General features: G+C 35.4%; 1 protein-coding gene and 1 non-coding gene across 3 annotated transcripts; both read right to left on the bottom strand.

Annotated features, from left to right (window-relative positions):
• Window positions 1-34,131: 34,131 nt before the first annotated feature.
• COX7C (cytochrome c oxidase subunit 7C) lies at window positions 34,132-41,330 on the bottom strand. Of its 2 annotated transcripts, XR_014834706.1 has the most exons (4): window positions 41,154-41,330; window positions 40,209-40,337; window positions 39,047-39,205; window positions 34,132-36,976 (listed from the first exon to the last, which is right to left on the bottom strand). XR_014834706.1 is itself a non-coding variant. In NM_001097474.1 (3 exon segments), coding segments are annotated over 2 exon segments (192 nt in total). In that variant the 5' UTR covers window positions 41,229-41,330; the 3' UTR covers window positions 39,077-39,205; window positions 40,209-40,220.
• Window positions 39,295-39,357, bottom strand: LOC146405627 (small nucleolar RNA Z39). Its single transcript, XR_014839245.1, has one exon. It is a non-coding gene; the product is annotated as a small nucleolar RNA Z39 (small nucleolar RNA).
• Window positions 41,331-72,089: the final 30,759 nt, after the last annotated feature.

The following is a 72,089-nucleotide window of genomic DNA, read 5'->3' as shown; positions in this document are numbered from 1 at the left end:
TTCTGCTGTCTGACATATTTGACCACACAGAAGAAGGTATGGATAGTTAGAGACTTAGGTCTAAACTAAAGCCAAAGAAACTACTTTAAAAAGAATGGTTGTGGACTCCTGAGCCACAAGAAATGAGGAAATCTACCTTGCTATGATCAATTTAGAAGTTTAGATCTTTCTGCCAATATAGCTGCTAGCATTTTCTTTTTTTTTTTAATTATTTTTATTTTTTCCACTATAGCTGGTTTACAGTGTTCTGTCAATTTTCTATTGTACAGCAAGGTGACCCAGTTACACATACATGTATACATTCTTTTTTCTCACATTATCATTCTCCATCATAAGTGACTAGACATAGTTCCCAGTGCTACACAGCAGGATCTCATTGCTTATCCATTTCAAAGGCAATCGTTTGCATCTATTAACCCCAATTTCCCAATCCCATCCCACTCCATCCCACTCCCCCCTGGCAACCACAAGTCTGTTTTCCATGTCCATGAGTTTCTTTTCTGTGGAAAGGTTCATTTGTGCCATATATTACATTCCAGATGTAAGTGATATCATATGGTATTTGTCTTTGTCTTTCTGACTTACTTCACTTAGTATGAGAGTCTCTAGTTCCATCCATGTTACTGCAGATGGCATTATTTTGTTCTTTTTTATGGCTGAGTAGTATTCCATCGTATATATATTCCACATCTTAATCCAATCATCTGTCGAAGGACATTTAGGTTGTTTCCATGTCTTGGCTATTGTGAATAGTGCTACAATGAATATGCAGGTGCATTTTCTTCTAGCAATTTCAGAACCAGCTTTTCTCATCTGACCATGATGAAAAGCTAAGACAAATCATATTAAATAAGTACAAATTCATATGTTTAAAAAGTGACATGTGTAGTGGCATACCAAAATATTCTTGTTTATACTCCAGACTTCCTTTTTTGAATTCAATGTCATAACAAAAAATGTACAACCAACAATTTTCTCCCACTCTATTTCAACTCCCTGCCATCCATGACTGTCTGTGGTTCCTTGTTGTTAGTTACTATGTATGCATTTTCTCCACCTCTATTCTTATTCTGTAATACAGTTCCCCCTTGCCCCAGGGCTTTTGGAAAGGACCTTAATAAAAATGGAAGATTTCTTCTGATCTTTGATTTTATTTTTCTTTTGCCAAACACTTGATGTGGAAAAAAAAAAAATTCACTCAGGTGCATTGGCATATTGCATTGCAAATACAAATGGAATCTGCTAAAGTTCAAAACAGGCTCTGGGCACTTTTGTATTTTGAACCTCCAGTTATGAAGAAAATGGAGGAAAAATAGAAAGAGGAGGGGAAGGCAGAGAAATACCAAAATTGCCTTAAAAACTGTGGGACATTTTAAATATACTCATTTATCAAAACAGTATTTTAAATTTAAATATGCAATATCTGCATTTAAACTTCACTTGGAAATAACATAAAATATATAAACTTGAAACTCCTTAGGAATATGAAATGTGGGCTCAAAACCCTTCTACCCTTTCAGGCCCACTCTTATCCTTTCCCTCCTTTCCCATCTCCTTCTTTACTCTCATTCTTGTTGTGGCCTGCTTCCTATCTTTCTTTTTTTGTGTGTGTGTGGTATTTTTTTTCCCCATTAATGCTTTCTTTCTTCTTTTTTCAGGGCCATACCTGTGGCATATGGAAGTTCCAAGGCTAGGGATACAATTGGAGCTACAGCTACGGGCCTATACCACAGCCACAGCAATGTTGGATCTGAGCTGAGTCTGCAACTTCTCCCACTGCTCACAGCAATGCCAGATTCTTAAGCCATTGAGACAGGCCAGAGATCTAACCTTAGTTCTCATGGATACTAGTTAGGCTCCTTACCTTACCACTGAGCCATGGGAACTCCACTGCCACTGAGCCATGACACGATGGAATTCCTCCCATTAACAATATCTATTTGATGGGGATATATTCAAAGAAATTAACAATAGTGAATTTTAATGTACTGTAATAATTATAAGGCTAAGATACATTCATTATAGAACTTTAAGAAAATACAGAAAATTATAAAATAAGTCATAACCTTGAGGAAGACAATTTTAAAGTATCACTTAAAATCTTCCTACAACAACAGAGGGTAACTGAAGAAACTATGGTACATCCAAGCAGCAGAAAACTCTGTAGCCAATAAAAATGATGCTATCAAGTTAAAAAAAAATCTTCCTAGGATTTTTCCAAAAAAAGTGTATTTATTTTTAATTTTTTCATGTAAAATTTTACTCCAGCTTTATTGAAGTATAATTGACAAATAAAAATTTCATACATTTACAGTATACAATGCAATGTTTTGATATACATATACATTGTAAATTGACTACCATAATTGAGTTAGTTAACATATTTATCACTCACATAGCTAATTTTTTGGTATATAGTGAAAACATTAAATATTTATTCTCTTAGGAAATTTTAAGTGTACAATACAATATTATTAACTATAATCACCATGCTATATATTAGCTCTCCAGAACTTATTCATCCTGCATAACTGAAACCTTGTGCTCTTTGACCAATATCTTTCCATCCCTTGCACACCACCTTACCATACCCCTATTAGCCCTTGGCAGCCACCATTTTACTCTCTGCTTCTAGGAGTTTGACTTTTATAGATTGTACATATAAGTGAGATCATGTAGTATTTGTCTTGCTGTGTCTGGCTTATTTCACTTATTATAATGTTTTGCAGGGTCATCTGTGTTGTTACAAATAACAGGCTCTCATTTTTTTTTTTCTTTTTTGCTATTTCTTGGGCCGCTCCCATGGCATATGGAGGTTCCCAGGCTAGGGGTCGAATCAGAGCTGCAGCCACCAGCCTACGCCAGAGCCACAGCAATGCAGGATTCAAGCCGCATCTGCAACCTACACCACTGCTCACGGCAACGCCAGATCCTTAACCCACTGAGCAAGGGCAGGGACCGAACCCGCAACCTCATGGTTCCTAGAGAGATTCGTTAACCACTGCGCCACGACGGGAACTCCTCTCCTTATTTCTTAAAAGCAAAATGTTCATCTATATATGTGTCTATATCTATATCACATTTTCATTATCTTCAATGGACACTTAGATTGATTCCATATCTTGACTAATGTGAATAGTACTACAATAAAATGGGAGTACTTTGATACACTGATTTAATTTTCTTTAGATAAATACTCAGAAGTGGCATTGCTGGAGCATATGATAGTACCATTTATTTTGAGGACTTTCCATACAGTTTTCCATAGAAACGTCACAATTTTACAGTTCTAACAACTGTGTACAAGCATTTTCATTTTCTTCATACCTTTGTTAATAGTTGTTATCTTTTATCTTTTTAATAAGAACTTTTTAACAGGTGTGAGGTAAGATCTCATTGCAGTTTTGTATTTCACTTTTGATTGATAATGGTGAACTTTTTTTTTTCATATACCAGTTGTATGTCTGAATCATGAAGAAACATAATAAGATTAAACTAGTGATAAAAAGACTTCCAACATAAAAGGCTAGGACCTGATGGTTCCGTGGGTGAATTCCACCAAATATTTAAAGAAGAATTAATATCAATCCTCCTAAAACTCTTCCAGTGAATTGGAGAGAAACACTTCGAAATTCATTTTACAAGGCCAGCATTACCTGCTCCCAAAGTACAACATAGGCAGTACAAGAAAACTACAGATCAATATCCCTGATGAAATTAGATACAAAAATCCTCAATAAAATATTAACAAACTGAATTCACCAAAATATAAAGAGGATCACGTACCATAATAAAATGAGAGCTATCCCTGGGATGAAAAGATGGTTTAACCTTCACAAATCAATCAATATGATATACAAATCAATACCAATATGATTAACAGAATGAGAGATAAAAATCATATAATCACCTCAACAGGAACAAAAAAAGCATTTGAAAAAATTCAACATTCTTTCATGATAAAAACTCTCAACAATGTCAGTATAGAGGGAAAATACCTGGACATAAGAAAGGTCATATATGACAAGCTCACAGCTCAATGATGGAATGCTGAAAGCCTTTCAGGACAAGAAAAGAATGCCCAACTCTACTGAAAATACCATTGAAGTCATAGTCAGAGATATAGGAAGAAAAAGAAATAAAAAGCATTGGAAATCAGAAAAGAATAAGTAAAATTATCTTTGTGGATGACATGATCTCATATGTAGATAACCCTAAAAATTCCACCAAAAAACTGTTGGAACCAACAAATGAATTCCTTAAGTTGCAGGATACAAATGTAACATTCAAAAATCAATATTATTTATATACGATAGCAATGAACACTCTGAGAAAGAAATTAAGCCAACAATCCCATTTAGAATAGCTTCAAGAAAAATTTAAAATACTTAGGAATAAATTTAATCAAGAAGATGAAAGATGTGTACAAGTAAAACTATAAAGCACTGATGAAAGAAACTGCAGAAGATACAAATAAATGGAAAGATACCCTGTGTTCATGAATTAGAAGAAGTAATATTGTTAAAGTGTTCATAGTACCCAAAGCAATCTCTAGATTCGATACAGCCCCTATTAAAATTCCAACGACTTTTTCTACAGAAACAGAAAAAAATATCCTAAATTTCACAAAGAATCACAAAATACTCTGAATAGTCAAAGAAATTTTGAGCAAAAAGAACAAAGCTTGAGGCATCACACTACTTGATTTCAAGTAAACTACAAAGTTACAGTAATCAAAACAGTATGGTGATTTAAAAGATAAACAAACCAACTACCCAGTATGGTACTGGAATAAAGACAAATACATAGATCCATGGAACAGAATAGAGAACCTAGAAACAATTCAAACATTTATGGGGAAAGGATAATCTCCTTAACAAAGAGTGGTGAGAAAAATTGGATATCCACATTCACGAAAATGAAATTGATCTCATGTATCTCCCATCACATACAAAAATCAGCTCAAAATTGATGAAGACTTAAATGTAAAATCTAAAATTTTAAAACTTCTAGAAGGAAACTCAGGGTAAAAGTTTCTTGACATTTATCTGGGCAATGAATTTTTGGATACAACCCCAAAAGCAAAGGGGAGAATAAAATAAAAGCAAAGATAGAGAAATGGGATTACAGCAAAGTAAAAATCCTTTGCACAGCAAAGGAAACAATCAATAGAGTGAAAAGACAACCTCCGCAATGGGAGAAAATATTTGCAAACCACTTGTCTAGTACAATATTAATATACAAAGTGTATAAGAAATGCAAACAACTCAATAGCAGGAAAAGAATTAACCTCATTGAAAATGGGTAAAGAGGGAGTTCCCATTGTGGCACAGTGGAAACATATCCAACTAGTATCTATGAGGATGCAGTTTCGATCCCTGGCCTCGCTCAATGGTTGGGGATCTGGCATTGCCATGAGCTGTGGTTAGGTCACAGACACAGCTCAGATCCCGAATTGTTGTGGCTGTGGGGATGGCTGGCATCTGTAGCTCCAATTCGACCCCTAGCCTGGGAATTTCCATATGCTGTGGGTGTGGGTCTAAAAATGAAAGAAAAGAAAATGGGTAAAGAACCTGAATAGACATATCTCAATACATACAAATGGTCTGCCTTCCATATGCAGGAATTCTGCTGAATCTTTTTCAAAAGATGGCTCATTAGTTCTGGTTTTTCCGGTGGTTCTTATATTGGAAGTGCCATGGAACCTCTTGAAGGAAATGTGTTTCTCTCTATACCTCATGAAGGAAATGCAGTCCTCTCAAAATTTCTCCAGAAAATTACAAGTACACATGAACTCAGTGTCCCATCAGAGAATTAAGGAAGAGAGAAGGGTAGATAGGTATATAAATGACTGTGTGAATCATTGTCATATGTGCATGTGTGGTAGGAACTTATTTTAATACTCCAGACTATTTTTTCAGTTGTCAAAAATCCAGGGTAAATTAATTATTATCTAGAATTTACTACTGTATCTATAAAATGCCAATAGAATATTTGAGTATATGAAATGCTGGTTCTAAAGTTAATTTGTAAAAAAAAATGCAAGAATACAACAGATATTTTTGAAAAGGAATGAGTGCACATGAGAGAGAGAGGAGAAAAAAAAAAAGGAAAAGAGAGAAAAAAAGAGGGAATGAAAAGTACCAAATACTAATGCTTATTAAAGTTAAAAATAGTTAAAACAGAATGCTACTGGACAAAAAATAAGCAGATTAGTAAATGGAACAGATTATTTTAACAAAAAGCCAAATAGATAAGAGGATGTGATTATGAGAGAAGGCATTTCATATCACGGAAAAAATAGATTATTCAACAAATAGTATTAGGACCACAAAATATACCTTTATGGGAAAAGTATTTGTGACTATCTCCCTAATTTCTTAAGGAACAAAATAATAAATTCTAGATGAATGTTATAATTAAAGAACATAAAACCATAAAAGTAGTAAAAATAATATGAAACATTAAAAAATAATTTGGCATTGGGAAGCACTTTCAAATATAATGCAAAAACTACAACTAATAAAAATTCAATATGGCAATAAAATAAAATTTAAGAAATCTATTTGACAAAAGACAATAGCATCAAAAGGCAGCAATAACCACAATTTAAAAACAAAAGAACAACAACAAAAAAAAACTCTTGGGAAAAAAATTACAACACATTTAATAGTTAATAAGGAAGAAGTTCCTAAAAATCAACAAAACCAAAGACACAACAGAAAAAACAGGCAGACAGTTGGACAGTTTGCAGAAAAGAAGTTAAAGGGCTTTTAAGTATAGAAAAAGATACTTAATCTTATTTGGGAAGGAAGACAAATTAAAAATAGATTAAATTTCCAATGTTCACTTATCTAATCATCAAAAATAAAAAAATCCAATAATATAAGGAAATAGGAAATCTCACATGTTATTGGTGTATGAGTTGGCATAAATCTTTAGGTAGGGAAATTCTGCAACATACCTCAAAATTCAAAGTACATGTTTTTTTTTCCCAGAAATTTCAGTTGCAGGTATTTATCTAGTGTATTTTAAAATGACACTGCCACAAATATTCGGTGTTATAGTATAAGAGGTTCATAATTTAAGTGGCAATGAATGGGGGTTAGTTAAATAAATTAAGCTATATCCACACAAAGAAATATGATCCAGATATTAAAAATAAAAAGGGAGGAGTTCCCATTGTGGCTCAGTGGGTGAAGGACCTGACACTGTTCTTGTGAGGATGCAAGTTCATACCTGGTCTCACTCAGTGGTTGAGGATCTGGTAGTGCTGCAAGCTGTGGCATAGGCCTCAGCTATAGCTCAAATTTGACACCTAGCCTCAGAACCATAAAAAGAAAAATAAATTAATTGAAATTTATATCTAACTGACATAGAGGACAAATATGGTTAACATATAGAGATAGATAGATAGATAGATAGATAGATAGATAGATAGATAGATAGATAGATATGTGATAGATGTAGATACTCTTTTGCACCTTGCTTCCTTGCTATATTGTACAACTATCTGGTTAAAAAGGAATAAAAGGAAGGAAACATATACACATGTATACATGTTTGTACATGGAAAAAACCTCTGAAATGGCAACAGTGGTAGCTACCAGAAGAGGAATAGGTGGCTGGGGGCAAGGATTAAAAAAAAAAAGCCTATTTTCCCTCTCTATATCATTTTGCAGTTTGCTGTCATGGGAATGTTCCATTTTTCAGAAAACTTTTCATAAATTAATTAATTAATGTTCAAAAGAAAACATGAATTATAAGGAAGTGAATTTGTGTCTTACTTCCAAATGTCAGATCTGAATATGGAGACAAGTACAGAGGCTTTGTGCAAAATTAACTCTACATTTAGAGTTCATTTCTCCTTTGAGAAATTGTGATTGAATAAGGGTCCAGATAGGTAATTGTTCTTGAAAGAAGATTTTTTTTCCTATGATTTTCTTGTATTCTTTTCACAGGTCTTATTTGTTTAGTGGCCTTTGTAGATAGATGGCAGGTGGAATGCTCAAGGGAAGTTCTAAAGCACCCCAGCTGAAGATGACTCAGTCTGGGCAACTTATTTTGCATAGGAGATTAGAGGGCCTGCAGCAGTTTTCAAGGCTAGTTCCAAAGGTGAAACTGTGTCTTTGTAATTGAGAAGCACATACGAGCCTCAAGGATCAACATACTTGACTGCCTTTAACCCAAGCAACCTCCAAGCCATCTAAGTGATTCAAATACATCTTCATCAAAGGAGCCACCTTCCTTAGATTGTAGCATCATGCTCCCTATTTATATGTGGGGTTTCCAGTGTTCTGATTTTTCTGTTGTCACATAAAAGCCTTCAACTTGAATGAATTGCACCAAAGGAGAGAATGAAATTGAGTTTATGCAAATAAGCTATGGGCCTGGTTTGGTTTACGTCCTTTCTCCATTTTCTGGAGGCTTAATACCTTTGACCATCTGTGAAATCTGGTGCCTATAGGTTCATTCTGGCAATGCCATAGCCCAATTCACTCTATTTTGGACCTCAAGCAATGTAACTTTCCTAGGCCTGAACTTAAGACACATGCATTGAATTTTTCCCAATTCTCTTCCTCTTCCTTTATGGTTCTGAAAGGTAGCAGTATAAGCCATCCCCAAAATGTGCCACTTTGGCAAGAATTATTTTGAGGTAAAGGCACTTAAATAACACCAATTATAAGAATGCTGACCTCCCTCTTTCATTCTAAACGCAGGAGATAAAATTCCCATTTGACAGATGTTTTCCATATACCTGAAAGAAAGAAACATTCTTATCACCAAAGAAGGGAACTTGAGGCTGAAGAAAATTCTGTAAGAAAATACCTTGTTAAAATAATCTTAAATTCCTTTAGCGTTTCCTAACATGTCAGCTACTTTTCCTTAACTGCTTGTCTTTGTTCAACCTAGTATAAAAGCATTTAGATTTTGCCCCCTTTTTAGTTCTTTATTACCTTATGAGGCTCCCACATCATGTAAAACTTATATGAAATAAAATCTGTTATGTCTTTCTCTTGCTAATTTGTTCCATGTTAATTTTTTTCTTAGGCCCAGCTGGTGATGCTAAGAGGGTAGAGGTAAAGTTTTGCCTCCTCTACAGTTTCTTGCCCTCTCCCATCAAAATGTAATGGTCTTACTACACATTTTTTCAGCATCAGATGTTTGTGAAAATACCGTGTACCCTAATGCATAGCTGAAATTCTAATATATGTGCTAATGTTATACCTTCTTATACAACATATTTGCATTTAAATAGAGTTGTCTAGAGATTTAATGATTTAACCCAAAGGGATTAAAGTGTCTCACATTTGTATAGCACTTGGTAGATTATTTCAAGGAGCTTTTCACAAACAGGATTTCTTATGAACCTCTAAGTCACCCTGAGGCAGAGAGAGTAGGATTTTAATTTACATGCACACCGTTGATAACTTGAGAAGTTTAGTAGCTGCCTCAGAGCCACACAGTTAAATACTAAGATATCAACAGACGTCTGATGACTCCTGATTCAGCGTTCTTACTTCCACATTTGACACCTCCAGAAGAGATATAATCTGTGTATTTGTAACTCACAACATGCAAGAGTCCAGTAGCTCCATCTACTCATCCAGTAATATTCAAGGGGTGAAATTGCAGATGACATTCTGGAACTCTCACATGAAAGGACACGTAGGACAGAGAGCTGTTAGGACTTTTGTCAAACAATGAATGAAACCACTTTACTGGCCGACAGAATGACCCAATAATTTTCTTTCAAGTTTCATGAATAAACTGCATCAGAAATACCTGAGGGTGGGGTTGGATATTCTGCTCAAAATGCAGTTCTGAGCCATTACTCCAACGTGTACTGAATCAGAACATCTGATGCACAAGACATTTTGAGAAACTGTAAATTAGTCCCCTTTTTGATATGGATATATGTGATTTCCTTCCTAAAATTCTCCAATGTTTATCCTGGTGCCAAACACGAGCTAACTTCTTTGGCATATCACTCAAAGCTTTCTAGTTTTTCCCTGGACAGTATTCCTCAGTTTGGTCCTTAGGTCTCTGTTTCACATTGATCCCTGTGGTTATTCTGCAGTTTTCTCTCTTAGGCTTTTCCAACCATAAGTTGCTATTACTTCTATTGCCTAATACTCCACCTAATTTTATTTTATTTTTTGATTAGCTGAAAGGTTCTCCTTCCTCTGAACTCAAAGCACCCTTTTCAATGCTAGTTCTATGACTTCAGACAAAAGCATATAGTCATGTAGCCACTCAATCAGGATAGAAGTTCTTTCCTTCAGAAATTCCCTTAGACCTCCTTGCAGGAGAGGGGCTCCTCCATGACCCTAGGCCCTGGCTCATCAGGTTCCCATCCCTATAGTTTTGCCTATTCTGAGTGCCATGTAAGTGGAATCATACAGTATGCAGTCTCTTGAGTCTGGTTTCATACACTTAGCACAATGCATTAGATATTTATATTATGTTTTAAATCACTTGCTTATTCCTTTTGCTTGCTGAATATTATTTCATTGTGTGAGTGTACACTTCCTTAATACATTCACCATTTGGATTGTTTCTACTGTTTAGATATGAATGTGGTCATTATAAACATCTGCATATAAGATTCAGGTTTCTGTGTAAGTTTTTATTTCCCTTTAGTAAATATCCAGGAGTAGAATTTATGGGTTGTATGGTAACTGCAAATTTTAACTTTACAAAAAACTGCCAAAGTATTTTTTCAAACTGTTTTGCATTCTTACTATGAGCTTTTAAGAGGTCCAGTTGCTGTACATCTCTCCGATAGTTGTGTATTAGTATTTCGTTGTGGTTTTAATTTGCATTCCCTTAATGGCTAGTGATGTTGAATATATTTTCATGTGCCTATTTGTCATCTATATTTCTTCGTTGGTCTAGTGTTTGTTCAAATATTTGCATATAGATATATAGATACATAGATATATAGATATAGTGGTTTATTTTCCTATTATTGAGTTTTGAGAGTACCTTAAATATCTGGGATACATGTCCTTTATCAGATACAGGCTTTGCAAAAATTTTTTCTAGGTCTGTTGTTTGTATTCTCCTTTTCTCAACAATTTCTTTCAAAGAGCGGAATTTTAAAATTTCCATTAAGTTCAATTTAATTAATTTTTCTAGAATGCACTTTTGATATCATATCTAAGAAATTATGCTGAATCCAAGACCATAAATATTTTCTCTTCTGTTTTCTTCCAGAAGTTTTATAGATTTTAATTTTAAATTCTGGGCCATGATCCATTTTGAGTTAGTCTTATGCACGAGTCAAGTTTCCTTATTTGGAAATGTCTTTGCAATCTGGGTTTTTTTTTTTTTTTTTGCTTTTTAGGGCCACACCCACAGCATATGGAGGTTCCCAGGCTAGGGGTCCAATCGGAGATACAGCTGCCGGCCTATGCCACAGCCACAGCTACCCGGGATTCGAGCCACATCTACAACCTACACCACAGCTCATGCCAGATCCTTAACCCACAGAACGATGCCAGGGATCAAACCCACAACCTCATGGTTCCTAGTTGGATTCATTTCTGCTGTGCCATGACAGGAACTCCTGTTTGGGCTCTTTATCTAAATTATGAAGTAGGGGAGGAATTTGAGTCTGATAGACCTTTGCGTCTTTGAGACTGCTTAGTCTAATGGCTTGCACAAAGATGATGAAGATTTGTCGAATACATGGTTTCAAATCCCATTTTTAGAGCTATCATTTTGTTTGCTGGAGGACAAATTTAAGTTGGCAGGTTGGCCAGAAGGAAGAATATAATAGTCTTCCCTCTTATTCTAAAAAGGAAGTTTGCATGAAATAGATAATCCAACTTATTAGAAATTGACAAAAAGTGTTTTCTTTGTTATTGCAGGATTCAAATTTCAGAGCCACCGGATTCACATAGCATCCTTTTGCTGAAAGGGAATAAAACAGGGTTTACAAGAAGAAATTAATGAGGATTATTTAGAACTATGAAATATTTTTGGTGAATGTGAACCCATTCTGGAAATAGAGAAAAATAGCGTAAAATGTTAGATATGTAAAGGTTCTTTATTTATGTGTATATGTGTGGAGTATCAATAATATTAGTTGTTGCATAGTAATAAGTAATTTGAGGCTTTCACATTCAGAAACAATATATTTAGAGATGGGACAAATAATGTCCTCTCTGTAAATATAATCTGAACAATGGCCCTTAATTTCTAGTATTGTTATCTGCTGGTTGCTAATTAGGCAGAGCAGGTTAAAGAGCAAGTGACCTTTTCAGGAATGAGATGAGCAGTAACTATATCAAATGAGTTGTATCCTTTTTGTCTGACAGGACAGATGCTAGACTGTGTTGGCATTTGCACAAATGCACAAATAATGTCAAGTATGGTTGTTAATTTATAGAAGAATTCCTATTGCTCAGTGCCTCAATATGATAAATCTTACTATCGTTCTTGTTCTCATATACTTTTGTCAACATTTGCTGAGACATACGCAGGAAGATTTTGTTCTGGGAAAGGTCACCTTATTTGAGTGATAGTATACTGGCATTGTAAAGATGATTTAGAGTGTCCAGACATCATCAAACTGACTGTCAGTTTCAGGCAAGGTAGTTAAGTATGTATAAAACTGATAATCTAGGAGGGAAAAGGAGGGGACAGTTTTTCAGAAGCCTTTGAATATCATTTAATGTGGACATGGTTTAGAATATTCCACCTCTCCAATTTCTTTCAAATCCAGCTTATGATATCCTTTGGCATTTTAGAGTATTTTTGTCTTCTTTACCTTTAGCAGCCAGTCATGAGAATGAAAGGCATATGCTTTCTGAAGTCCTGTTTGACATGATGTTCCTGTACCCACGTATCACACCAAAGGGGGCTTTAGAACATCAATATGAGAAAATAATTATAAAAATTAAAATAACATTTTTATTACAAAATACATGCATAATACATGTACTCATATAGGAATGTATGTGCACCATCATATGTACTTCATTACTCTCTTTTTTAATGAAAAATTTTAAAAATAAAGCATAAGAATGAAGATCCATGCTTCACAATGAATGAACTTTTGAAAATCTTCTTTTGCCTATTTCCTACCTCTTGTTATTTTCTTTTATTGCTAAACTATTTTAAATAAAATTCTATATGTCATACCATTTCTTCCATATATGTTTCTTTAAAAGAGAAGAATTTTTAAAACTATAATCACACCTAAAAAAGTTAGCAATAACTATTTTATCACAGCCAATATTCATGTTTAAACCTTCCAGTTTGTCTCAAAAATATCTTTTTATAGGTTATTTATTTGAATCTGAATCCAAACAGATCTCACATATCACAGTTGAATGATTTCTGTCTTAAATTGCTTTTAACCTATAACACTTTCCCATTTGCCACTATCCCTCTTTACACTTCTCTGCAGGTCATTTCTTTAAAACAAGGTTTGAAAATAAAACCAGATTTCTCCCATTATATCTTTGGCTGATAGATATTTTTGGTGGGTCATTTTAGCATACTTTCTAGACCCTATTTTCTATATATATATATATATATAGTGGTTGTATCTATAAGCTTGATTAGATTCAGGGATTCAGATTTCATTTCATTTCCTTTAATTTGCAAAACATGTAAGTGGTTCTATGTGCTTTTTATTGTTCCACATTAGGGAACACAATATCTGATTTTCCTAGTTTTAGTAATATTAAGATTGATCAAGAGGTTCAGCTTCACCTATTAAAAAACTGCAATTCAACCATTTACCTAATGGTTTTAGCAGCAATTGATGATTGTTATCTAGATCAATTTTTATATCAGATTTTGAAAAATGGAAATTTTCTAATTCTAGTATTCCTTATCTATTTATTGGTTAGATTTCTTCTATACATCTCCGTCAATATGATCAATATGTAAAACATTTTCCCAAATACTTTTGTGACATTTTTACCTTTTCAGAAAACAAAGACTGATTTTGAAGTAGGAAGAAAGGAAGGGACAAGCAGATTTTCTGTTGTCCTTTGCTGGAAAACAGCAACAACAACCAAGTGATTCAGTTCCCTGGAGCACATAACCATACTACAAAAAGAACAACCATCTGGGACAAAAGTATATAAATTGTAATATTACCACACGGCATGAGAAAACATTGATATAATGCAATATTAGACACTAAAAAAAGTGTCTGTTAAAATTTTAACTTTCATTAATGTAAACTCCCATTAGAATATTACATGAAGACAAGATTTTTTGCCTAGTTTGTTCAGTGCTAGACTGTCAAGACCTAAGAAGATGCTTGGCACATCATAGGCTCTTGGTAAATACATACCAAATCAATATTGAATTGATTAGTGAGATGACTTCAAGAAAGGAATAGTTAACAGTGGCTACATCAAAGCAAAAGAGAATGAAGAGGAACACCCAATCTGGTTATTTGTAGTCATGGTTCACTATCGTGAGTTAAGAACTCATATAGGAATGTGTGTGGACCATCATATGTAAAGTTTAAGGCTTTATATTACTTATTTCCCTTGCTAATAAACCGCAATTATCTTTGCGTCAAAGAATTAGAGGAATAATTTTTGTTTCCCATTAAAAGCCTCTAGCCCTTTTTCTCCTGTCAGGAACAATTTTGAATTAAGTCTCCATGCCTGGAGTTCCTGCTGTAGTTTAGCAGGTTAAGGATCCAATGTTGCCACAGCAACAAAAAAATTTTTTTAAGGAAAGAAAAATGCTCTTGACTTAGAGATACTGGTCTGCTGATTGTGCTCCAGTGAGTCTGAAAACATCAGTTCTCAAATGACTCCTCTTCTTTTCATCTCTCACATGCAAGGAGTAGTGTTCACCTTTTCTCTTTTAGTGAGTTCATTGACTCACAATGTCAGCAAAGTTGCTTAAACTCTTCTCTCTCTCTCTCTCACACATGCACACAGACATTCACATATACACAAATTATATCACCAGTTCTGACGTTCTCCTGAATCTGGGTCTGCATTTCCAGTTACACAATGCCTTAAACATGTCTAGAGCCAGCTTACAATAGAATAGCAAAACAGTTTTATTATATCCTATAAATTTTATTATTTCTTACACTGTACAATTTTTTCAGTCTCTCAAGCTTAAAAACTTGTTACTGTTCTTATCTCCTTGATCTGTTTTGCCATCCACCTGCAATTAATCACTAAAGTCCATTGGTTTGACTTCCCTAATCTCCTGAATTGGTCTCCTGTTCCATTCCCATGGTCCCCTCTCTCATGACCTCTCAGCCAAACAATTATAACAGCCTCTTAATTTGTCCTCAGCCTGTCTCTGCTCCAATTTTGTCTCCTGCTACAGATCAATCTTCCTAATACACAACTCTAAGTACATCACATTTCTACCTACAAAACTCAGTACTCCTCATTATGGAGGATTAAATACAAACTATTTCATTTGGCATTTGTTACCTTTGTTTGAATCTTCTATAACATAAGCCCTAATCTCCAGCCAGAATGAATTTTTTTTCCACTCCCCAACTAAAATCCAGGATTTTCTGTCTCTGTTTTTCTGCTTATGTTTCTCTCCATGTTTAATGCCTCTTTCCATAGACCTTTTCCCATCCTTGTCCATCAAAATACCCTTATCCCTGATTTGCACAAGTACCATAGCCTTCAAAGGGACTTTCTTACTCATGCCTTATCACATTTCAGACTTTCTTTCATGAATAATCTAAAACATTTTGTCAATACTTCTTACAGAACAATTATCACATGTGAATATATAGTGTGACTATTTGTAATTTATTAGATCTCCACTTTAGAAAAGAAGCCAAATTTTTTAATCTATTCAATTTTTTTTTATTCCCCTCTCACAAATCATGGCACAGTATTTTGTACACTGTAAGGCTTCATAAGTATATGTTCAATAAGCTTTCATAGGTCTTTGTGGTAGTTCTGAAAAAAAATCAGCTACATTCCTTCCCTGTTTATTGAAAGTCAGGTTAATATGGATACTGAGCTGACTGTAGCAATGTAAATTAGTAATATAATTTCAGATAATGATAAATGCAGAAAATAAAGTCAAAAAAATGACTAGGAGTAAGGTGACATTTAAGCTAAAACTAGGCATATGATAATGTGGGAGTGTGCCAGACAGAGAATACAGAATGCAAAAGCCCCAAAGCACGAGAAAGGCCACTGTGTGGGCTATGGTAGTAATAGGAAATGACAGGGGGGAGTGAGTGAATGGTAAATGTTTTGGATTTGAGTTTGACTATTGATACAGGGAACCTATTGAATAGTTTGATGCTGGAAAGTGATAAGATCTGTTTTAAGCTTTAGGACAACTGCCTGTGGTACTATGTAGGGGACAGACTACAGAGAAGCAAGAGGAAGCAGGAAAGGCAAAAGGGTGCAGACCTTGACATAGACAAGGACTTCAGCAGTGGGACCCAGTGAGAGACAATCGGTCTTAAAAATATGTTCAGGAGAGAAAAAATCAAGACTTGCTAGTGGATCAGAGGTTGAGCGTGAGAAAAAAAAGAGGGCTAAGATGCCTACTCAATGACCTAACCAAATACATGGTTTTATCTATAGAAATGGCTTAGTTATATAGGCTGGGCTGTAATCTGCAACAATTCAATTGTATATATGGCTGGATTTCAGTGGCAATGTCAAGGTTAAAATGGAGATTTGGGAGACCTTAGCTTATAGATGGTACTTAAAATCATGAGACTGGATAAAATCTTGAACGCTCTTACATTCACCTTTTTATTATCCAGCTGCAGAAAAATTGGATCAGGTACATTGAGTAATTCTTATTAAATTACTTGCCATGGTATTTTAAAGTTCTTTGTGCTGATTTAATGAAGTGATACAGATGGGGAGAGAAACTATGAAGTGTGCCTCTGAAAATACATGGTTTTAGTTGTAGCTTAATTTAAGGGTTCATTGTTGTGCTTTATAACCATGCAGTATTTTCCAGGCATATCTGCACCTAATGTTGTTCTTTATCAGATTGAAAGGGAAGGCACAAGTTTTATCATCTAAATTTACTTTGATTGTGTCTCATTACCATTTAGTTTCTGATCTATCTAAAGCCAATTGATTTCCAATTAAGAACAAAGTTTTCTTTAATTTTAAATCCATTTAATTAATTGTCTTAATTTCAAAGATATTAAAGTTGCAAGAGAAACCTTGGTTTCAAGTTTATTCCTAAATGAGGAAAATAGAAGATTGTAGAAACTGGAAAAATAAGCATCTGTTGTTAAGAACATGTTCTTTCTCTTTTATAGTAGAATCTAGTGTTTCACTCTCATTTCTTCCGTCTCATTTGGATTCCAAGATAAACACTATAGTTTGCTTTACATAAGTGGTATGAAAGACAAAAGGCTTATTCTTTAGTAAGTAAATAAATAATAATGCACATGTCAATTTTTTAAAAGGCAAGGAATAGAATTATGTGGTTCACATAAAAAAGATGCTAAGTTCTAATTTATACAGACTGTACTCTGATTTTTCCAAATGTTTCTTACTTTAGAATAATAAATTCTAATTTTGAAAAATCTGGCACACAATTGTGTATACCACTAGTTCTTTGTTTCGCTTTCCTTAGCCACCTAAACTATTTCTCTGAGTCTGTGTTGTTTCCCAAATTTAACTCTGGTTTTGATCCTGATCTGCAGAATCCCTTCATATGTAAGTAGAAGAAAAGTGATAAAATAGAAGGAAATATTGCTGGTCCTAATTATAGACCACCAGTTGTTAGCTCTCTTTCCCTCTTGACCTTTTTTTGACACATTTTCTAAATTTTCTTTTTGATAACTCTTATTTTTCTAGCTTCTAATTGAACTACTTTTTGAATTTTTTTCTGCGTTTATTCTAACAGGCCCTTCTGCATTTCTCTACATATAAAAAGGTGTAAGCTTTTCTTGCCATTTCCTAAAGGGAAACCCAATTAAGATTACCACTGAGCATTAATTAATATGAAAGCATTTCCTGGAAATGTGGAATAGAAAAAGTTTTGAGAATTCATACAAAGGAAAGTATTCTCAAAGTAGCATTGTAAGGTGAAAACTGGGAGTTGTGTCTTATATAATATTGCTTCTAGCAGGTAACAGGACAATTACTCTTAAGATAATAATACTTCTTTGAAGAATCTCTTAAATTGATCTTAAATATCCAGAAGATAGGTTTGGGAAGTTCAGAAACTAAAACCCAAATTATCTTTTTCTTGAAAAAGAAAAGGCTGATCAGAGTAATTCTGGTGGTGAGGCCAAAGTCTACTTTGAAGAGAGTTGAGGCACTTCTTTGGCAGAGGGCAAGGAGTTAAATGAAGCAATTTTTCCTTCCTCTTCACAAAGGCAGTTATTTGATTTTTTTTTTTTAAGTTAAATTCTCCTTTGATGCAGCTGTACTCTAACTGTCATAGCAGCAGATCCAGCTTTGGCTATTTTCAACTTTTACTCATGTGATGACCAGCTTCATTACTGGCTCACCAACAGGATTTAACACTCTAAGACAGACAGAGCAGCCAACAGACAGAGGTATGTGGTAATGGCAAAAGGTAATGTTGCAATATTAATCCCAAGGATGGTCTTGCAGTGAACACTAATAGGAAAATATGTTGGACCACATATTGCTCTTCTTTTACGCCACAGTAACCAACATCTAACACAGTTGATCAACAATTACCTGCACATGCCTTGGGGACACTGGTACAGTTTAGACTAGAATTGTAATCCTGAAGTTGTCACCATATATATGTGGCATAAGCAGTGGGATACCACAGTCCTTAGGTAGGTGGTACATCTTTGAAGCAGAAGCCACATTCCCATCAACCCAGTATTTACCTAATCGACAAATTCACACATTGCATCTGCAACTCTTGGAGACAGTATTCTCCTAAAATGAATCAGAAATAGTTTGTCTTTAAAAGACCTAGCTTTGTCTCTTCCTCTGCACCTCAGAGCCTGGACTCATTGTTAAATTAAATTCCTGCTTTGTAGCAAACATTGTTCCATTAAACTCTCAGTCTTTTGTCCTTTAGTCTCTATGTTTGTTTGCTTGTTTTTCCTTAAAGGGTCAGAAAGAAATGAGTGACAGATTAGCTGGAGAAAATTATTAGTAATAAAAAAATACTTTGTGAAATATGGATTTAAGAGGCATAACTTGTTATAACAAACTTAAAAGCAGCAACAGCAGTATGTTCTTTTAGTCTGATAAGAAATTATTTTTGGAGTTAAGAAACTGTAATTGAATCTCTACCAACTCACTCTCAGATAATAACCCATCAGAAACAACTTTAGAAAAAAATAAAAAAGGGAATGTTGATGGAGTATGTGGGCTGAGAACCCTTGAGTAGAACACAAAATGTATCCATTTGGTGAAAAATAGAAATAGCTATTAATTTGAACTATTTTTTTAAAATCAAAAGCCAATTTTTCCATCAAAGTACATTCTACTGCAAAGCAGCAAAAGCAGACTTCTTTGAAATACCTGAGAAGTTAGAAGACTAATATTCAATCAAGGGATGAAATGTTTTATTATAAATTTTGTGGATATTATGTGTTTCTATACCCCCAAATTTATACTCTTAGAAAGATAATGATTTGAAATTTGTCCCAGATTTACACACACATACACACATTATAATATAAACAACTTACATAAAGTATTCAGATCATAAGAGAGCATCTAAGAGACACCATTTGAAAATTGAGGGCAAAACTCTGCATTTTCATAGAAGCAGCAATGATAAGGGATTGGATCATTCAGTCAGTAAAATCTATAGGATTTCACATGGTCACCCAGCTCTTAGAGTGTGGCAGTTGTTCCTTTTGCCCTGCCAAGCTGTTTCAATCATTGTGGCTGTGTACAAAATTATCTCCCAAATTTAGTGGCTTAAAATAACAATAATTTATCTCATGATTTTTGTATGTCAGGATTTTAGAAGCAGCTCAGCTGTGAAGTTCTGGTGTAAAGCCCCTCATGAGGGAGCAGTCAGATGGAAGTGGCTGGGTCATATCCCAGCTTTCTTTACTCCCATTGCATACATTTGTTCTGGGAAGATTCAAACAGCTAGGTGCTAAAATGGCTGGGACCTTGGGCATATTTCTCCATCTCTATGTACTCTGTCCACATGATCTTTCAGAATGGCAGCTTCAGGGTGGCAAGTTTCTTACATATTGTCCCAGAACTCCCAAGGTGTGTCTCTAGAAAAAGAAAGCCAGAGTCTGCATTACCTTTTATGATCTGGCCTTTACCATATTTATTGGAGTCAGATAAAAATTTCTGCTCAGGTTCAAGGCGAAAGGAACACAGATGGCACTATTTGATGAAGGAGGGTCAATAACACTTTGTAAGAACGTGACATGGGTTATGTATCAATGTGTGGAACTTTGGAGAGTATGACCTGCCATACCAACAGAAGTCTGACTTGAGACCTGCACTGAAATTTTTTCCCTATACAATGATATTTAAGATGGTAATAAGAATAGTTTAAAAATGGTAATTAAGAAATTACCACCACCATGGAGGAAAGATTTCCTTGAGTTTGATTTAAAAACGGCCTCATGCAATAGCTTTGCAAATTTAATTGTATCCATGTCATTTATACATTGAGTTCTTCTGTTTTCTCATTTTTTTATTCAACAGATACTTACTATCTGTAATAAGTAGTATATAAGGTGGTGAGGATGAAGTGCTAGACACAAAGACATAATGCTTGCCTTCACTGAACACATTGTATATGTACACACTCAGAACTGTGTTTCTTAATAGCTTGTGTGTGAGACAAATCTTCAACATGAATAGCAGATATAAGTCTGAGAGTAGGAACTCATTAAGAGAAAAGTGTTACATGACTGATAAAAAAGAAAACTGAATCACCATTTTGAGTTCAAAGGAAGGTAATAAAATTAAGGAGACCCATATTCTGTGAGATCTAGAAACTCTTCTGAAATATTCCAAAGAAAGGAGTACTAAAGAGAAAAAAAAAATGATTGTTTAGACCATGGCAGAAATATTAGAAAAGATACGTAGCTTAGTTGTCTAAGGGAACTTATTGGAAAGAATGTATTAATTTGATTGTGTGAATTTGAGCATAATCTAAGTTCTTTAGTGTGTAACCTGTAGGGTTTATATGTGTGTCTGTGTGTGCGTGTGAATGTTATGTGTGTAAATCTCCCCATTATTCAAGACATTCTTTTTGAAGATTAAAACAACATCTAAGATACTTCTAGAAGAAGGTATTTAATGGATGAAGAAAAGCTGTAATCATATGTCAACTTAAAAACTCAGCTCGGAATTCCCATTGTGGCTCAGTGGGAATGAACCCAACTAGTATCCCTGAGGATGTGGGCTTGCTCCCTCGCTCTGCTTAGTGGGTCCAGGATCTGGTGTTGCCATAATCTGTGGTTAGGTCTCATATGTGGCTTGGATCTTGCTTTGTGTGGTGTAGGCTGACAGATGAAGCTCTGATTTGACACCTAGCATGGGAACTTCCATGTGCTGCAGCCTTAAATAAATAAATAAATAAATAAATAAATAAATAAATAAATACTTTTTTAAAACTCAGCTAATTATTAAAAATATTTTCTTTAAAAAATCTGAGGTGAAAGGCATCTTTTAGGCTTGACATCCTGGTATTTAATCTGTACAAAGCAAAGTCATTAAATCTCAGTGTTTGTAGGGACTTCAAAAATCATCTAGTCCCTAAACTTCTCCTGTGTTTTTAATCATTTTACAAAATATCTCACCAAGGCTGTCCAGTTTCTGCTTAAATAACTCCAGAGAAAGGGCAAGGCATGGTTACTCATACCCAAAAATGTGGTCCTTATTTCATTTTCAGTGTCTTTGCAAACAAGACAATTCTCATTATTTATGGATTCTGTAAATTTAAATTTTGCCTACTCTCAAAAATGTTTTGGTAAGCCCAAAAATCAAGCCTCATAGCATTTCTACATCATTTATGGACATGTACAAAGAATCAAAATCTTTGAATTGTAGGATGTGCACATTCCCAGTTGAGGAACAAAGTGAGACTCTGCCTTGTTTCAAATATCATACTATAAAAATGTGTCCTTTGGGGGGATCTGTTTAGTGCCACCTTTTTGACATTGTTGTCTTTTTTTTTTTTTTTAACTTAACATAGCTCCCAAGCTCGAAGCTGAAGTACTGCCTATTGTTTCTGAGCACAGGAAGGCTGTGTTATATACCTCACAGGAAGAAATACATGCCTTAGGTAAGATTTGTTTAGACATAAGTTATACAGTGCTGCTGGTCATGAATTCAATGTTAATGAACTGATCATATATATTAAATAAGATTATCTTTAAACAGAAACACACATAAAATAAGGCTATGAAGTGATCAGTTGTCAAAAAGAAAATGAGCAGCAACATGATAGAGAAATATGATAGGAATAAAAATTAGGCTGTCCTTGAAATTCATGATCCCTGCTTTTAGCATTAGGATTCAATGGCAGTCCTTCAGAAATAACTTTGGCAACTGTCAGTATTCCAAATATGTGAGCAGGACTTGACAGGAAATGAAAATTTTGTCATGTGTTAAGCTGTAGAGAGGTTGGAGAGTTGCGTGAAGGGGGGGATTAAAGCTCTTGGATTAGCCCTTGTTTAGATTAATACTGTTTGACTCTGCCAGGAGCTTGTGGAACAGTCAGAAGAGAAGCCAAGATACAACATAGATATTTACAATGTGTTGATTTTTCACGCCCTCCCAAACATTGCCCAGTCTCCTTGGAGTTAAGCAGGGCTGTGTTACTAGTTCTGGCCGATGATGTTTCAGTAGAATTGATCTAACTCTTTTGGTAAAAGCCTAGAAAGCTTGTGTCTTTCACACCACTTCCCCTGCATTCTCTTCCCTTGCCACAGGAAGCCCTACAACTTTATTGCAGTGATGGTGCCATAAGAAGAGAGAACTTTTGTCATCCTGGGTCACTGAACAAGGACCAGACCTCTCCCAGCTAGCAAAATGAATAATCATCATGGGGAAGCAATTTTTTGTTTTGTTAAACTATTTGATTGGATAATTAGATTTTTTCCATCATTATTGTTATATTTTCCATGTCCTTGCTTATTCATTGTATCCAGAATGGACACACAAGGCGTTCTGGGTCAGAGATAGATTTCTCAGTCAGTTCTTCACAGTAAATAATATACGGGCCCTAGTCCTTACCTTAGAGTGGAACAATGGAAGCCATGTCAATTTTCCTATGTGAGTGGCCAAATGCTCTTAGGAAAGATGAGGAAAAATGATTTTTCTCTGATTATATAAAGGAAGAAGGCAGCTATTCCCCCTTTCCTTCTGTAAATAAAATCTCTCTAGGACCAGATGGCCCCTAAGAATCTTAGCTTTTAAAATCCACCTACCTAGAAAAGTTTTCAACTTCTGGAACTTTATCCCTTTCTGACATGTAAATTTCTACTGAGAGAGCCCTCCAGTCTTCTAGGTACTTTGGGACTTAACCTAGGAACCAAGCCCAGGCTCTAACCTTTTGGTCTTCCTGGAAGACAGAGAAGTTTTATCCTTTCAAATCAAATAAATGAAGTAGGCAAGTGACTACAGAACTAATTTTTATGGTATATGAAGATGCTTTTTACATTCTAAAAGAAATGAAAACCAACATTCCCTAACTTTATAGCATAGAAATTTCTGTGGCCCAAGAGGCTAGAGCAAGAACACAGAGAAATCCAAGGAAATATTATTTCTTCGCATTTATGATGGTCTGGGTTTGCCTTAATAATAAAAGGATTAAGGGTCAGACTAATATAACTAAAGAAAAAAACACTTAAATGAAAAAAGAGGGAGTTCCCACTGTGGTGTAGTAGAACTGAATCCAACTTAGTATCCATGAGGATGTGGGTTCCACCTCTGGCCTCGCTCATTGGGTGGGGGATCCAGCATTGCTGTGAGTGAGCTCCAGGTTGCAGGCTCAGCTTGGATCTCACTTTGCTGTGGCTGTGGTGTAGACTGAGCTGCAGCTCCAAGCTGAGGGAGTGCCCTTCACAAAAAAATGAAAAAAAATGAGCCTGAAAATGTAGCCTGCATATAAATTTTTAAGGCCTAAGCAAGTCAGGCCAAAGGTTTGGTTTAATATTCATCCAAAAACATTACGATGATTTTGATTTTGGAGGACTTGTTATCCAAAGGTGTCTATATATCAATTCAAATATTTCTAACAAGTGTCTGATATGTTCAAATGTGGCGGAGGCTCAAAGCAATAGTCTCTAGTGAAGAAAAAAACTTCCTTGGGATAAATTCTGAAAAAGCCATAGTCTCTAGAAGAGGCTGAGGACACTGATTCCTTGAAGTCTGACACAATTTTAGTAAAATGACTTAAAGTAACTTAACTACTTGGACCTAGCCTAGAATGTGCCTTTAGGGGACAAATATCTCCCCAGGCTTGGCTTCTGATGTCACAGTCACAAACTTTTCTCTAATGATGACCTCTAGAAGTTGTCAATCAAACAGACTCTAAATTCAACTTGGTATCTAAAGGACCAAGGGAAAGATTTTTTTTTTTTTCTTGTAAAAGCTAAAGTAAATCCCTTAAACTGAAGTTATATTATTAATTCATTAAGTAAAATTAAACAGAAATCTAAATATCAACTGTAAAATCTTTCTAAATGTGGATTCTAATCCAGGTTTCAAGGGGGATGTGAGGTTTCTTGAGGAATCAGGGTTTTAGGAATGTAAATTTTTGGTGTATCATGTGCCCAAAATTCCTCCTTTTATAAACAGAAAGCCTAGTAGAACACAAAATACGATAACATGAACTCTATCCATAACTTGAGTCTTTTCTTCTTGAATTTAGCTCAACACAGAGCCACAGGGCTCTATCTCTAAGGCCCTAATAATCTGCCTTGAGACTAGGCTTGCTGATGAAAATAATAAAAATAATATTTCTATTCCATAAAATCCACATCCTCAAAAAATTGAGGTAAATGAATAGTGACTGTATTTGTTATATCAATTGTGCATATCATTACAGCATTTCACATGATGTTTGTGTTTTCCTCACCTGTAATTTAGTTTGACATCTGGGAATGAATATCTGAAGCATACCTAGTTATAATTTTCCAGCTCGTAATAGTGTATAATTAAAGTATTTGTAGGTATTGTAAATTTAATTGACATATGAACAATATGCTTATGGATGATAAGCACACACTAATTTCCATATCAAAAACTGAAAGTAAATAAGAAGCTATTTTCCTTGTAAGTCTTTTGATAGAGCCTCTTTCAATGGCTTTACTTATTTTTTTCCTCATAATTATGTTATTAGGATAGATTTGGCTCAAAATAAGAGTATTTATCTTAGTCTTGATAAGATTCAAATGCAAGTTGAATACTGAAAACTGAATAGAAGGAACATTTAAATAATTTAGAAGACAAAAACAGAGAAATAAGTAAGAGTCAGAGGGTGTAGAGGCATAAAAAGGAAGTTATTTACAAAAGAAATACTTATTTTGGAGGGGAGGGAATGAGTGATTCCCTCTACTCTATGTAGAGCTAAGAGCGTCTGTAGCATAAGCTAGCTATGAATTTAAATGTCCATATGCTATTTAATGGATACAGTCCTTGGGCACACTTGGGTAGTCTCTGAGCCAGTTTCTTAATATGTAAAAAGCATCTTCTCTCTTTACCTCCTCCATTAAGAGCTAATTTACTAGGAAATCCTTGTCAAGAAATCCTATCGGCTCTACCTTCAGAATATATCTATGTTGCTCCCAGTCTCCAACATTATCCTTTGTCTAAACACTACAATATGATTCTCCTTTGCCTCCTGCTTCTAATTTCTATCCCTTCTGCCTGTTCTCAATGCTGCAGCCACAGTAAACCTTTGGAAATTAAAATCAGATAGTGTTACTCCTCTCCTGCAAAACATCAGTGACTTCCCTTCTTACTCAGAGTAAAAGCCATGCTTCTTAACAAAGGCTTACAAGGCTCTACTTGCCCTAGTCCCCAGTAACCTCTGTCTAACTAGGCTCTCTCACTGCTATGCTCTGGCGACTCTGACCTTTTTGCTATTCCTTGAACCCAAAAGACAAACTCTCGCCTTAGGAACACTCTTACCACAGATATCTCAAGTTTTTGCTTAAATATCACCTTCCTAATAAGGTCTACATTGACCAGTCTGTTTAAAACTATACCTTACCCCTCCCTCTCCTACTCACTATCCCTCTGCCCTGGTTCTATTTTTTTTCCCATGGCCCTCCAACTTCTAAGATACAATATAATTGGCTTATTATTTATTATCTCTCTCCCCCTCTTTTAGTATGTAAACTTAACAAAGGCAGGGATTTTACTTTGTTTGGTTCACTGATGTTTTTTGAGCTCCTAGAACGAGACATTGAACCTAGTAGGTATTCAATAAATAGTTGTTAGATGAATGAATGAATAAGTACATATGCAGAATGATACTATATTCTGGCATAGGTATTTCTAAACTTTCCTATTTATAAAATGTCATCAATGAAGTCCCACTGTATAGCACAGGGAACTATATCCAGACTCTTGGGATAGAACATGATAGACAATAATGAGAAAAAGAATATATGACTAGGTCACTTTGTACAGCAGAACTTAGCACAACATTGTAAATCAATTATACTGTAATAAAAAAAATTTCAAGTTATCAGTCCTCCCAATGTTCTCAATTATAAAATAAGCACAAAAGATACTATGTATATAAAAATTATAATGAGCTATATTTGTCACTTTCATTAATATGCTTGCTTTGAGACCTAAAACCCTAGGCCACCAACATTCATAGTTTCATTAGAAGCACGTTAGTAAATTCTTTGCATAACCTACTGTTACAAGAATATCCTAAAGAGATTAAGACTCTGTGAAAACACATACATAATCAGGGACAATGGCCAGTTTTAAGATCAAGTGAGTGAAGGAGGATCAGCAATAGCACCAAGAGGTGACAAAATATACTGAGATCTAAATAAGGTTTTCATCTTAGTTAACATTAAGTTTGGTTAACTGCATGATATATAGTAAAAAAAAAATATATTAATACCTCCTTGTATCTTGGCAAAGCAAACAATAAATAATGCGTGAAGATCCCAAAATTCGGTACTCACTTCTCAATAAAAATTAGTTAGTTTTGAATATTAAAACCAGGTACACTAAACTTCATAATTTGATATCAAAATTCTTATTTATTTATTTGTCTTTTTAGGGCTGCACCCATGGCATATGGAGGTTCCCAGCTAGAGGTCGAATTGGAGCTATAGCTGCTGGCTTAATCCACAGCCACTACAACATGGGATCCAAGCTGGGTCTGTGCTTTTAAATTTGGTTTTCTCTGACTATAACAAGCAAAGCCCACATTTATATTAACTTAATTCTTCCAGTAAATTTTCCTTTTGAGAAGGTGTGTACAGATTATGTTTACACCAATAAATTGTCATTCTCATTTATAATTAAGTCTTCTGGGTTTCTGGTTACCCCACACAAATAAAATGACAAAACTGAATGTTTAAACCTGATGTCTAGTTTCTGGATCCATGCACTCCTTACACTGGTGTAGACTCTCAGGAAACACAGACTGAGATGACCCACTAGTCTCTCTAACACATCCTAAGTGTAATTACAGTCTTTCATTAAGTTGCAGACCATAGTCTCCCTTCTCTAGGATGTTTTGTTTTTGTCTTTTTGCCTTTTCTAGGGCTGCTCCCATGGCATATGGAGGTTCCCAGGCTAGGGGTCAAATCTGAGCTGTAGCCACTGGCCTACATCAGAGCCACAGCAACTTGGGATCCGAGGCGTGTCTGCAACATACACCACAGCTCAAGGCAATGCCGGATCCTTAACCCACTGAGCAGGGACAGGGACCAAACCCACAACCTCATGGTTCCTAGTCAGATTCATTAACCATTGCGCCACGACGGGAACTCCTCCCTTCTCTAGGAGACGCTCATAAAATGTAATGTATGCATAAGATCAAACAACCATCAATTTTCTGATGTACTCTCTTGAAAAAATTGTGAGATATGTGTTTGAGTGTGCACACACACACAGATTAGGTTAAATGATTGAAGTATCTGCCTAAGTTATCCTTGAGACCAACTCAAAGATATATGTGTACATATACACATATATACACAGATATTAAATAACAAGTGTTGCCAAAAATTGTTTCTAAATCCACCAGATCTTGCTTCCATTCCTTTTTAACTATTATTTTTATTTCTTATAGGTTATATTTTAACAGTTTAATTTTAGCCTTTGGAAGTTTTTTGTATTCATATTGATGATTGATTTGACTCCCAGGCACTGAAGTCCTAAGTTTTGTCTTAATCAAAGACTCTAACAATGTGTTATTTTGGAGTTTATCATCACTACCTACAAACTACACAAAATATGTTGTCATAACAACCAAAGCTTAGTGGCTTAGTATTCCAGATTTTCAGATTTAATGTTTACGTCTAAGCAGTCTTTCTGCATTGCTTTAAACCACCTGTAAAATAAATGAAATGTTTACCTTGAGCATTAAAAAGGAATGCTTAAGTAATTTCCTGTAAATAAACATATCTGTGCAATTCATATGTTCCTACACATAAATGTATGAGTGTTTATCTATAATATATATGTAAATATATGCTCCGTATCTATATTACCTATCCTATTCCCCACAGCTCCATGACCTCAAATTCTGTACAACCCTAAAGACCCAATCACACTTTACAAAATTGTCTCAGTTACACTAGGTTCCCAGCTCCCCGGCTTTCGCAGCCTCATTTTTAGCACTAATTCTACCCTAATTTGTTACATGTAAGCGTCTATCTTTATCCTGGGTTTCTGCACTCCTGAAAGATGAAAAATAACACCTTTCTTAATATTTGTCTCAAAGACCAGTACTTATACCTTTAAGCATAGCACTTAAATAGATACTGAGTAAAACGAGTATGTCTTTGTCAAGCAACTCCTTGGGCAGTATACTGGAGTTCTGCTTCGGTGGAGTACTGACATCCTATGTACATATAAAAATGGAGCTGCCTTCGACTTTAGAGTTCAACATTCTTCATTAAATATTAAAATGAGCTCTCTCTAGAGTACTGCCTCTTATAGTCACTTGATTAACTATACTATAAAGCTATTTTATAATGCCAGAGAAAGTGCTAATTATTCAAGACATCAAAAGACTTTACCACAGGTCTTACAATGTAGGGGTCTTTAGATTTTAAGAGCAGAATCAATTAACTGTAAAGATAGAGGAGCCAGAATACTTTTCACATTGGTTGTCCTCTTAAAAAATTCTCTACTCTCATTTCTTTTTCATTCCAGTGTGAAGATCCAGTTTCTGCATTTTTCACATGTACAAGACATAACAGAATTGCTAAAGAATTTAATAAAGTGCATGTTTATAACTAGTCCATTACAGAAACAAGACAATTGGGGTAATGGGAAGTATTATTTTCCTGTATTTCATTATAAAGTATCTCCTATACTGAACACTCTATCCTTCCACTTTTCATGTTCTAACCCTAACTGATTACTCATAATACTTCCTCATTATTCTTCTTTGCCAGTTTCTCTTCCTACTAGGCCATGAGAAAGGCAGTCGCAAATTAATATTACCCTTGTAAACCACTTGCTCAGAATTGTAAAGGGCTTAGAACTACCATCAATCTCAACCTTAACTCACATCAGCTTTCCCTGCAAATCCCATCCCCACCCCATCAACACCTTTCCTCTTGGCCACACATATTAATCTAGGCTCAATTTAGGGTTCTGGATTAAGCCAAAGTCTTCTTCATATTTCCTGAAGTCTTACTTAATCTCATATCTTCAATATATTCATACTCTTCTCTATACTCTTCAGTTTAATTCACTTTCACAAACATTAATAGTACTTATGGTTTACCAGAAACTATGCTAAGAATACAAAAATATAAAGATGTAGCAGTTACCTTTAAAGGATACATCATTCTTTTCATCTTCCTTTGTCTTCTTTTCTCTACATGACACTTAAGATACTTCTGAAGAAAAAATGTTCTGATTCACCTCACCTGATGCTGTTCATGATTTTATTTCATATTCAATAGCTCTTCAATTGTATCATGTCATGTGTAACTTCTTAGGTCAGATTATCTCTGGGAAATGCTTTCAAACGCTTTAGCACTGATGGCTGTACTTATATTTCCTAAAATAACATCATTTAATAGATACATATTATTCATGTTTATGCTCCAAAACTTTCATATATAGGAATTACATACCCTATGAAGTTCTAGAAGAGACTAATCTATGGTGAAATAATGAGTTGTTGCTTTTGGGAGATTGAACAAGGATAGACAGGGAAGAGATTATGAAAGAATTTTCTAAGGTTAAGATCTGCATTATAAAGGTGTATTTATCAAAACTCATTAAACAGTTATTAAATTTTGTTCATTTCACAATATGTAAATTTTACATTTTTGTCTTTTGTTTTATATTTATCTCAACAGTTTGTCTTTCCTTCAATTCCTTCATTAAATTTCAGGCGAATCTATTCTTCCTTAGGCAGCTTGTAATTTCAAAGATCGTTTTGTCTTTTTTCTTAACGTTTGCCTGTTTGGTCAGTTCTTGTCTCACATCTCTCAGCCCCAATTCTTGTTCTAAGTTTTTGAATTTTTCAATTTAAGGTATCTTTTTTCCTTCAATGTCTGCAAATGTTTAAGAATATTTAATTCAGATTGGATTAAGATTTCTTCTGCTTCAAGATGGTATTTATTGGGAGCAGATTTTTCATCAAAGGAAACATTATGATCTAAATTTCTGATTTCTTCTTATAGTAACTTTGTATGAAGGCTTTCTGTCATAGGCTATTCACTTTGAAATACCATTTTCCTATACTAGTAATACAACTATATGTAGCCAGAGCAAAAGTCTGAGGCCAACTAGATTTTTTAGTTTAAAGGCATTCTCTTGCTTTGATATGGTGAAACATTACTGTTTGATTTTTTTTTTTTTTTTAATAAATGCTGCACTTGTTTTTGATGGGAGAGGGCTTGGTGTATTTCTGATCTTGTACTGTTTTTATAGGAAACAATTTCCTCCTCTTGCTTCTGTTTCTTCATTTACCAGCAAGCCTCCAAGGGTGCATCTTCTTGACACTTTCATTTACCCAAAAGTGGTGCCATTCTGAAACTCCTGCCTTGGGTTCTGCTCATTTTCAAGTTCCTTCCTTTCATTTTCACAGTAGTCAGTTCTCTGATCTCAAGTTGATTCTCAATATTTTCCTGCTGAGTGCAATTGACTTTTAAGAGTGATTTACCTGTATCTCAATATTCCCAGTCTCCCTACCTTCATTCCTCACTCAAATCCTCACTGATCCCAATCACATCTCTGCATAAGTCTCTCCTTGGGCACAGTTCTATATCTGAGTTTGCTGGCCTGAATGCTTATTTTTCTACTTACAAGTAATTTAAAATCTATCTCTTGGTATTTTGGGTTCCTGGACCCAATTCCAGTGTGTGTGTGTGTGCTTTTTGGGTTCCTGGACCCAATTCCAGTGTGTGTGTGTGTGGGGGGGGGGGGGGGTTTGGGTTCCTGGACCCAATTCCAGTGTGTGTGTGTGTGTGGGCTTTTTGGGTTCCTGGGCCCAATTCCAGTGTGTGTGTGTGTGTGTGTGTGTGTGTAGGCTTCCTCACACAAGCACTTCTCAAACACCAGCAGTGTTTCTGAAGATTCAATTCAATTCTGACACTATCCAGCGATAGCATCAGATTCCACAGGTAAAAGGCTCAGTCCCATAAGAAGTGAAGTCCCTTCACTTCAGTTGTTACCTGAGCTTCTGAATGACTATAACTTAGTTTCCCACCTCCTTGGGTTTGATAATTTGCTAGAGCAACTCAGAACTCAGGGAACCCTTTACTCACTAGACTATAAACTTATTACAAAGGTTATTAAAGGATACCAATCAACACCCAGATGAAGAGATACCTTGGGTGCAGTCAGGAATAAAGGAGCTTCTATCCTCCTGGAGCTTGGGACCCAGCATGGTGGCACCAGAAAGCATTCTGGTTCCTCAACCTATAAGCTCTCTGACCCTTGCTCCTTTGGAGGATTTTATGGAAGCTTCATTACACAGGCATGACTCATTAACTCATCAACCATTAGTGACTGATTTACCCACTAGCCCATTTTCCCTCTTCTGGAAATCAGGGAGTAGGAATGAAAGTTCTTGGTTTCCCCTGACAACTAGTCACTATCCTTAGGTAACTTCCAAAAGTTACATTCATCAACATAAACCTAGTTGTGGTGGAAAGGAGCTTGTTATGAATAATAAGACACCCATTTGACTTTCATGGCACTGAGGGATTTTCAGGAACTGAGGACAAGAGACCAAACACAACAAAATTTGGTCCCATTGTGCTTATGCCTCAGGAAATCGCAAAGATTTGGGGAGGCGTGAGCCAGGAACTGTGGATGAAGACAAAATACATTTGAGAAAAATGTTTTGGTTATTTGAATGACCAAATACATATGGATATTCCATAAATCACAATGTCTTATTAAAGGCACATGTTATGGGTAAATTTACATTTCCTATCAGTAATTTACTCTGGAAGACATGTGGAGAAATTTAGATTTATCTTAGTTTCAGTTGCTGTAAGAGAATTATCACTGACTGTGGTTCATAAGGAACAAAAATTTCTCAGTTTTGGAGGCTGGGGAGTTCAAGACCAAGGTGCTGGCAGACTTGGTTTCTGGTGAGGGCCTGGTTATATATGTATGTCTTCTTGCTATGTCCTCAAATGGGAAAAGAGGGCTAGGGTGCTGACCTGAAACAGCCTGCCAGATATTTCTCTACACAGTAAAGATGAGTTAATTCAGGATCAGCAGAGAATTGCAATTTGAGGTCTGCAGCCATGTTGAGCCATGTGCAAATATACACAAGGTAAGGAAACAGCACTTTTATGGAAAGAAAAAGGAAGCTAGGTGGGTTATAACAAACAAGGGCCCAGGCTTTTCATCAGCTGAGCCATTAACCACAAAATAAAGTCTTCTTCCTCTTGGGCTCAGCTACTGTCACAGAGAGTGAGAGCTCCTGTTTTGGTCTCCCAACTCTATTTAGTCGAGGTTTATATTTATTAAATTTTTTTACAAAGGTTCTCTTTTTTAAGAGCACTAATTCCATTCAAGAGGGTTCCAATATCATATCTAATCACTCGCCAATGCTTGACCTACAAATACCATCACATTAGAGATCAGGTTTCAACCTGAGAGTTTGAGGACACAAATACTGTCTGTAGCATTAAGTCCCCACCCTTTTTTCTGTGATAACTTGAAGATATTTGGAATTTTCTAAAGTCCCAACATTTTTTCCCCATATTAATTCCCATAATGACAAACACTGGAATCCAACATCTTGCTGTGAACTCATCCTATTATGAGCATCAGACAGTATTGTTGGTAATACTATAATTGAGAGCAATGCCCCCCAAAGCTTACACTGTTAAGAAAAAGCATTTCAGGGAGTTCCCGTCATGGCTCAGTGGTTAATGAATCTGACTAGGAACTATGAGGTTGCAGGTTTGACCCCTGGCCAGATCCTTAACCCCTGGGGGTTAAGGATGTGGTGTTGCTGTGAGCTATGGTGTAGGTCACAGACGCAGGTCAGATCCCGTGTTGCTGTGGCTCTGGTATAGGCTGGCAGCTACAGCTCTGATGAGACCCCTAGCCTGGGAACCTCCATATGCCACAGAAGTGGCCCCAGAAATGGCAAAAAGACACAAAGACAAAAAAAAAGAAAAAGCATTTCAGGATTTCAAATCTTATTTTTGATTGGTAAAAGTGATACTCAGGTTAAACATTTTCAACTCAGCTCCAGTGTTATGACCTACTTAATTTCTGATGGTGGGAAAAACCATGGCTTCCCAAATAGGTAGATATGAAGGCAAGGACATCAACGAGTGGTTCAGTAGCTGAGAAGGGAAAATATGACCAGTGAAGCAACAAAAATTGCCATCTTTAGCTCAAAATGTGAAATACTGGTAATTTCATATGGTTCAACTTAATATATGCACTTTCCGAGCAAAGTGTGTTTGATTTTGGTAGTTAGCATGACAGCCTGAGCATGAAGAGATTTCATATTACATAGTTTATAGATAGAACAGCATTGAGCAAACCTCTCAGAATATAAAGATGAGGAATTTTTTAATAGTAATTTGAACAAATTAATGTTAAGATGTTAAGTCTGATAAATTTAACAACATATATTTACTAGTCATCAGGAAAGAATTTCCTAGACTAGCTCCTTATAAACAGGAAATGCTATTAAACCCAATCAGTATTCATCCCACCTATCTAAATATAGCTGTTGAAAGCCTAATATTTACCTGGCATTGTACCAACTTTTGGAGTCTAGCAAAGAAAACACACAAAGCTTATTCTAAAAGGTATAGAGCCCATTAAAATCTTGAATAATCATTTATTATCAGTAATTATGTCTTTTGTCAGAACTGGGAAAACTGGGAGGAGATGAATTTCAGCTGAAAAAGCCAAATTTGAGATGACTTTGTGCAGGAATGCTACATAGAGTTGTGCTGTTTTCTTATGTAACATATACAAAGAAGTTGAATGGACAAGGGAGCGAGTGTACCCTTGCAAGAAGCTGTGTTCATCTGGGAGAAGGGACTCATTTTTCTAATTTTTACAAAGATGTCCACTGGCTAAGTGGGATCCATCAAAACGAGATAAGGTAGAAATACCTAGTATGTAGCTACTCAAAACTGCAGCTCTAAAAACCACTCGGAAGGCCTAAAGTTATTTATCTCCATCATTCTGGGCCCCGTCCACACAGGCTAAAAGGAAATCTTTCCTACTACGAAGACTGTGTGGTTTTAGAAATTGTAGATACAATTCATTGTAAATTGGAAGAGTACTTAGATGACTGAGGTAGTAAGAGTTCTACAACTGAAGATTCGGCAATATACAGATGTAATCTTTTTTTAAGGTCATATGGAATACCCCAGTATTTCAGTGAAGGTAGGCAGCCTTGTTGCAGTAACAATCCCAAACCCCTAGGGCTTGCAACAATGAGAAAGCTTCTTGCTCATTCTATACATCTGACAAAGGGCTGTACTCACTAGTCTCTCAGGGACACAGGTTAATGAAGGCTATATCCTAGCAGCAGGAGTGAGGGAACTTGGTGAACTGTATATGATGAAGTAACACACACCATTTCAACTTACATTTTCATTTGCAAAGGAAAAGGAGTTCAACCCTGTCATGCATACAGAAATAAAACTGGCATATCCTTGCAAAGCACTAAGGACTACTAAACCACGTTAGACAAAGACTCAAATGTAGATTTATAGAAAATAGCTATCTTCCTTCTGGTCTACAAAATTTCACTTGCCATGAAAATAAAGCATTATTTCATAATGGATGAAAATTTTTTATTATTTAGTAGGGAGAAATTATTTCCTATTCAAAAGAGACAGAGAAAAAAGAGCATTTCTCCTCTTTTCTAAAATGAGCTTATTCTTAAATTATATTTTAAAGACCTGTGTTGTACTCTATTTATTGGATACACTAAAATAAAGGTTTATTACATTTTGACATTTAGGTCCATCTTCTCAATATACTTTTAAGAACAGCTGCGGTGGGTTTTGTACACCCCAGTCACTTTGTTCTCCCTTTCTACTAGAATGCTGACTTCTTTCAGTTTCCATTCATCCCTCATTAAGGCTTAAAAGAAAATACTAATTGCTCAAACTGTGGCAACTGCCATTTCCCTTGCTGGTATTTAGAAATGGATACATAAACTCTGTGTCTAACAAGTGGTAAAATAAACTGCTAGTGGGTTTCTGGGAAACCCTTCTTCACTCTTAACAATAACTTGAAAAAGAAAATTTTCTCACTGGATATTGTTGAATCTGTATGGGATGCCTGGAACTCTATCAGCCATTTTATGAGGAAGAAATAGTTTAAGGACAAACAGAAGACAGAATGCACTTAAATTCACTGAAAACTATCTTTTGTTATGTAAAACAATACATTCCCTAATCCTTTAAGCCAGTGCTTCTCAAAACAGGACCAACAGCTAGTGCCAGAAAATAAATCAATACATACTTTCTTTCATCAAAGGTTATCTACAAAAAGTAACACTGCGGTCATTGACAGAGCTGTTATATTATGGCAGAAAATCAAACTCAAATAACCCAGTTTTTGTCTCCAACAACTGGATTATTTGGTGGAAGAACTCAAAGTTACCTAGATGAATTCACTTAATTCAGCACACATTGACATACATAATTAGGAGGCCTAAGGTTTGCTCTTGCTAGGTAATTTTGCTATTCTTGGCTTCAACTCAATAATGCCAATACATGTTCATGGACCACTTAAATTATACATGTAGGATACATGTGTAAAAACTTCCATCTCAGAAAAATTGCAAGTTGGCAGGGCAGACAGGAAAGGAAATCAGTAATTAAAGCACATGCTGAGATAATTATATAGCTGTTCACTGTGTTTTAGACTTGTGTTTCATGCTTGGGATAACGGGAAGAATTCAGGAAAATTTTACAGAAGGTGGCACCTGAGCCAGGACATGGAGGAGGCTCACAAAACTCCTGGGGCTGTGGTCAGCAAAGGCTAAAACCATATGAAAATAACTAAATGCCATGCTCAGGAGCTAGAATTTTACCAATGGTGACAGCTTATCATATGATCAAACCTGCATTTTGGACATGGTTACTGTTGAAATATTTACTGGATAGCTGATTAGAACTATAGCCAGACTAAGTTATTGAAAATACCAATCTAGGGAGTTGCTGTTGTGGCACAGCAGAAATGAATCCAACCAGTATCCATGAGGATGTGGGTTCGATCCCTGGCCCAGCTCAGTGGGTTAAGGATCTGGCATTGCCTTGAGCAGTGGTATTCGTTGCAGATGCAGTTCGGTTGTGGCCTGGCTGTGGTGTAGATCAGCAGTTGCAGCTGATTTGACCCCTAGCCTGGGAACTTCCATGGGAATGGTCCTAAAAAGCAAAAAGAAAGAAAAGAGAAAGAAAAGAATCAATTTATATCTGCAAAATGGCTTTGGGATTAACTAAATTTACTCAATGACCATTTTAGTTCCTCCATCTCACTTGTTTTCAGTCGAATTAAGCACTCTATTTTAGTCTTCAAGACTACCCTAAATTAGTTACTGTGATGTAACAGGAAATTGAAGCAGATAGTCTCTTGTTGAAATGAAATGTGGCCAAGCCTAGCTTTGAATCCAAGCAAGCCTTGCTTCTTGGGCAAAATAGAGGATATTCTCATTTTTCCCCCTTACGTTAGCCACAGCTACCCTAGTATTACTGGCAGCAACAATACTGGCTTTTCTTAAAAATGATTCTTGGGTTCTGGAACCCAACCAAAATCCCCATTTGAGTATCCTGGATTCATGGAAGCCCCTGCGCTAGGTACACTTTACTTAGCCTAACTCAGTTTCACTTAAGTCTGTATGGGGACATCCAGGGTAATTCTTTCCAAGACAATCTGGATTTTTATGAGAATCTTGTGGATCTAAGTGTTGGCTTGAATTTTTAAAAACCACTATGGGGGAAAATATACACATAAAAACTAAAAAAACATTCTGTGGTGGTTTTAAAATTCAAACCAACACTTAAACTGGATGGAATCACAGGCTTATATGAAACATGATGGTTAATTTTACATGTCAAGTTGACTGGGCCATAGTGTGCAGATACCTGGCCAAACATTACTTTGAGTATTTCTGTGGTGTTTCTGGGGTGAGATTACCATTCAAACAGTTTCAGTAAAACTTACTATTCTCCATGTGGGTAAACTTCATTCAATTAGTTGAAGACATTAATAGAAAAACACAGATTCTCCTAGTGCATGGTTCCAACTAGAACAGAAATTCTTCCCCGGGTCTCCAGCCTACCTAACAGAATTCTGACAAACCTTCACAACTGCCATTAAGCTATTCCTTAAAATAAAATCTCTCAACAGACACGTTATTGGTTGTTTCTCTAAAGAACACCCAAACGAAAACTAAAGATGTCTGGCCTCTATCACTCGACACACTTACATACCAACAGTGAGCCTGCTGAAGCCCTTTTATGGAGATGGGGTAAACTGCATTCTTTACCCCAGTACAGCAAAGGGAGGTTTTCCTGATTCATCTTTACATGTGTACCACCCAAATACTTTAACTCAAATCAGAAAAACAAATTTAATTAATGACATTTTCTACCTATAACCTATAAAATAGCTATAAAATACTAAGTTACTGTTGATACTTTATGTATTTTAAACCAGAAAAACAATCATTCATTTAGGATTTGCCAGCACTTACAATGTTTTTACATAGATCTATATGAATCTCAAAATAAGGAAGCTCTATTACTATTTCCTCCAAGAAAACTCAAGACTAAAACTATAATTTAGGAAAAATTTGAACCAAGAATTTGGAATTATTTTATAAACCCTCAACTCTTACTCATTATATAGAAAAGCTCCCGAAACACAGAATGAGTCATCAATGGATAATCAAAAAACAATACACAAATACTTGGAATACTTGGGACAAAGTCATTAAGACTAAGTTGCATCCATATTTCTAAGTAGTTGCCAGGTGGTTACTGAAGAGCCTAAAGACAAATATTCCAAGTGACCAAACTGGGATTACAATATTCAGTGTATAATTACTTTCCCCCCATCCTAATATAAAGCCCTAGGAACTATGTCATTACATTTTAAGTGGTAAGCATTTCACTACTCATAAAATAAACTTTATTTATTAATACAATTACTGACCAGAACCAACTTTTTACCCATTTCTAGTAATTACTAGTCAACACAGTACTAGTCAAAGCTCCAGAATAAATTGGGAGTATTTCCTATACTGTCTCACATGCTAGTATATTCCACTTCAAAAAATTCTTTCATTCAGTCTAAGTAATACTAATACTAATTGATAAATGTGGTCAGTAGCACATTTATCAATTCAAAAACTTCAGATTTAGGGTACACGTCTAGAGGAAAATGAAGCTCTTGCACTTATATATTTAATCAAGAAGCTAATAATGGAATATTACCCAAATAAAAAGCACACGCTCAACTATTATGTTCCATTATTTCCAAGAAGCATTGAGGATTTATGCCATAACTTTATTTACAAACATATCCAGTATGCTGAGTTCAAGAATTTGATCCTTTTTCAGAGACTGCACCTCTTAAAATGCTCCTCTTCACATCTGCGAATAAAAAAATGTTAAAAAAAATCATTCATTTAACAGAAACACATTAATGTGCCATTAAAGTCTATCCATCAGTTTAAGACTGGTACATCAGAAAGCGTTTACAGTATCACGACTTTATTCATACTGATTTGCTTCATCACATGCACCAGAATCTTTACAAGTAAGATCTTGGCTAACTCGTTTCCGTTCTAAACTATGACAAATCTTTTTTTTTCAAAGTATATTTTGGAATTTATTCCAATTATCCCTTTAAGCATTGCTTTTGATGACATTTCTGATTACAATTAAACTAAATAAATCCTTTCTTTTCACTCAGGGAATCTGCTAATCTGGATGCACTCAAGATTCTTTCAGGTATAACTAACATACTGCCCTCAAGACAGTTTCTATAACTTTACCTCAAGAACCTGAAATCTGGAACAAGACTGCCTGGACAAAAATCCTGCCCTACCATCACTAGCTGTGGGATGGATACTGAGCAACTAAATTTTTTTTTTTTGGTCTCTAATCAAGTTAACATCATCTGTCTCAGACCCTTGCCAAGAAGCTTATTAACAAAGTGTGCATAACAGAGGCACTCAATAAACACTGGATTTCAAAAAAAAAAATTGTTTCATTTGTTTATAGGCTTAACCTGTCTCCACCAATGCCATCCCCACACTTAACTTCAGGAATCACAAAAGAGAGTAATGTATCCGTGGGTATTTGGTGGGGGGGTCAGTTAGGGAAGAAATAAAAAACACAGTGAATATTAAAAACCCGTTAATTCCGAGTTCCCATTGTGGCTCAGCTGTAACGAACCCAATCAGTATCCTTGAGGATTCCGGTTCAATCCCTGGCTTTGCTCAGTGGGTTAAGGATCCAGCTGAGGCTGTGGCTTACGCAAGCAGCTGCAGCTTGGATTCCACCCCTAGCCCAGAAACTTCCATATGCTGCAGGTGCAGCCCTAAAAAGCAAAATTAAAAAAGAAAAAAAAAAAAACCCATTCATTATTTACCTGTCTCATGGATTATTTTTTAAGCAGTTGGTGTCTTACTATAAAGAAAGGTGCAGCAAATCCAGATCCAAAGTACAGAGTCATCATAGCTAGTAACCGCCACTTATTTTCCACTGAAAATGGCAAATTCTGTTGGGGGAAAAGTGAACAAACAACAAAAACTGAACTTTAAAATCTGACCTTAATTTTACAGATCAAAATTAATTTCTACATAACCAAACTATACATTATATATCATAATCATGACATCTTTTTAAACATTATCTTTCAAATCCTATAACCTTCATCACACAAAATTCTAAAAAGCAAAAATATCTGGCTTTACTGATGAGCTCTACCTCTTTATACCCTTTCTCGGCTTATTAATGCCAGGCTTCATGTAACCCTCTGGGGCCCTTACTGCTAACTACCTAATTTTAATATACTTAATATAATCAGGTATTCCTGATTTTTATCAAGTGTATTTATTTACACTTGATGATAAAACCAGCTTTTCCAGCAAGGAGGGAGGATTAGTACTTGTAACTTAGCAAACTAGTCGGCGAAGACCCACACCACAGGCCCTCGTATCCTCAAGTTTTCGATGACCTTCACGTCCAGTCCGGTGACCTCTAACTAGTCTTTAGGCCACAACACCTGCAGCTAGGGCGTGCAAAGTCCTCCAGATCTTGAAGGACGGGGTGGAACGAAAAGGGGTACTGAAGGAGCGCTAGGGCGTGGTAAGGCCTCTGGCTTTACGAACTCCTTCCTTTTCGCGGCTATGGCGCGCAGTCCGGGCCCTGAGCTTTCTCTCTAGTCCTTGGGGGACATGGAAAGCTAGTCCACGTCCCAGCCCATATTCTCGGTTTCCAATCTCCCTTACCACGGCCCACAGGCGGCCTTGTAGTTCAGCCAGTCGCAGGAGGTGACCCCTACCCAAGGAAGCCAGGCCCTTTACGTACTAACCTTCCCTGGACCCTCCTCATAGTGGCTCCTACGGACCACAGAGGTTGTGAACCTCCGAATACTCTGTCCCAACATTGCGCTGTTGCAAGCTCTGCGAAAGGTGCAGAGACTGAAGGCAAAAGAAATGGCGACGCAGACTGAAGCCTCCCTTTCGACCTTGCTCCCCTGCGTGAAAGGACCGAAAGGGAAGATGGGAAATGGGCAGAGCTCTCGGAAAACGCGACTGCGCGGCTCTCTCGGAGGATTGTGGGAATTGTAGTTCAGATACCCGCGGTCCCTTGTCAGCCCTGGAGGGTTGTGGGAAATGCAGTCTTCCTCCAGGTTTCGGTAGGGTGAGGCTTTTCCGAAGAGCGGTGCTTCTCTCAGACCAGAGTTCTTGGGGCCTGTCTCTGAAGCAATTTTACTGAAATTAGCGAAGCAGTTTCACTATGTGTATTCTAGCTCATGGAACAGGAAGATAAGCTCTCCCTATTCTTTTTTAGTGACTAGATGTGTATTCTAGCTCATGGAACAGGAAGATAAGCTCTCCCTATTCTTTTTTAGTGACTATCTGCTAAGTGCCTATGATTTGCAGCCAGCTGGCAGAGATGTTATGCTATGATCTCACTGGAAGCAAAAAAAGCATAAGCACAAGTAACCAAATGTGAAGTATAAAGGATGTCAGGAAAAAAACTGAGTCGAACTGCGAAAGGAAGGATGGCCAAAGATATCGAGAACTGAAGAAAACAGAAGTAGGGATAGGTGGAAGAGAAAACTCAAGGCCAACCTGAGTACAGCATGTTGGGATTGTGGAAGAGAAAGCAGCCACATGTACCTTGAGCCAGCCAGGACTAGAAATTGGTGTTCTCCTGTTGAACCCAAACAATAGCACAGAACGTGCACATCAAAGTTACTTTTGGCAGTGGTAGCTATTGAAAATAATATCACTCTATTATATCTGAACATAAATAAAACATGAACATTGTCAAGTCACAAAAATGACCAAACATCACCATCTGCAGTCAATATGATGACTTTTGTGTCTTTACCAATTACAACGTTAACTTTGGACTTATCTTTCTTTCTTCTAAGTTAAATTTAGTAATATAGCCAAAGCTTTGAAAAACTAACCCAAATCCTTTAAGTTCTAACACCTTACTGAGGTCCCCAGGGTTCCTGTGTGTATCAAGCCTCTCCTATTACAATGAGTAATAAACCCAGCTTCTTCAGTTATAGATGTATTCCTGGGAGTCTGACTAGTGGGTACTGGGAAGAAACTAGTTGTAAATGAGGTTGGGAAAATAGTATTAGGTTAGATTGTGAAGGGCCCTGCGAACTTAAGTTTTATGTTATTTTTGTCTTTTTTTTTTTTTTAAGGGCCACACCACAGCATATGGAAGTTCCCAGGCTAGGGGCTGAATGGGAATTGTAGCTGCTGGCCTACACCACAGCCATAGCAACAACACCAGATTCAAGCTGTGTCTGCAAACCACACCACAGCTCATGACAATGCTATATCCTCAACCCACTGAGCAGGGCCAGGGATCAAACCCACATCCTCATGGATACCAGTTGGGTTCGTCACTGCTGCACTATCACTGTATCTCCAAGATTTATGTTATTCATCTGGAAGGGTGTATGTTGCTTCAGAGGGCTCACTTACATGCAGTAAATAAACAACGTCAAATAAGATCTGTCTTGCTTGGAAAACTAGGTAAAAGTGTAGGCTTTAATCTTTCTTTATCTTTTGAAAGAGAAAAGCCATGTTTCACTGTGACTTAAACCTTTTTAAAAAGTGAGTAGGTTTTATTTCTACAAGTAACTTGCATGTAATACATAACCGGTATTCTCCTTTTAACTGATAGAGGACATTCAATTTTTTTTTTTTTAAGCCCCTAGTGTCTTTATGTACTAAAGGATTCTGATTTAACTGTAATTGGGAAGTGTTTTCATGGGTAATAGTTAATGTTTTCTAGATTCTCTTTTTCAATTTAATGTAAGTAATTTCTCCTATATATCTGATTCATTGTTACTTCTAATTCACATTAACTGATTCTCCTTTGTGTATCTGGCTCTCAGCTAATTCCAAAGAAAACTGCAGGAGAGATTCTAGCATATGGTTTTGCAATTGTCTGCCTCCTTATTTGTCCTGTGACAAATTAAAGACAGCAGCAAAAGCACTATTCACAATAGCCAAGACATGGAAACAACTTAAATGTCCACTGACAGATGAATGGATTGAGAAGATGTGGTGTATATACACAATGCAATACTATTCAGCCATAAAAAAGAACAAAATAATGCCATTTGCAGCAACATGTATGCAACTAGAGACTCTCATACTAAGTGAGTCAGAATGAGAAAGACAAATATCATATGATATCACTTACATCTAGAATCTAATATATGGAACAAATAAACCCATTCACAGAAAACAAACTCTTGGATTTGGAGAACAGACTTGTGGTTGCCAACGGGGAGGAGAAAGTGGGATGGACTGGGAATCTGGGGTTAATATATGTAAACTATTGCCTTTGGATTGGGTAAACAATGAGATCCTGCTGTATGGCACTGGGAACTGTATCTTAGTCACTTATGATGGCACATGATAGAAATAATGTGAGGAAAAGAATGTATATATGTATGTGTGACTGGGTCACTTTCCTGTACAGTAGAAAATTGACAGAACACTATAAATCAGCTATAACGGAAAAAATAAAAATCATTTTAAAAAAAGATAGCAACAAATTATTTTTATCAGGAGATGGAGGTCTGTGCTTTTTGAAGCTGAATCTGGGTGGACACTCTGTGACTATTTTGACCAAGAGAATTTGGCATACATGATGTTGTGCCAGTATCCTGGCCAGTTCTTTTGATACTGACAGCTTCCTTTCCTGTATTTTTGATCATTTGCCCTTGAAATTCTGAGTGTTATGTAAGAAGTCTGAATACTCTGCTGGAAACTCCTCTTTCTGAATACTCTGCTGGAAACTCCTCTTGGAGAGTACTCGAGAATCCACCAAGAGGAAGTAGGGAGTCAACTCAGGTATTAGGTATATGAGTGAAAGCTATCTTGGACTCTCCAGTCCAGTCCAGCTGCATGCTGAATATCATTGAGTGACCCCAGTCAATGCTGTGTAGAGAAGAGTTGCCCAGTTTAATCATGCCCAAAATGCTGATCTACAGATTTTTAAGACATAATTAAATGATTGTTCTTTCACACCATTAAGTTTGGGTAGTTTGTTATGCAATAGTAATAACTGGAACACCTGTAAGTAACACAGCTGCTTTATTAGGGGAATCATCTACCGTGAGAAGAACATATTTTCCTCATCAGCAGGCCATACATTTGGGAATTTGGCTGTTTCATTTAAGATATGTATCTTGGTTTAATACATATCTTTCTCTTAAATCATGCTTCTGTGATAATTTTCCAGCTGTGGTAAAGACGGGTTGTGTTAGACATAACAAAACATTGAAAGACCAAGAAGCAGAGTGGTTTCATTTGCTATTTTGTGGTATCTGGCATACTTGGAGAAGTGTTAGACACCCTCATAAATTCACTTTGCAGCTGTTTGATGCTCTAGGCGAGTTAGCAGGGAAGTGGGGATGGGACTGAAAGTGACTGAGATCACTTATTTCTTGCACGATTACTGACCTTTGTATTAATGGCTAGATATCATCCATAGATCACATTTTTAGGGATTTTATGCTAATTTCATTTCTTAATTTCACCACAGAAGTTTAAAGAAATCTGACAATATTCCATTTTGAAAAGATATTGCGGTAAATTAAAGATGGCCTTGATTTCTTTGTAACTCTTCCCATTGAGAGGTGAAGTCTTATTCTCCTTCTCTTGACCTTAGTGACTTGTTTGACCAGTAGAAGGTAATAGGGTGACATTGGGAGACTTCTGAGGCTGGCTTATCAAAAGCCTTACCATTTCCATTCTGGCAACTTGGAATGTTCTATTGGGAGAATTCAGCCAGCATGCAAGGCATCTAACTACATTGAGACTACAGGATCATAAGGAAGCCGAAGCTAACCATTTGGAGAAAACACAGGGGGTTGGTAGGGAGGTGGGTTGGGGAAACAAGGAAAGGAAAGAGGAAGGGGAGAAATATGTCCAACCAGCCCCCAGCCTGGGCACTAAATAAGTGAGTAAAGAAGCCTTCAGGTGACTCCAGCTACAATCATGATTTGCATACTCCTTCATGAGGTATGTTAAACAACAACTGTCCCGCTGAAACTACCAGCCTCCAGAGCTGTAAGACAAAATAATAAATTGTCATTTTAAGCTTTTAAATTTTGGGATAGTTGTGCTATAAAGGAATAGAAACCTGGAAGAAGTATGATGCTCAGTTCCTTATATACACAGCCTAACAATCTAAATTCAGTCATAGTGGCTGGAATGGAAAATGCAAACCATCCTTGAAAAATGTTTGATTCAGCATGATACTCTTTTGCTATAAATGAATTTTAAGAGAAATGAGACATTTCACAGATTGGAACAAAATAGAAAAGATCTTTAGGGACATAAGGTTTACTGCAAAGTTATATTTAAAAAATAAAATCCAATTATTTTAAATAGTGAATAGAGTGTATATCACAGAGTGAGCAATGTGGTCTCTAGACCTACATGAGTCTTTGGAGACTGAAATTACATTACATGACTAAAAATTAAAGTACAATATTTTTCATGTCTCTACTTTATTAGATTTTTAAGAACGAAGTAGGAGTTTATTTAAAAATAAGTTGTTTAGTGAAGAAATTATATGTTTCAGTCCTACACTGAAAAACTCAAGTTAACATATTTCTTTTGGTCTTAAATTTTTAGAATTCCTGCTGCTGTAGACTTAAAATCACAATGTTGAGTTAACTTTTTTTTTTTTGAAATTTTACATTTTCAGATTAAAAAAAAATGCTGGTTTTAGGAAAGGAGAAAATGTGATTCCACTGAGGCAATTAGGGTTGGAAAATATTCTTTCGCTTCTGAATGATTTATTGATGACCAACTGAAAGAAAAATTTCTGCCAAAATAAAAAAAAAAGCTTATGTGATCAAGTTGTATATTTTACTCATCTTGTTTTATTACTTTTGAATACCATTTTTATCCTTAAAAGCATTTTGTGTTTTTTATTCCAACTTTATTGCTTAATCTCAGTGAAGGTTTAAGGATGATTAACTTCTTAAGATTAATTTGTAGTTTAATTATTTGTTATTGAGAATTGCCAAGTATAGGTAGATAACTTTTATAAGATGAATACAGAAACTAAAATTTCTCAATTTGAAAATCACTGATTGTATTTGTATTTATGTGCCATCTCCTTGATTTAACTCGCAGCAATACTTGTTATTGCTTTGGCCAGGTTTCTTTAAATTCATTTGACATTTCCTGCTTGTTCTGTAACTGGAATACTAAATGAATAGTTTTATTCATTTATTTAAGAGAAACATAATTTAAATGAGGAAGGGGATTTGGAAAATGAGTTTAATGCATTGTTCTAAAAAGAAATCTTCTTTGTTATAGTAGAAGTAAGACAAACGGGATATTTGAGAGTAGAACCAACTTTCTTGCATTACATATACTGTTTTGTAAAGAATTATGCATATAGGACTATCTAGAAATCTTGATTTATACTAGCCCCCTTTTTTGCTGATCAATGCATATAAGCTCTTGCTATATTTCTACCAGATTTAGGTGCGACTAGAACCAATCAAAGTCACTGTTTATCTAGGCAATGGACTGGCAACTACATGGTTACTACAGTCCATAAGGGTGTGTTTGTTTATGCCATAAGGGTTTTTGTATCTGACTTTTCAGTACAGGCTTATAATTAAGAAATATGGGATTCTCTTGAGAATAACATTTATGCACTTCGATTAAATTATTAGTGTATTCACCAAGCAATTCTTTGAAACATTTCAACTGATTATAAAATTATTGTACAAAGAAGGTTGAGTTTAATTTCCAGTTCTCTTCACATCCCTCAATTAAGCTATACCTACACTGAACAGCATTTAAAACTGTGTCATTGTATCTGAATTGTGCTCAGCATCTTACCACTTTGTACAAAGGGATTTTATAAATAACAAACTGATGAAACTCATTGCTTGGTTTACTGAGAGGACACTTTTTTTTTTTTTCTTTGAGGATGTGTTTCAATATATTTCATTGTGTCATTTTTATGAAGACCCACAGGGAAATTTTCTCTCTGGTCTTAGAACTAAAATAAACATGCTTCTACCGAATAGTTGATTTGCTTTTGCCTTCTGAGTGCTGTGAATAACAAACTTTATTATAATTTCCTCCCTATACTGATTAAGCTTAGAAAGCTTGGAGCCAAGTATGTGACCCACCTTCAGTGGACTATAGTTGTATTTTGTGTACTTACTCCTCATCCCATCTTTTCTTCTTTATTTATTTGACTTTGCTTCATTTTTGTCCCCAATTTTATTTTGTTATATGTGTCTTTGTTCTATACCTCAGATGTTTTCTGGAACAATATTAGCATGTAAATAAACTAATAAATCATACATTCTTCTCACATAAAAAATTTCTGTAGTGTTACTTAGTTGATTTTTCTCTTTTCTTTATGGAGCCTGAGTTTGGTAAAGTAAAGCTAGCTAATATAACAAATGATCCCCACATTTTAATGGCTTAACATAGTAACAATTTATTTCTCATTTATGTCACAATCCGAATCAGATATCAGCATGCAATCTTCCGATTACTAATTCTAGTGCCATCATGTTCTCGGATTTCCTCTCAATCCTTTGGATGGACACTGCCTATGACCATGCTAAGAGAAGGTAGAGAGGCTCACACAGTGGCCAGGTCAGTAGGTGGCATGTACTACTTGTGTCTATATTCTATTATCCAAACCAATCAGCTACACAGATTTCTGTGTATCTGATAGGAAATGGGAAATGGTTTGGTTTAACATATAGCATATTCTCCTCAGAGACCTTCTGGTTTCTTGCTGGAATTTCATGGAGTATTTCTGCAAGAAATGAATACCCAGTAGTTACAGTGCGACAGTGGCTGAAAATCTTCAAAGTTCAGAACACACACTTGGCCTGAGCCAATGCTTCTGCACTTGCTCAGATCCATTGGCAGAAGGGTTACGCGTCACCCTTCTCTGCACTTGCTCAGATCCATTGGCAGAAGGGTTATGTGTCACCCTTCTCAGCAAGGTAAGGCTCAACTACCTTAGGATCCTGCATTCCACTGGCACAATGCCCACTCCCTTATCTGCCATCATTGTATGCCCTCTACTGCCTGTAGTGTTGAACATTTATAAGCTTCTATTGATCCTCCTCTCCGTTCCACACTGAATCTAGGGCAGATGGGAAGTGGCAATAAAGCTTACTTTTGTTTTTTTCCTGCCTTGTGAATCTGCGTTCTCTGATACCCACTCATTTAGAAGGTAATGAACCTACCCTAATTCAACCTCTAGAAATAGACAATTAGTTTTTAATTAAATGAACACATGTGCTTAGCATTGTATCTGGCAAGTAGTAATGCTCAATACATAGCATCTCATTACTTTCATACCACTGTTTTTCTATGCCCTGCTATTTTACCCTTGTTTCCTTATACCAAGATCACTCCTACTTTCATCACACTTTCCACACTTTCTCTGTTTGTATTAAGCCTTTGTATTAAGGCCACACAGTCTGAGCTTATGTGTCCCAAAGATACTTAGTTCTCGAGCCACCCAGGCCACCAAGGCATGCCTACTCTCCTGGTCTGATCATATATTCCTCATCTTTTGATGTAAAAAGTCATTTTAAAACTCAGCTCTTTAGGAAGTCTCATCATAATTTTGTTAGGAAGGAATGGATTTCCTGACTAGTACCACAAGGAAGACCATCATCTGGAGGAAACTCAGAGTTTCTGTCTATGAGAGTTTCCTCATCTTCTCTCTATCATTCCCTAGAAGAGCTATGGAACGCCATACTTAGACCTTGTGCACTTTTTGCATAACAAAGGTAAACAGCATTTGATTAAAAATATCTACTATGGTTCATTAAAGGTAAATAAGATGTGTTTCTAACAAAGCATATAAACTTAAGGTATGAGAAAACAGCTTTTAGTCACCAGATGAGGAAACTAGACTATTGTTCATTTATTATGAGAAGGGGAACACAAATGTGGGAAACCTTGAGACAGAGGGCTATTAAAGAAGTATAGGTTATTACTATTATATTCTGTGTTATTAATAGAAGTATAGATTATTATAACCTTGGAAAAATGTGTTGAAGTGGTTGTTGAACAAGACTTGATTGTGTTTTTGTGGCATAACTGTCAGTTCAACCTTGGCTTTTGATCTAACTATCCGAGGGTGTGGGATCCAGAATTCCTATTGCTCAACCTATTATGCTACCTGGAATTTTCCAAAGTCTTTTCAGAAACTCAAAAGTTGAAACTGTTTTTTTTCCCCCCATTTTCTTTTCATTCCTGCTGTAGAAAGCCTATTCTGAAGTGAGGAAATAGTGGGAGAGAGTAAGGCTAAAGGCAATTTATGGTTATAAAAAATAGGTGGTGAAGTAAAAGTTATTTCCTGGGGACACAGGTTTTTACTACCTGAAGTAAAATAACTGATTTGAATTATTTCCACCTCTGAGAGCAGTCTTGGATATATGTTGGTAATGCAGACAAACCTGACTTCAGGGGAATAAAAAATTCCAATACTTTTCCTATCATTCTCCAGAGGAAAGAAAAACCTTGGTTTCTAAACAAAAGCTTATATACATATTAAAAAGAGAAGTGAGAATTTTATTTAAATCCACAATCTGAGACCTTTCTAGAAAGCAAGATTACCTAGGGAAGTGGGGGCATTGACATCTGGGAGCAGCAGGGGATTAGAGCAAACGTACAAAATGAAAAAAATAGTATTTGCAGAAGCTGCATAACTTTAACACAGAAATTACTGCTTTTCTCCTTCCTCTTTCTTTCCTTCCTCCCCTTCTTCCTTCCTCTCTCTTTCTTTTCTTCTCTCTTTTTTTTCCTCTCTCTCATATAAACTATGAAAATCTGATGGAAAATATATAGATTCAGAGTTGAAATCACTTTACAGTTTTAAATAAGTTGGAATTCAAAAAAATAACAGCAATAGGTGTTAAAGATTAAAGAAGTGAAATTTAAATATATCAAGAAAATAAGAAATAAGATGATAGATTTGATATTCTGCATCATAAAGGTCCAAGAAGACTGACAAGTTACCTGATAAAAATAATAGGAGAAAAAGTGATAATTTTCCTCTTAGGTGCCAACCTGGCCATCTTCTTTTTGAAAGCAACACCTTCCACCTTCTGTATTCAACCTGACTTCCTTCAATGCTGCCAGCATTGAAGAGCCTTAATGAGTTCTCCCATGAAGTCATAATGGCACCACAGACCCAGTCTTTGTAAATGTAAATTTGATATGTTAGTGCATCTCCATCCTGTACCACAAATCTATATTTGCCAATTTCCCTTTTTACTTATGTCATTTCCATTTTCTGGTCATTCCAACCCAGAATCTGAAAATTGTCTCTGACTCCTCTTTTGCTTTGCCAGGGACATACCACTTAATGAGGTAGAGTGGAAAGAAAATCCAGATTGATAGAGGAAAAAGCATCATAGAATACTTTAAATAACTAGAAATAGGAGGGGTCTAGATACAAGGCTGAGTATTCTTTTCCCTGAATGCAGCCAATAGGTGGTTATTTTTCTCTTAGTCCAAGTGGAAGGATAAAAGGAAAGTATTTCTCTAGCATTGGTCTAAGAATGTTAGAAACTTTAAAGATTTACTAGCTTTTGATTTCTAGGTCATGTCTGGTTGTACATGAAAACAGTACCTAGAATAAACACAATTCTTAGGTAAAAAAATGTTGCCATTAGTCTTTCAGCTTCTGAACACTATTCTGTTCCTACCACTCTGTGACTCTTCTGCACATTTCTCTTCAGAATTCTAGGACACACACTCTTTTTCAGGAAAAAATAAAAAAAGGCTTTTATGACTTCTAAAATTAATAAATTTTTAACATATAAACTGTTGACATTGTATTGGAGCACTAATGTTCTCTCAAAGAATTTCCAAAAGGAATAATTCTTCTACAGATAATTTCAGACAACATGAAGAGGATAAAAGTTCTTTGTGCCTGTTTTTTTTTTTTAGATCAGGAGAGACTGTTCTGGACAAAATTTAAAATATTCAGGTAGTTTCTGTACCATGTAAGTGTTATGAAGTTATGGTAGTTTTTAGATAGTTCTTTCTTTGACATGAGTGCAGCTATATAATTTTCATGTCATAATTTAGATTACAATGTTTTTTATTTAGGTATTTGAACTAGCACATTCAAAAATAATTTTAAAATAACCCAGCAATTTCAGTTTTTCTAGTTGGTTAGAAAGGTATGCTCAACTTGAAAATATAAGAAAATATAACATATTTCAATTGTTTTAACAAAATTTCATTGTTTCTGGCCATACTGAATTATTTTTATTTCTCTTAAACATATTACTGTATAATTTTAAAGAGAAACTTAAGAGATAAAAGGTAAAACTATAATGATTCTCTACTAATAATTCTATTTGTGAATGAAGTATGTAATATTAGATACAATAGTCTAATGATATGTGATTTTATTCATGAGTCAGATAAAATTATAAATAATGTAAAGAAAATGTGGATATGCTGGAGAAAACAAATACTAAAAATTTATAATCAATTTTCTAAGAAAATGCTACCTCATATTTTTAAGAGCATGTACTATATTAAGTTTTGGTTATAGTATACAAAATGATTTTAAGGGAATAATGGATAATATTCAAAGATTAAAAAGTAACCAAAGCGAAATATAAGATTTAGGTCCAATCTTTTCTTGTGAAATATATGGATAACTGAAACAAAGAAATAGATTTTAGTACAAGCCTTAATGCTCCATTTCACTTCTCTTTGGTGCCTATAGAAATAAGCACATTATGAATTTTTAATATAATTTTAAAAAACAACAGAAACTAAATCAAATTAAAATTTATTTTGAAAGGGGAAATGATCAAACAGTAAAAAAGCAGTTGATTTTTCTTGAATAAGATACAATTTTTAAGCTATTTATTAACAAGCAACTAATTTTAAAATTGAAGTATATAGTAGGTATCCAGTGTTATCTAAAATTTCTTAAGTGCATAGGTTTTCTTTCAATAATAATTAGCCTACAGGAGACCAAAGCTATAACTTCTAAATTCATTAGTTTTCACTTGATGAGAAAAAAAGGAAGTGTTGCTTAAACTTGTTTGCTCCTTTTCAGATTTTAATGGTAAAATCTGTAATAAGTTTTTGAAAGAAAGATGGCCTGGCAAGTGTATCAGTACTGATGTAAAAAAAGAATAGAGTATAAAATTTTATTAATATTAGCCTAATATTTTGCTTATTTAAGATAAACATTTCTTTCTGTAAGTATGAGGTAACTTCTTTTAACAGATTGGATTAAGTAATTAAAATATAAAAGGACTGAATAAAAAGTTCCCAAATTATATAACTTTGAAAAATCAATCCCATTATATTATTAAATGTGTACTGGTTTTAGGCAGCACAGTGAGAACAGAGATGCAATTGCAGAACATCTTTTGAGCTTGCTCTTACACAACGAGAGGGTAGAAGAGTATGTTCTGGAAGAAGTTTAACATTTAATTACCTTAATTCTTATTTTTCCTAATGAATGTCAATACTTTCAACCAATTGAATTTAAATGCTTATTTTATATTGTATAGTACACAAACATGTTAGAACTAATAAAAAATGTAAATGAAAAAAGGAAAATGGCTAATATTTCCTTAGCATACTGTTTCTATTTAATAGCACATTAAAAATGCCCAGTCTGCTATGTCCATATACTTTAATCATAAAGAATGATGGATGTTTTTTATTGGATTTTAATTATAGCTGTATATAACTTTGAACTATACAATAATTTAAAGAGATTAAGCAGAAAATTAGCCATAGTAAAAAAGCAGAGTTTTTGTCATCAGAATATGTTCTACCTGCTGGCTATGCAGATTTTAGTTTTTCTTGCTGATCATTAAATTCTGTTTTCTAAGGATAAAAGAGATAGAAGCAAAAATACAAGCTACAGCCAAAAAGACCTTTCAAGCTTCTGAGACCACTGGTCCTCCAAGCCCTGTTGTCTGTCTCTGAAAATGACACCAAATCACTGTGCGGGAGCAAGCACATAAACGTTTGGTTATGGATTTTATCAATGAAATTTTATTCTGGAGTACATCTAATTTCCACCAGCATAATGAAATGCTTGTTTGCACCACTAAGTTTAGGGTGATTTTTAATGTGTCAGTACAAAACTGGAAGAGAATAAAATAATGCCATTGTTTTTTGGGATGGGCAGTGTTTATCTTCCTGTGTGTGTCTCTATTGTCACATGGCATTCTGTGTGTCTTGTGCCCAAATTTCCTTCTTAAAAGAAAACCAGTCATATTAGGCCTACCCTAATAGCCTCATTTTAACTGGATTATAAATTCAGAGACCTTATTTCCAAATAAGGTCATAGTCCAATGTACCAAGGGTTCCAACTTCAACATATTTTTCTGAGAGGCACAATTTAACCTAGAAAAATGGAGCACTGGAAAAGTGGAGGGGATCTGGCTAGTGTACCAATACACTGACTACAGATCTTCCTAAGTTCCCAGTTTACTCATGCATTTGGTCTTTAGACACCCTTGAATTATTGACATACTAAACAATTTTCATATCTTTGAATGTTCTTGCATAATCTATATTCCCCCACTGCTTAGTGAAAGTCTCCTCATCTTTAAGGAGGTACTGTCATATGCTGAGAGGAGTCTTCCCTGGCCCTCCCAGTCTCTCTATACCAAGTCATTCACTCCATTCCAGATGAGCTTGCTTATTAATTCACTCAAATAATTTCAATGCATATTACATGGTACAATGATAGATACTAGATATGGTGCTAGGTTATTACGAATACAGGCCTTAACTCTAAGTTCTTGTAGAGGACATGAAAGATAATTATAAAAAAATTCAATAAATGATAAAATAGTCATAGCATGTTATGGCCACTTAGAGGAAGAACACCAAGCCCAGGCAACAGCAAAGATGTAAGGGATGACATAAGTCAGGACATTTTTTTTTCCTTTTTAGGGCTGAACCTGTGGCATATGGAAGTTCCCAGGCTGAATTGGAACTGCAGCTGAGGCCTAGCCACAGCTATGGCAACACCAGATACAAGCTGCATCTGCGACCTATGCCACAGCTCAGAGCAACGCAGGATCCTTAACCCACTGATTGAGGCCAAGGATGAACTTGCATCCTCACAGAGACAACATCGGGTCCTTAACCCACTAAGCCATAATGGGAACTCCAAGATTAATATCTTAATTGCAAAAAATAGTTCTAGATCAGTCCTTTAATGAAGCACCTATTTTTGACTTAATGAATGTTCTCTACTGCTTAACCTGTTTTCCTAATTCATTGAATCATACACTCATTAAATTTGACAATTATTTCTGGATTGAGGCACTGAGTTAATTTCTGTCAGACATGTGTCTGAGCTGTTTTAAAACAAACATTAAGTATAGGTAATGGAAAAAATATACTCACCTTCTTTAAAGTTAATGGAGCAACTTATTTTGAACTGTCGATCAAGCTGTATTTATCCATAATTTATTAGCTTCCTAGAAAAAATTTCATCAATCTGTAATTTGTATACCTCAAAGAAGTCCTTAATAGTCTAAAGGTAATTTTCCTAAACAGACATTTTAGAATGCCTGCAATTAGATTTACAAGTGATGACTGTCTGCAATAGTAATTTTCCTGTCTTAATGGAAATAAGCTTGTCATTTTTTTTAAAAAAGTATGTCAACCACTATTCTTATTAAAATGCTGCCTTTTCACCAGAGGCTGAGAAAATGCTCAACTTCCTATTGAATGTGAGGAAAGACACCAATTTTCAAAGACTTACATAATAAAAATCATGCTGAATTTTGATGGATTGGTTTTAATACCATTATCCTTAAAATAGTAATCTTAGGGGGCAAAACTGCTTTACTTTTACATTTGTCAGTCAAAGGTTTACATGTATTCATATTATTAATATAAATGGATGCATAATATTTCAGCATTTCATTCAACTTCTTATCCATAATATTATATAATAAAAGAGTAACTTTAGTTGACTTCTCCTTACTATAGCCAAACCTTATAGTTATTTATTTAGTTAGTTTTATATTCTATGTATTTATTCACATATGTATGTATTTATTCATTTATTTTTAGTGCCACACCTGCAGCATGTGGAAGTTCCTAGGGGTCGAATCAGAGCTGTAGCTGTTGTCCTATGCCACAGACATGGCAATGTGGGATCTGAGGCACGTCTGTCACCTACACCACAGCTCACAGCAGTGCAGGATCCTTAACCCACTGAACAAGGCCAGGAATTGAACCCACATCCTCGTGGATACTAGTCGGGTTTGTTTCCACTAAGCCACAATGGGAACCTCCATAACTTTTATTTAGAAAATACAATAATAAGGTTGAAATAGACATATTAGATTAACTGGTTCATAGAAAGAATGTTAGCTTTTCTTTCTAAAATCAACCTAGAACATAGTTTGGCAAATGTTTTTTGTCAAATGTCTTTTAATAAGAGAAATTGATATACATTCTTTATTCTTTCTTTTTAAGGTGGCTTTTAAGAACGCTGAAATGTATATGAATGAGACAAAAAAAATTAAAAGGTTTTCAGTCAGGCCTTTCTGAAAGGGTTATTCTGCTAAAATTTATCTTAGGTGTCTGACAGGCAAACTATGGAACCACTTCATGACAATATCAGTACAGGTTTCTCATGGTTAATTTTGGGCATGTAAGAAGTCAATGGTAACTGCTGCAGGGCCTATGTATTGGTAGTAACTGGTTAAAAACAAACACAAAGACTATAAATCTGGGTGTTCCACTCTTTGCTTTGACAATGAAGTCTTCTAACAAGCCTCTCCAGATAGGTAAATCCAGTGAGTTTTAAGTCTAAATCTCATTCCTTACCTCTTTCCTTACCTCTTTCTTTCCTTTCTTTTGCCCTTTCCTTTTATTTTTCTTGAAGAAAAAAATTTTAAGTGTTATTAACAGGACATGGGGTGTGGCTTAACTGCATTTAAGAAGATCATCAGTGTGAGATTGCTTCCTTGTAACATCATTTTGCTATTTTTAAAAATAATTATAATAATTAAAAATCAGTTGCTATTAATATAAATGTCAACGTGAAATTGAAAAAAAAATAGTTCTATTGTTCAGGCAAAGAAATCTGGCCTTTGCAGAATATTGATTGCTCAAAGTTACCTTACAAGTAATTGGTGGGTTCTAAAGGGCTTTGAACTCAATTTAAATGGAGAGTCTGGGCTTTTAAATAAAAATATATGGAAGATGCAATTTTACAAGTAGAGAAACTGCTTTTATTATTTCATTATTATAGTTTCACTATTTCATTCCTTCATTTATCCTTTGGTGCTAGCTCTAGGGCTCTACTGCTTTTCCTTTGTCATTCTGGTATAATTTCATGTCAGAAAATGTGTGGGTATTACAGGTACAACTCCTATACCTGAAAATCTGAGAAAATTTGGTCACTAGGCCCTCCATTAGGATAATGCTAATTGCCCTTCATTTTAACTTGTTATTTATATAGTTAGTAAGGATCAATACAGTAGGGCATTATTAGCATTTGGATGGTAGAGGAAGGAGCAAGTGGCAATAGTTCATAATCGGGCCGAGCTCTACAGTAATCATTTTCTAATACCTTTCAGTTAAAGTTCTTAATGAAGAGCCATTTCAAACAGTTGGGTACCTTAGTGAGAGGAAAAGAAATGGGGTGGGAATTCATTATCCATTATCATAGTTATTAAATTGCCCCCTTTTGACTACAGTATTGTCTATATGGCCAAAGTTTTTGGATGAAGAAATTTCGTGTGAACCACAAATTTTATCTGAAAAAATTTCCCCCTGTAAAAACAGAAACCTGCCTTAAAAAAAAAAATCCTGGTTCTCTCCTATTAAGGCATGCTAGATACATAAGCATATAAATATTTTCTGCTACTTTACACCCTAAAAAATTCCTCTTATTCAATATATCAATGTTACTACTGTCCTGTTTCTCTGCTTTGGTCCACAGACTCTTTAAATTCATTGTCTTCATATAGAATTTCTACTTCCTTATCTCTTATTTGCTCCATCTCACTCCATTCTGGCTTCCATCTCTATCACTCTATTGAATCTTGTCATCATCACCAGTATTACACCTTTTGTCAACTCCTCTATTCATTTTTCTCTGGTTACTTATATGTCACTTGAAAGTAGTGCAAGATCTATTTGACCATTCTCTTTGTTCCAAGCTCTTTTTTCCCTCCTTTGTTTTAAAAATACTGTTTCTGATAGACTACAGACATTGAGAACAGACTTGTGGTTGCCAAGGAGAAATGGGGAAGGTGAGGGGTCGACTGGAAGTTTGGGGGTAGCTGCAAACTATTACATTTAGCATGGATAAAAAGCAAGGTTCTACACATAGCAAAGGGAACCATATTCAGTTTCCTGGAATAAATCATAATGTAAATTAATATAAAAAAAGAAAGTTGGAGTTCTCTTGTGGTGCAGTGGGTTAAAGCCTGGGAATATCCACATGCCATGGGCACAGGCAAAAAAAAAAAAAAAAAAAAAAAGGAAAAAAAGAAAAGAAAACAAGAGTTTATGTGTGTGTAACTGAGTCATTTTGCCCTACAGAAGAAATTAGCATAACATTGTAAATCAACTATAGTTTAATTAAAAAAAGTACTATTTCTGGCTGTTGAGTTAAGAATGACTAGGAGAGGTCCAAGAATGGATTCTAGGAGACCTGTTGAAAGGCTATTGGTAATAATAGAGTTTGATGATAGATAACTATAGATTGTATTGCAGTGTTACAATGGAGGTAAAGATAAATGAATAGGATTTCCTGTTGTGGCACAGTGGGAAGGAATCCGACCAGTATTATGAGGATGTGGGTTTGATCCCTGGCCTTGCTCAGTGGGTTGGGGATCCGGTGTTGTCATGAGACATGGCACAGATGCCAAGTTGCTGTGGCTCTGGAGTAGGCTGGCAGCTGTAGCTCCAATTCAACTCCTAGCCTGGGAACTTCCGTATGCCCTGGGTTTGGTCATAAAAAAAATAAAAAGAAAGAAAAATGAATAGGAAAATGATATTTATGAGGTAAAAGTGGAAGCTCTTGGGGACTGATGAACTTGGTTCAGTTTTGAATATGTTGAAATTGAGGAACTCCTGAGACAACCAAATAGAGATATTAAATAGACATTGCCCATAGTGGGTATGGACCTTAGAGAAGAATTCTGAGATATTACTATTCTAGAGAATAACTATTTAGAATTGACTTGAGGCAATGGACTTAGGTGTGATCATTTAAGGACACAAGGGTAAATTGAAAGGTCTTAAGAAGAAACATACCATAGCCTATAATGTATTCTAGTTCTTTGTTCACTTAAAAAAATGGCTATAGAGTAAGTCTAGATATATAGGAAGTGACAAGATAATAACCTTTGTTCTTTTTATTCTTTTTCCCATGTGATACATTTTTCTTTCAGATTGTGAAGAGACTTAATGTAGTTGAAAGCACACAAGCAGTAGATTTTGTCACCCCTGTCATTCTACTTTTAATAATACATTCAGCAATAGCAAATCTTGCATGATGTATAAAGTCAATATTCAGTATAATAATGTTATATTTGATTATGATGATGAAGTCTGATAGAAATAGCTTTCTCCTATTTTAAAGAAAAGTTTTGCTACAGCTATGAAATTCATTTAGTGCTTTGCTATTGTCTGGGAATATCACATCCATTTTTTTCCCCCTTAGCTGCTTTTGAAATGCTTTAGCTTTAATGGTTGAGGTTGCAGTAAATAATAGTGTTTCTTTGTATTCTAAACAAATAGAATTTTAAAAAAATGTTTAAGTAAACATATAAATCCACAGTGGAAAACTAAATAACAAAATGTATATCATATTTGCATTGGGGAAAAAGAATATATACATATAGGAAGTATGCTTGTTTTAATGTCCTTAGAATCAGAAAATGAAAAAAATCATTTGTCATAAAAGTTGTTACATGCATTGGTATCTTAATTGTCTAATAGTACTAATTTATGTGGTTTGCTAAAATGTATAACTTCATTTAAATACTATTCTCACATGGCAGAAAAGATGTGTGTATACAAAGGAAAGAAACCACAGGCATTTTAGTAACCTTAAATGTAAGAAATTGCTTAATTATTCTGAGATTATTCTTTTGCTTTAGTATCATCTTTTACTAACATACTTTAGTCATCTTTGTGAACAAAAAGGAAAGTGACTGAATGTATTCAAGTTTTTATATATAAGTAGAAAGAATAAAAATGGTTTATATTAATCTTTTGAAGTTACCTTATATTTTCAGAATATATTAGACAACCAGATTTTCCAATTTAGCTTTTTGAGAAAGTGATAAATTATAAAGTAATTGATAATGAAGGACTTTTCCTTTGTAATTCATTGAAATTAAATTCAAAATTCTATATTACATGCATCTTTTATTTATGATGGATATAGCTTGGAATGAAGACTTTCTCTGGAAATCTAAAAATGTATTGGGAGATCTATTTTTCAAAAATGTTGCCAGAAATTCTTTTATTACATACCGTAACTAAATCTATATTAAACTGAAATGAGTGTATTCAGTATGTGTAAACTTCAAAATATCTGAAATATCCCAGATTACCTATTATTATTAATGAAATCCTTGCATAAACCAACTTTATATTTTATAAAATCATAAAAAATATACTATTCTTTTCCCAAATGATACTAAATGATGTCATCTTTTCTTACATTTTCTCCTTCTAATGACTTAATCTTCAAGATAATTTTTTTTCCTTTTCATGGCATATGGACATTCCTGGGCCAGGGGTCAAATCAGAGCTGAAGCTGAGGCCTATGTTACAGCCATGGCAAAGCCAGATCTTAACCCACTGATCAATGCCAGGGATCAAACTGCATCCTCTCAGAGACACCATCAGGTCCTTAACCTGCTAAGCCAAAAGAGGAACTCCTATTTCTTGAATGCATAATACTCAAACTAAAACTACCACAACTGAAAAATGTGTTCCTTGCAAGCAAAGAAATTTTAACTCTGTGACCCTAGTACTATCCTGAATTGCATACCTTCTTCTTCCCCCTGCAATCCCAGGAAGGTATTTTAGGGCCTGGAGCGTTAAGGCATGATTTTGCTTACAACCTGAGGATGATTTTTCCATTGAACACCCCAAATCATTATTTTTTGCACATGTTCTCTTCCTGGAAATGTATACCATTACAGAAAATATGCATTTCATCTCAGGTGTGTTGTGAAGCTAGACTAAAAATCAAATTAAGTTTGTTGAATGGTACGTTTCTTCCCTTTTGGTTTGATCTGAGATTTATTTTCTCATTATTCTCGAGCCCTTAGAGATAGCTGGTTATAATAGAAAGTAACTTTGACACCTTAGTAGAAGGTTTACTTAAGGTCAGAAATAGACATGCATGGTGATTTAGTTGAATTGCAGAAGAAATCATGGTATTGTTGCTCAAAAATGACTACCTGAAATCAATTAAAAAAAATCCCTGTCAGTCTGAGTAACTAAACTCTGTATCTCCTAGCTAGATTGCAGTTTTATTTATCTCTACCCTTGTCCCCACCATCCCAAGCATTCCCACGCTGTCATTTCTTTTAACACTTACTTCACTGACTACACCCACAACTTACATACACCACAAATTAAATAAGGCGGTTTTCTTTTTCTTTTCTTTTTTTTTTTTTTTCATTTCACAGTATTTAAAACTAGTTAGAAAGCAGGAGATCTTGACTTCTATACTAGGAGTTTAAAAATGGTGTTACATACCAGTGTTTTATATTTCAAAGAATTTCTGATTGAAGTAGTTTTCATTCTTGAGTATGGATATTCAGTAAAATTGAATGAAAGGACAGACTCATATGGTAACTATTTAGACAAATCTATGGGTCCAGGTTTTCATTTATAACTTGGAGGAAATTCATAGTGTTATCAATAGAATATTCCAAATATACAGAAAACAGAAACTGTGGCATAGTGAGTACTGGTGAATTAACAGGATCTTCTAGCATTTTTCCTCCTCTACAGATTTCCTAACAGCCTTTGCTCATTTTTCTACTTGGCGTTTGATTTTTATTATTAATTTTTAAGTTCTTCATAAATTTAATAACAACTCTTTGTCACTCATATTAAGAGCAAATATCTTCTTCTAGACCATGTCTTTTTTCAGTCTGTCTTGAAATAATTGTAGTTTCACAGGAAAATTGTAAAAATAGTATAGAGAAATCCTATGTAACCTTCATGTAATTTCCTAGAACATAACCACAGTGCAATATCAAAACCAGGGAATTGCCATTGGTACAATATGTTTATGGTTTTGTAACATTTATCAGATGTGTCAATTGGTGTAACAACTGCCACAATCAAGAGACAAAACTATTCTATTAACACAAATACCTCCATCATGCCATTCCTTTATAGTCAAACCTCCCTCCTTCTCCATAATCCCTAACTCTTAGCAAGTATTAATCAGTTCTCTATACCAATAATTTTGTTATTTTCAGAAAGGTGTGTAAATGGAATCATACATTTTGTGGGTTTGGGGATTAGCAGCTAAGCATAATTTTCTAAACAGACCATTACATCTTCCATAGATAGGGGTGGTTTTACTTCTCTCTTTCCCATCTGTATACCTTGTATTCCTTTCTTGCTTTATGGCATTGGCTTAAACTCCCAATATATGTTTAATAGCAATAATGAGAGTGGATATGACATCTTTTTATGATCTTTGGGAATAGTATAAAGTCTTTCATCATTATGTAGGATTTTAACTGTAGGGTTTTTGTAGATGTTCTTTATCAAACTGAAGCTCCTTTTTTTCTGAGAGTTTTTATCATTCATGAGCATTTTGATTTTGTCAAATGAGTTTCCTCAGCAACTGATATCGTCAAATGATTTTCTTCAGCCTTTTAACTGAGTTACATTGTTTGATTTTTCAAATATTGAGCCAGTCTTGCATTTTTGGAACGAACTCCATTTGGTCCTGGTATATGATTCTTTTCATATATTCCTGAACCTTATTTGCTAATATTTTGTTAAGAATTTATATATATATATTTTCAGGAGAGACAATGGGATGTAGTTTCAATTGTTTTGGTATTGCCTCTGTCTGGGTTTTATATCAGAATAATATTAACTTCAGGAGTTCCCATCGTGCCTCAGTGGTTAACAAATCCAACTAGGAACCATGAGGTTGCGGGTTCGATCCCTGGCCTTGCTCAGAGGGTTAAGGATCCGGCGTTGCTGTGAGCTGTGGTGTAGGTTGCAGACAAGGCTTGGATTCTGCATTGCTGTGGCTCTGGTGTAGGCTGGTGGCTACAACTCCGATTAGACCCCTAGCCTGGGAACCTCCATATGCCGCAAGAGCAGCCCAAGAAATGGCAAAAAGACAAAAAAAAAATTAATAATAATAATATTAACTTCATAAAAGGTAGGACGGAGATTATTGATTTAAATATTCCCCTTTTTTCTAATGTAAACATGTAATGCTATAAAAATCATTTCTGCCTTGTTTCAGCTGTGTGCCACAAATTTTGATTTTTAATATGTAATATTAGTTATTAAAGATAATGGTTAATTAAATTATCAACATTTTCATCAATTTCTGTGTTCTTTTTAGGTTATTATATCACATACCTGTGTCTGAAGACAGTACATGCATAAATGTTAGAGTAATATATGAATGCTTACTATCTTGTAGATATAGGCAAAGGAGTAATTTGGGATGTAGGCAGATTGAAAACAGAAGAAATAACTCATGAACATGTTTTTAATTTAATATAATTGTTTTGCTTTTTAGGGCCACACCCGTGGCATATGGAAATTCCCAGGCTAGGGGTCAAATCAGAGCTACAGCTGCCAGCCTACACCACAGCCACAGCAATGCAAAATCCGAACTGTGTCTGCGACCTACATTACACCACAGTTCACTGCAATGCCGATCCTTCACCCACTGAACGAGTCCTGGCATCGATCCCGCATCCTCATGGATCCTAGTCTGGATAGTTAACTGCTGAGCCATGAAAGGAATTCCTGTTTTTAATTTTAAAAAGTTGAAGTTTAACAGTGAATAATTTCATCTAAAGGAATAGATAAGAGTCTTTTCCTTTTTTACCTATATGATTACTTCTTAAATACCTTTAATATCTTTACAGTGCATAATTTGGGAAATACGTCATTTTACATAATGACAGTTTTGCCACACTATCACTTCAGGTGAAAAAGTTGGGGAGTGAACGAGATTACAACCATTATCTTAGAAAACTGTGCATCACTGACATTCAAATTTTAAGGAAAAATTCATTAGATTTATTTAGCCTTCTTCCTGGTCAATTACATTGTCAAGCCTGCACATAGGTGATCTTAACTTAAAAATCAGAAAAAAAATCAGGACTGAGTGAAAAAAAGACTGTAAGTATGAAGGGAATGATGCTTTCTGAGTTAGTCCAACTCCTTCATGACTCAGAAAAACAATTTTCTTTTATGTTCACAAACAGCAGGGCTTATATTGTTTCATTCTTCTCCAAAATAATAAGGACTAGTTTTTATTATGCCATGTTTATGCCAAAACAAGGACTAGTTTTTATTATGCCATGTTTATGCCAAAACAAGATAGGAAACAAATAGTTCATTTAGCCTAAGTTCATTTTTTTAAATCTCAATTTGTATATTTAGATGCCACATCAGTTTCTTTCTTTTTTTTTTTTTTTTTGTCTTTTGTCTTTTTGTCTTTTGTTGTTGTCGTTGTTGTTGTTGCTGCTATTTCTTGGGCCGCTCCCGCGGCATATGGAGATTCCCAGGCTAGGGGTTGAATCGGAGCTGTAGCCACCGGCCTACGCCAGAGCCACAGCAACGCGGGATCCGAGCCGCATCTGCAACCTACACCACAGCTCACGGCAACGCCGGATCGTTAACCCACTGAGCAAGGGCAGGGATCGAACCCGCAATCTCATGGTTCCTAGTCGGATTCGTTAACCACTGCGCCACGACGGGAACTCCCACATCAGTTTCTTCAATTAAATTCAGCAAATATTTGCCTATTTATTATGTATGAAAATCTCTGAAAGGCACCATTTGAAGTATAAAGTCTCCTTACTGTCCTCTAGCCATTCTTGGTCATCTCTAATAACTCCAGTTGCTCAGGAAAAAAGGAAGTAAACCTGTCTTCTTGGCTGCTGTATACAATTTAAGAATTAATAAGAAATTACTTTAATTCTGAAAGGGGAAAATCACAGTTCCATAGTTTTTTTTTTCTTTTTTTTTTCCTAAATGGAAATCAGCCTACTTTTTAACATGATTTTTCTGCTACTGAGCTGCTCAGTAAGAATGATACAACAATCAGTTTTGGAATGACTGCTCAGAGGGTAATGATTCTTTTACTCTTATGATAGTAAACTGATGGCGCTATGTGCAAACATTGTTTTTTATAAAAGTCAGTTGAGGTTTCATGGATTCCCATGTATGAAGCCATGGCTTATATAACATAAAGGAGATGCCTTTCATGCTTCAGAATGCTAATCTGTAAATATACACATTTTAGAATATCTTGGAATAATTATATGTTTTACTTTGGCTCAAGTAGTGTGAGATCATTTATCTGGATTTACCATATGCGTCTATAGTAACAACAATGAACCATCACCATTCACGGTGATTCATTTTTGTTTATTGGATTCTACTTCTATCGGGATAATACAGAACTGAAAACAATTCCACTTCTAAAATACACTACCTGTGTCGGTAGGGAAAATTAGAATATTAAAAAAGTTAGAACTGACAGTCAACTTTTTGCTTAATATTAGGTCTAATATACCACAGTACTGAGTATGGAATATAATGTGAAGCTTGGTTTTTAAATTTAAAACAGAATATCTTTTCTTCAAAAGAAACTCATCTACAGATCACTTAAAATCAGAATGCTGAATACCCTAGTTCACAGATGACAGTTTATTTTTTTGTTTGACAAAATGCCTTTATCTTTACCTGGCAGATCTTATTTCATTGTCATGACAATTCTTAAAAGGCATCTACTCATGTGTGCTCATACATACTCACACATTCATAAAAATATAGAGCCCCTGAAAATTGTCACCTTAATGGAAATATATGTGGGATTTCAAGTGGAAAACATTTGACAAAAATAATTCTAAATAAAGAAGAAGAGATGGGTATGTTCTCAGAGTATTCAGATCAGGTGAATAGTTTAATTCAGTTAATCCTGACTCTACTCTTATGTATGGTATCTGTGAAAGGGAGGAGAAGGTTGAGATGATGTCTTAGAAAATCATACTGAAATATTTAAGTTCTATTCCGTGAATGGTCAAGGCATGCTGGAGATTAGACAGAATAGGCTAACCTGTTCAATCAGATTAGTCTATATACTCTTAAGCAATTACCTCCAAAATTTCAGTGGCCTCACAAACAAACATTTGCCCCCTGCTTATATCATAGATCAATGTGATTCAACTGCTTTATGTAGGCATTCAGGGATCCAAGATTCTTCCACCAGCTCCTAGGGCCTCAGTGTCTTCCACTGAGTCCTCTGCATCTTATCTAAGGTATGAGAAGTTTTGGGGGGCCAGGAATGAAAGAGCATTTCTCTTCTACCTTCATTGTCTCAGAACTGATCTTCATGGTCCTACCTATGCTCAAAGAATGTCGGAAGAAATTGGGGATGGAGAATAGAGAGCTGTTGGAAATGGAGAGGCCAATGAAAAGAGTAATTCACTGATTTAGAGCAGTATAATATTTAGGACTTGGTTGCAGAGAAGACTAGGGCAAAAACTCTTCAACTTATATTTCTATTCACAGCATCTTGAAGTGATCACATTTCTAATTCAGAGGTACTGTTATAATATTGTAAAATGTGGTTTGTGAAAATGATAAAGGCATTCTTTGTGTTTGTCAGAATACATGTATTTATTACCTGTTTATATCCATTAACCTCAGAAGATAATGGTAGAGAAGAGAAAAGGCTAAAAATATTAAGCAGTCACTTGTTTTTCAGTAATACTAAGAGCCACTTGTCAAGGCAGGGGGCTTTGCATGTAAAATATGATAGGGATAGTCCAAGTACAGATACGGAAAAGGAGATTTCTACTTAAGCAGAGCAGTCCAACAGCTGCAATGAAAAATCCACTTTACCACAATTGCATCTGTTTGAAAGAGTGAAACAATGACCAAGGAGCAAGTTTACACATGGCTTCTCATCTCCCAGTGGTGTAAGGAGCACTATAACGTGAACTCATTTGCCTACAAACTCAGAAGCTGTTTGGATCAATCTTACTACTCACATCAGTTTGCATTCTTAAAAGAGGCTAAGAAATTGATGAGATGGGTTTTTTACTACTCACACAACTAATTTTGCCACCGGCTAATATTGTAGACATAAAGATAACTATGTGAGATCTTGCACTCTTGCTTTTTATCTGCACTTAGGAACTGGAGGTGGACAAAGACAAAATATTTCCTGAGATCATATACTTAATTATTCATTCCCTACGTGATTTGGACACAAAGGATTGCTAAAGGAAATAAAAGGCTCAAACAACTGCTAGAGGAGCTGAGGGAACAAATGTCAGGAAAGTTTCCATCCATGTCCTCAGCCTAACATATCAAAATGGATAGTCCTTCATTTAATTGGAAGCTGCTTTAATACTATAGAATCTCTGGGAAACTCTAGCTCTCTCCTGAATTAGTGAAGTGATGTTTTACAAAAACTTGCCAGGAACCTGCTGTGAAACTCAGATCTGTCTATGCGGTTGACTGCACCTGCCTAAAGAAATCTGGATTCTCTTCTTTGGCTCTCAAAATCTTGTGCTAGTGTCTCTCACTGGAAAACTCCAACCTAGAATCAAATAGGGAAAGAGATTCTGTGAAATATGGACCTTGCTTTCTCTTCTAGGTCATAAAAGAGATCCTGGAAGGTTTTTTTTTTTTTTTTTCATCTGGCTTTTTAGTATACTGGTTTCCAACTGGGCTTCAGATATATTCTCTGAAGTTTCTCCATTGCTTTGATGATCTAATCAGATGCTTTCTCTGGTTTACTGAGAGAACTATACTATATTTTCCCAACTCATACATAAAGGATGTTCTTGCTAATAAAAAGAAATGTAGTAAGATTGAGCCTTGAGACATTCTAAGCTAGGATTGAAAGTCTTCATGAATGGAAAAAAAAATCCATATAGCAGTAAATAAAAGGAGGTAGTAGGATCACTTGTTTAAACCTTGGTTTTACGCTTGAGGCAGGAACAAGAATCCAGGTTAGGGGTTCCCCTGGTGGCTCATGGGTAATGAACACTCTAGTATCCATGAGGATGCAGGTTTGATCCCCGACCTTGATCAACAGGTTAAGGATCAAGATCTGGCATTGCTTTGAGCTGTGGTGTAGGTCACAGATGTGGCTCGGATCCCGCACTGCTGTGAATGGGATGTAGGCCAGAAACTACAGCTCTGATTTGACCCCTAGCCTTGGAGACTCCATATGCCATGGGTGCAACCCTAAAAATACAAAAAATAAAAAAATAAAAATAAAAGAATCCAGGCTGGTGTTCTTCCCATTATGTTTATTAATCAATTTAACACATGCTTGCTGAGTGCCTACTAGGCAAACATCACTCTGCAAGAGTTAGAAATACAGTGAAGAAGCGGCAAACATAGTTCCCATGTTCAAAGCGCTCATAGTTTTGTGAGGAAGATAGACGATATAGTAATTATGAAGAGAAAGAATAATTCTTTATACAGATTTTGTTTTGTTTCTTATCTACTAGACTATGAACTACTTTATGATAAGAATAATGGCTGCCTATATGTGGTGGCTCTGGAAAGAATTTTTTTTAAAATTCATCTTGATATTCTGGGCACCTATTACATAATCCTAGCAATATGTTGAACTGAGGTATTCTGTCTTTCCTTCCCCTAACATATCCCAATCGCTATTATTATTATTATTATTATTTTAGTTTCAGAGCAAATTTTCAATCCACAGTTATCTTAAGAATTTTTTGTTTTAATAGCTTCTTAAATTATTTCCCATCTGCTGTTATTGCATAGTACTTTGCATATTCCTAAATCTAATGGGTCCTGTTTGTTAATTTATTGGAATGATATTTTATTTCCTTTTCACATAATTTTAAAGTTATTAGTTATTATTTCCCCCCCCCGCCTCCTGATATTGAGAACATTTGTATTTTATGTGGTTATATTCAAGGTTCCCATTGCTATCTGTGGAGTCTGTTAATGTAACGTCAATAATGTGTATTTCAATTGACTTTCTCTCCCTGGCAGCAATGCCAGAGTGACTCTAAGAAAACAACAAGTAGAAGAATAAAAATAAGGATGAGTGAGCAGAAAAGAGAATTTTTAATTCTTGTCTGAAAAACATGACAACAGCCTATTCTTTTGGTAATTTTATACAAGCTTAAATAATTTATATAAAACTAAGCACATTAAAATGCATGTTTATAATCAGTAAAGATGCTTAAGTAGAGATTTTTTTCCTATATAGTCTTTTCATTCACTTGAATTGTTTTCACTAAGAGGAAATAAATATTCAACCCCTCCTTGTTCACACTCACTTATACCAATTGTAGCTTGGCAATTTCATTGTTGTATACATAAATATCAATATGACATAATATCAGCATACGTATTCATATGTATATGTAATAATTATGTATATAGGAATATGTACTACTTGTAATACACTGTAAGTGTTATGTAAAAGAGACAAAGATGGCCATTCTGGCCCCAGGTTGTTTATGGTCTCACTGCAGTTTGAGATATGTTGGCTCAAAAGTCTGCTGGTGCCAACTTCAAATTTTTACACACCAGTTATTTTTAAGTTGCTCAAACAAATAGATTTTTAGCCATTTAGAGCTTGCCCACACTGCACACCCTGAGAAAACTTACCCTGCCCCTACTGGCCATTGACAACATAGAGCCTTATAAGGACCCAATGAGAAGGCAACTGTCCAGGAGCCAGGAAGAGAGACCTCACCCAAAATCAACTCTACTGTCAGCTTGATCTTATACTTCCAGTTTCTAGAACTGTGAGAAAATTTAACAGCATTCCTGTTTAACCCACCCAGTGTGTGGTGTTTTGTTATGGCAGCCCTAGAAGACTACTACGAACACTGAGAATCATTATGTTTTACATGGGAATGGAGGTCCATCTTAATTTAGTTGTGTTCAATTTCCTTTGTATTAGTAATATCTCAATGCAGTTAACTGGTTGTCAATGCCTACTGCCACTGATTTTAGGCATCAAATTTGCATTCCTGGATATCTATGCTTGTATCTTTGATTTATGTGGTCAGGAAGTATATCTAGGAAATATTTTCTGCACTCTTGCATATCCACTGTCTTTCTGCTGCCTTCACAGAATTGACAGTTTTCCTAGAAACAGAATTCTTGAGTAACTTCCTCAAAGTTTAATATGTATTGCCTAGCAGTCTCCCAACCTTTAGTGTTGTAAAGCAATCTGGACCAACTGTATCTTATTTCTTCATACATTATTATCTTTTTCCCTAGATGGCTATAGGATTTTTTTTTATCTTTTAACTGTGACAATTCCCGTAGATATGTTTTGATGCTATTTTCTTTTTGATTTCCTAAAATATAGCACTTACTCTCAGATTTCAGAATAGGTTTTATTAGATAAAGTTTCTCTTCATTTATTTGACTATTGTTTCTTCTCCATCTATTCTTACAGAGAGGAGACTTCTTCCTTGCTTACTGGCCCAGTTTTTGATACTTCCAGGATTGCAGCTTAAGACTTTGAAGGGTGAGTGAAGAGAACTCACATGCGAAACCATCTTAATGAGTTGCTTCTAAAATGACCTGGTATTGAAACTTTCTGGTCATAACTATACTCAAAGCTGATTTGGTTTCTTAGCAAGTATTTTTGAATGAAGAGGCTACTGTACTTCAGGTTTCACCAACTAGGTCGTGGAATTCTGCTTTAAACCTCTCTTGACATCTCATCCCTCCTCAAACCCAGGAGTTTGCTAGGGTCCCCTCACATTGTCAGATCAGAACCATTTCTTTGTCAGTAGTCCTTTAAGATAACTAGAGCTGGGTGACCTTCCAGTGTATTCTTGAAATTCCTCATCCTTGCCTTCCCAGACAGTGGCAGGAGTCTATAGTGAGGGTATCATTAGAATATGCCTTTACCTTGCAGTACTCATCCTGTTTGAGTTCCTAGAAGATAGAGGGTTTTAATTAAAACTTGACAAATTCACCATGACAAGTGAAAGCTGTTTGGGACTTTCATAACAGATAATACCACTGAAAAGGAAGAGAGGCATTCTTTCTTCTTACCAGGGTCATGGTGCAGCTTTGGCAGCTCATGCTCTCTATTGCTTCAGTAGCAGTGCCTTACAAGAGTGTGCTGTCAGGAAGAAAATGTTAGGTTTTGGTACTAGATCCTCAAGGCAGCAGCCCTTAGCAGACAGGAGATAAGAAGCAGCTTTGCCTGGCAAAAATGGAGGGTTCAGGGCTGAAGCAGTAGGAAATAGTTGAGATCACTGAAGCAACAAAGATGTGAAAAATGCAAGAGTTTCAGATGGCAGTGATGACACCATGGGGGCTGCAATGCTCAGCAAAGGCAGAGCATTAAATGGATACTGCACTAGTTCCAAGAACAGTTTAGGTACCCTCGAGGACTTTTATGTTTATTTTAGGACACCATGACGTAGTTATATATTTAGATTTGCACAGATGAGGAAAAGACCTGGTCTCTAAGTGAGTTGCAATATTACTATGATTTATGTTGTTCCACATAGCTGATAAGGAGCTTCAGAAATATAGGTTATATGTGAATTTCAATAACCCTTGAGTGATTCTCAGAGTAGATAGTAGTATATTAAAAAAATCAAATACAATCATAGTTCAGCTTGACTCAGATTCTAGCTACTTTAAATTTAATAGTTTTAGAAAGTTTCATTAATTTTTAGAACATCAAACTATTGTTTAGTACTTTTAGTGTTAATGAAAGAGATAAAGCATTAGTATAGCTTCTAGATTTTCAAATTATTATGCTTAAGAAATCTCTTAGTAAATGCAAAAATTTTCAATTCTAAAACCAGAAACAAAACTTTCTCTGTATTTCTTAACAGGAAGCATAACACATTTTTACTACAACTACAAGGCATTTGTAGCCTTCTAAACTTTATTTTTAGAATTTGAAAATTATACATTATATTGTTACAATAAGACATTTTACCAAAAATTAAGGAGGTCATTGTTCTTAGGTCATTTCTGCTGGCATTTTAATTACTTGTTTGTATTAAATTATATGTTATGCCTCCTGTATGGATTGCTCTCTCTTGACATGACTAACTCATCACAATTAAACCATTATTATTATTAAAATCAGACTCATATTCTCTTCGCTGAGAAATTTCTCTTCATTGCATTGGCCATTCTCCTTCTTAACTCCAATTATAACTGTGTGATATATTTTATCTCAGTATTTATTAAAGGCTGTTTGGTAGTATAAGTGCTTCAGTACCTTTCTTGGCTCTAGTACCAAATCTGGGCATGTTACATCTAAGGTGGGTCTCTAGCACTAGACATTGTAGATAGCCAATGCTCAGCAAAACTATCAAATAGACAATTTTTAATATACTTCCAGATAACTTGACTAAACACTAAATATCTGCAAATAAGGTTTTAGATTTTTCTATATATTATAAAAATAGGAAAATAGACAAAGGATGGAAATAAGAATTTCATAAAAGAACAAATACAAATGGAATAAA

Source organism: Sus scrofa, chromosome 2 (assembly GCF_054392235.1).
Source record: "Sus scrofa isolate SSC_HxYL_T2T_F1_AM1 chromosome 2, Sscrofa_HxYL_maternal_Yorkshire_Landrace_v2.0, whole genome shotgun sequence".
NCBI classification, from domain to species: Eukaryota; Metazoa; Chordata; class Mammalia; order Artiodactyla; family Suidae; genus Sus; species Sus scrofa.
The sequence above is the reverse complement of the archived record's forward strand: the minus strand, read 5'-3'. Positions and strand labels throughout refer to the sequence as shown.